A 72,089-nucleotide genomic window follows, 5' to 3' on the forward strand; every position below is an offset into this window, starting at 1 on the left:
GAAGAGTTTCGTTCGCAAATAAATGCAGTTCATGTTATCAATTGATTTGTGAGAGTTTAAGTTCAAGTTCCACTGAAATCCTACTCAAGTTGGAATGTGGCCAACCGAACCCAACCACATAACAAGCACATGCGAAAAATAAACAAATACGACTTAAATTGGGCTAATTATTATGCAAATTAGATAATTATTATCGATGTATATAAACCCAAAACATTGCAATGTTTTTATGTACCAAGATTCATTAAAATCAGAGAAAGCTTAGAAAGAACTCTTGTGTGCTAAGAGTATTGGAGACAAGTTTCATCAAAAACCAACATATGGTTCTTGATATATCTTGATAAAAAACATATATATCTTGATAAAAAAAATTACAATCTTCTGTGTAGCATTCAACCTTAAACATGCGAGAAGCCTGTTGATTAACGTAGTTCAGCTCTGATGCACCATGTAATAGCAATCCACAGTATTGAAGTTTATAATTCTAACAGAAAACTAATTATTAGTTATTGTTATACATCTGTCACTGTAACACCATAAGTTCCACTGTGCCGTAATTTTGCGGTATTGCACTGGGTATTTTCATCCCACTATATTACAATTACGTGTTACATTGTCTTCTAATAATAAAAACAAACATGGCAGCCCACAGGGTTTGACAGGACCCCACACAAAGTTAGCTCTGTTTTAAACTTTTTGTATTTTGGCATTTCCATGATGTATCCTTTGAAGGAAAAGATTGATGTATAAAAATAAACTAAAGGTTATTACGAGGATACCAAAAAGTATGCACTAGACAGTATGCTGTCGCATCGACCTCCACTGTGCATCGGCCGATACTCCCGCTGTGCATACTTTTCGGTATCCTCGTAATAATCTCATATTATTAAAACAAAATAAATAGATTGGGTTGTAAATTTGTAAGTTGGCAAATTGACTAATTAAAATGCAACACTGAGTTTTTCTATCATTTTGCATAGATTTACGGAGTTTGAATAAAACAAAATATAACATTTTTGGGATATAAATTAACATTATGCTTGCACACAGCACAAAAGTGAAACTATATCGCAAATCATTAAATGTTAACCACTGGAAATGTTAACCAGGTAGCTACAGTTTGTTCTGGGTATTCATGTCATCAAACAGGGAGACTCAAATAACATGATTGTCGAATGACAATAGATATCATTATTTCATTCACAACTGATCTGTTAAAGTTAAACTCTGAATATAGAAGATAAGCAATTATAGGTGTTTTGTAAAATCAAACTTTGTAACAGTCAGGAGGTGACAGGAACGGTCGTAAAGTAATCTAGTCGGTGCATTACTAAAGGGAGGTGCTACCTAAGTACTAAATTTACACACACACAGACAAGACAGACATGTGCTTCACACACAAGAGCTATTTTTTAAATACCTTTTTCTGTTTTCATTGTTGCTTTTCTTACGAACTTTTCTTGTACCATGTACAAAAGATTTTTCAAGATATTGTTTCTTTGGCGTTGGGAATTTTGCAGTGTTTTTCTTAATTTTCCTTCCAGAAAAATTTAACAGTGCATCTTTTGTGCTTTCCCATTCCCTACATGTAAAACAAGTCAAATTATTAAAGAATATCTAAATAATTTCAAAAATGTGGAAAAATCATACAACACTAATTTATTCATGGTAAACAGGCTTTGCTTAACATTTCATTAGTTCAATATTGTAAATATATAAATATGAGTGATGAAATGAAGCCAAACAAACTTAGTGTAATAAATTCTAAAATGATATCACTTTCCATAAGAGGGGGTATTTTAATACTTGTAATACAAAATGCTTACCACCGTTGTCTCAAGTAGCTTTTGTAATTTAGAACTGATGTGTTGTACCCGGGTAACCCCTGTAATAAAATGAAATTTTGATCATCACATTAAATTTTACAATACATTACAATACACTGAATATAAAATAAAATAATGTAGTTAAGGAGGCAGTGAGAATACTAGTTATTTGCATCAGGATATTCATATCACATCACACATTTTTTTATTTTAATAAATGTTTTGGACAAGCATATGCAAATGTTCGATGCATCACAGTTCCTCAAAAAGTGGATGCAATAAAATAAATAAATTGTCAGCCATGATTCCCTTATTATGGTGAATGTTAATCGCTGAATCTGTTGCAAACAAATTTCCAAATTCTGGACACTGCAAAACAAAGAATAGAAAAAGCCCTTCTGGAATGTATGGTTATATGTGGTCTCTCTTTAGGGAACTGACATCATTCCTACTATGGTAAACATTGTTCTCAATTAATTTTACCAACACATACAAACACTGCCACTGCAAAGAAAACCAGCATAACAGGTTTCAAACACAAACATGCCGGGATGCGTTCACGAAAATGGCGCCATTACAAAACGTGCTAAATGTCTGACAAAGTGTGCAGACAGCACTACTTACTCATTTCAGAAAGTCATGTAAACTAATTGGTAACCAACTTGAAAATAACTAAAAATACATATTACCTTATGTTGAATATAAAATAACACTTTTGTGAATATTGTTTGCACAAATCAAGCGATGGCACTGCGTTGTCAACCATCTTATGTTGCATTAGTTTGCTGTCACCAGAAAATATTGTCAGAAAACGGTCAACATTCAATCTTTGGAAATACCCTGTGACTGACAAACGTTCTTACACATTATATATCAATTCACTTACCACGTGTCGATCCGCCATTGCGTGTTGTACTTCTGAAACACACTCAACTGTCCCGCCACGACAATGAAGTTAGCTTTCTGATTTGACACGCGTGGTACAGTATTTTTTTTTGCGCGTGTTCGTAATAACACGCACAAAGGATTGTGGGACAGAATCCTTAATTTGCTGGCATTCTTGACTTTTGACTGCTGTTTTTTTTTCAAATATTTTATATTAATTGCTTCTGATATGCTCTTAAGTTACTTAATATCCGTCTGCAATTCTGAACTGTAGTCATATTTTCCGATCATGAGTCGTATGTTTTAAATAACTCACCGTGACTAGTGTTTTGCATTATGACGTATATTAATACAATGGTCAACATACTGTAAATATTTACCTTTTTTATTATTTCGCTATTTCGTTATTTCGCTATTTCGTTATTTCGCTATTTCGCTTTCCAGCATTTACAGGAAACGTATCAAAATCCTTTATTGGAACAGAGCATGTTCTATATTCACCAAAAAACAAAGTTTTTATGTTTCTAGACACACAACAGACTCGAAACAATAGAAACCGTCCGATCTGAGCGACCTGCGTTCTTGAAAATCGAGTCTTATCACCCTTGCGTTTCCGAGCAAAAAAACGTTGAGGCCAAAAATGATCGATTTTCGCCCAATCTTCAATGAATTTTTCATAATTTAGCTAATTCAATCCAGCGGTTAGATAGAGTATTTATTAGAGACGCCCGGAGAACCAAAATTTAGGACGTAAATCGCTCCGGCGACTAAAAATCGGCGAAAATGGCCAAGGGGGTGAGGAACTGCATTTCAAAAACATATTTTATAAATAGGGTATATAAATACGGTAGCTCTGAGCGGGACCCGAACCCACTGTCTTTTCAAGCTAATTTTGTTTTATTTCGATGGCACGCTTGTGTACCACGCCACGACGTTGGTCGTTGAGTGGTGTCTATTTTTCTAACTACTCCAGTGTTCCGAAGAGTTGAACAGGAAAGCCAAAACGATTGCTTCGGTTCTGGTGAGTGTGTATCTAGTGTGATTCGAACCCATGTCGTTTGTAATGGGCGGTATTTTATTTCCCATGTTGGCTACGCCGTAATATGCAACCACTTCCCCGTTTTATTGTGATTTTGAGAGTGTTTAATGATGTCTTCCTCACCCGTCACGCCATGACCCAGTTTCAACCACACGGCCATTTTGCAACACAGTGCGTGACCCTCGGCGTCACCCGACTGACTATATAATCGTTCTGTTCAACTGTTAAGCTAGAATTTATTACCGTTATTATCATTATATATGCTACGTTCACACGGCAGCATTTTATCGGAGCCCAAAGGCTCGAGCCGGCTTGAGCCAGCAAAAATGGCCGTGTGAACGCGTTCGGCTCGAGCCAAGTTCGGCTCCACTAAACCCTCGGGGTTGAACTCCGATAGGGTTGAGTCCCGGCATGGCTCCGAACGTGTAAACGCATCGGGGCCCAACTATCGGAGCCGAAATAACGCCCTCAATCGTCTTCTTCAAGTAACCTCTCATTTCAATTATGGCGGAGACAACATCTTTCATAATTTCACGCAATTTCCCGCTTGAATAAGAGGTACGCGGCCTAGTGTATAGTAACGAATCATTGCGATAGATTGATAGCTCAATGGGAAACAAAAAATGGCGTACGAAATTATGCGACAAAAACTTGAAAGAACGACTGAACGGAAACTTTTTAAAGACACTAAAGATAAAAATCGTAAAAATCGAAGCGATCGCGGTACAGTGACGTGTTCCTGGTAGGTTTAGATTCTTCCATAGTCCGTCTATGATAGATAGAGAGAATCTGTGATTCTTCCTAGGAGTTTTAATAGATATCACCACAGTTGAATAGTTACAAAATGGTAATTTTGCATGACAATAACTTGAGCGAATAGGCTGTATTAAACGTATTTTAGCTGCCGTGTTTCCTGTTTATTCGAGATACTAGTACCAAATTTAAAATACCAGTCATTGTCTTTTCTACCCCCATGGTCAGGCTCCTTTTTATCCTAGCTCAACAGCATCATGCCATGTAAAGAAAAAACACAAGCACCACACTAAAATCGTTTTCAGTCACTAATTATTCAAGGGCACTGTTCCGCTCGGCTCTGATCGAACTGAATCTAACTCTGGCAGATCTCGGCTCTCGTTCGGCTCCCGACCGTATGAACGCATTGTAGATAATCTCCTGTTAATCCGTGGGAGGAGCAGTAGTTCGGCTCCGATAAAATGCTGCCGTGTGAACATAGCTATTGTCACGTGATTTGTTTTACCTTATGTGTAATGTCTTAAGTATCTTTATTGTAATTTGTATATACCAAATCGTATATACCATGGAAACGACCCCGATTGAAGGTCATGTATTTTGTGACGTCACCAATTCGTGTGTAGGTACGGTTTCTAGAACCGTGCCTCAATCTGGCTGTTTTCCCGGTTAGGTGAGGTGGGAAAGAAATACCAAGATCTAGAAGATTCGGTACAATTTAATGGAAACACGGCGAAAGAAAACACAGAAGAAATAGAACGACTGAGAAAGAGAGTCAACGCATTAGAAACAGAAAATAACTGAGCTGAAATAAAGAAAAAAGAATAAATGAACAACGCCAGTGGCTAGTATTTATAGTTCACCAGCGGCTTGTATTTATAGTTGTGTGCGCTCCTTTAGTAGCGCTGTGCATGACGGGTGTCTTCCGCCATTGTTGTTGCTTTTCAATAAAGCTGTTTCTTATCGTTCACCGGTGTTTGTATCATTACTGGCGTGGTGGCAGCATCGGGATACGAAATCGACGCTAAATATCGTCCCTAAGAAGTCCGGCCATTCACTCAAGCAATCACCAGTGAACTTGCTTCTACTATAGCGGTAAGAAGTCCACTTTAAGTTAGTGTGTCGCTTTATATTGAACTGTCATCATGGCCTATAATGTACGGGCGCCAAAACAGTGGAGTTTGACCAAACATGAGTCAATAACGTCGTTCGAAGCCTGGCGGCAAAATCTGCAGTATATTTTGTCACTGGATCCAAATTTTGCTATATTTCTTGCCACTGATTATACATGGAATAAGAAGTCTAATGCCACGCCACTGCGTGGTTTTACCGACGATGATGAAGGTGTCGAAGAACCGAAACGCTGAACCGCTCAACAAAAGGTCATGCATCTCGAATTAATGCTGGGTCAAATTGCCAATTATTGTCCTGTAATTTCAAGCAACACCATCTTAAAGTTGTCCACATCCATGTCATCAATTTGGCAAGCAATTCGTTTACACTATGGCTTCCAGACCTCGGGTTCACATTTCCTGGATTTTAATAATATTAAATTAGAAGCTGACGAGCGCCCAGAAGACCTATACCAACGCCTGGTTTCATTTATTGAGGACAATTTGTTACATCGTGACAGTGATATAAAACATCATGGGGAAACCACCACCATTGACGAAGAACTCACACCTTCCTTAGAAAACATCATTGTGCTCACATGGTTACGCCTATTACACCCACAGCTACCAAGCTTAGTGAAACAACGGTATGGCACTGAGTTACGCTCAAAGATGCTTGCTACTCTAAAACCAGAAATTTCTCAGGCATTAGATTCGCTTATGGAGGAGGTTCACGCTTCAGCTGACGCCAAGGTTTTGCGCTCCGTTGCCAATCAGTATATACACACCAAGGACCCTCCAAAACCGACTACAACATCAACCAAGCGCCAGAGCACTAAATCATGCCCATTGTGTAAACAAGCTGGTCGTCCTAAATACCAACATTTCCTAAGCAATTGTAAATATTTACCGACAGAAGATCGCTTATACATTAGCAAATCTCGGCAAATAAGTTGCCAGGCTGATGAGTCTGACAGTGACGGTGAAGATATCACCACTGATAACTACAGTGACCAACCGTCAAAAAATAGTGTTCGCACTTGCAGAGTTAACACAAAGCAGTCACCATTCTTTAAGGCTTTCTACCACCATCACTCTCTGCAATTAACACTAGACACCGGGGCTGAAACCAACATGATTAGGTCTTCACTCGCTAAATATATAGGAGCTACTATTCAAAATAGTTCGCAAAAAGCACTCCAGGCCGATGGGCTGACACCACTTCGAGTTATTGGTGAGACTCATATCACACTTAGTAGAAACGGCATTGATCTTATACTCGACGCACTCGTCATCGAAGAATTGGATGTCGACATTTTAGCTGGCACACCGTTCATGACAGTCAATGACATTTCCGTACGCCCAGCTATGCAGCAAATAACTATCAAAGGCACACATGTTGTTGGGTATGGAATCGAAGACGACACACTCCATTCACACAAAGTACGTCGCACACAGGCATTGGTATTGCGTTCCCCATCGGCCTCATCTGTTATTTGGCCTGGAGAATTTCTAGAAATTAAACTACCACCTAATATTGATGAAGATGAAACTTTCGCTATTGAGTCGCGTCATGATTCACCCAGCATGCGTAACCTCAAACCGTCACATAGATGGCCTCAGCCAGATATCATTGAATCAGTCGCAGGCAAAATTCGCATCTGTAACAACTCAATGTCACCAAAAGTAATACGGCGCAATGACCACTTTTGCCAAATTCGTCATACCACTTCACCACCATCAGCAGCATCTAGTACACCAGTCAAGGACACTCTTGACAAATCTCGTCCACGCTCACCAACAATGCACTCGGATGGTGTCGACATTGACCCTGACGCAATATTGACGATCGATGAGCGCTCCCAATTTCGAAGTCTACTTCGTACTTACGACGATGTCTTCAATCCATCAATTTCCGGTTACAACGGTGCATGTGGTAAATTTGAAACGTCTGTCAACATGGGCCCTGTTGAGCCTCCTCAAAGAAAGGAGCGCGTCCCTCAATACGCTCGGGATAAGCTCGTAGAGCTTCAGAAAAAGTTTGATGACCTCGAGAAATTGGGGGTATTCCGTTGACCTGAAGACGTTGGAGTTACCGTAGAGTATCTAAATCCATCATTTCTGGTCAAAAAGCCAAACGGCGGTTATAGACTTGTTACTGCATTCGCCGACGTCGGTCGTTACAGCAAACCACAACCTTCGCTAATGCCGGATGTCGATTCAACGCTACGAACCATCGCATGCTGGAAATACATGCTCAAGACTGATCTAACCAGTGCTTTCTACCAAATCCCATTAGCAAAGGCCTCGATGAAATATTGCGGTGTTGCAACACCCTTTCGTGGTGTGAGAGTATATACGCGTTCGGCCATGGGCATGCCCGAGTCAGAAACTGCTCTTGAGGAGCTAATGTGTCGCATATTAGGTGACTATATACAAGAAGGATGTGTCGCAAAACTTGCTGATGACCTATACTGCGGAGGGAACACCCCACTTGAGCTACTCCAAAACTGGGAAAACGTTCAACAAGCATTAAGTAAGTGTAACATTCACTTGTCAGCCAGCAAAACAACGATTTGCCCAAAGTCCACAACCATCTTGGGTTGGAGTTGGCGAGAGGGCCAACTTTCAGCGAGTCCTCATCGCATTGCAACTCTTTCATCATGTCCACCTCCTGACACTGTCCGTGGACTACGCTCATTCATCGGCGCCTATAAAGTATTGAGCCGTGTCATAAAAGGTTGTGCAGCTATAATCGCTCCATTTGAGTCAACACTTGCAGGCCTGTCATCACCTGACAAAATTCAGTGGTCAGATGGCTTACTACATAGCTTTAAAACAGCACAAACTTCACTCGCACAGAACAAATCAATTGCTCTTCCTCGTCCCTCAGATCACCTATGGATCGTAACCGATGGCTCAGTAACCAAGCATGGCATTGGCGCAACCTTCTACGTTACGCGCAATGACAAAACTTCACTAGCAGGATTCTTCAGTGCCAAACTACGCAAACACCAAGTTACATGGCTACCATGTGAAATCGAAGCACTATGTATTGCGGCATCAGTTAAGCACTTCAGTCCGTTTATTATCCAATCAGAGCACCAAACCTGCGTTCTAACTGACAGCAAGCCATGTGTACAGGCAGTTGACAAATACTGCCGTGGGGAATTCTCATCAAGCCCACGTGTCACTTCCTTTCTTTCTACTGTAAGTAGGTACCAAGTTGCATTGCGCCACCTTGCAGGTTCAGCCAACGTGCCCTCCGATTTTGCGAGTCGCAATCCACCAGAGTGTAACGAACCAAATTGCCAAATTTGTCAATTCATCCAGCGCACTGAGGACGCGGTTGTAAGGGGATCAACTATTACAGACATCATTAACGGCAAACTACGCCTCCCGTTTACCACCAGATCAGCGTGGCTAAGTACACAATCACAGTGTCCAGATTTACGACGTGCACACGCTCACCTAAAACAAGGAACAAGACCATCAAGGAAACTCACCTCAATCCGGGATGTGAAACGGTATCTTGCTATCGCTACTATCGCAAGAGATGGTCTCCTCGTCGTTAAACACAACGAACCGTTCCAAGTGTCATCTGATCTAATCATCATTCCACGCTCTGTTCTTAACGAACTTTTAACTGCACTTCACATCAAACTCGATCACCCAACTAAACACCAGCTAAAGCAAGTCTTTAAACGCAACTTCTACGCTCTCGACCTGGACATATCCATAGAATTAGTGTCACAACAATGTCATGTCTGTACGTCACTTAGTAAGCTGCCTGATACGCTAATAGAACAAACATCTGAGGACCCACCACACTCAGTCGGAGTATCTTTCGCAGCTGATGTAATCAAACGCAATCGCCAACTCATACTCGTCCTAAGGGAAACCGCTACGTCTTACACGTCATCCACTATTATCGATAGTGAGAACCAAACCGCACTACGTGATGGTATAACCCGTTTAGTCATTGAAATGCGTGCACTTGATGGCCCATTTGCCGTGGTCCGTGTCGATCCTGCTCCTGGTTTCATAGCGCTACGTAATGATAGTATGCTTGAACAGTACCGTATCAATGTTGAGATTGGTCGCGTTAAAAACATCAATAAGAATCCCGTAGCCGAAAAAGCCATCCGTGAACTGGAAGAAGAGCTCCTCCGGCAAGACCCAAGTGGTGACCCAGTTACTGCTGTAAACTAGCTATAGCAACCGCACGATTAAACTCTCGCATTCGCAGTCGTGGACTATCAGCTCGCGAAATGTGGATACAACGTGACCAATTCACTAATGAGCAAATACCACTCGTCGACCATGAGCTCATCACACAACAACACGAGTCACACACTATTAATCATCCATACAGTCAAAAGTCTAAGACAAAATATCGCGACAGTACAGTCAACAACATCAAGGTCGGTGACTTAGTCTACTTACGGTCTGACCGCAACAAGTCACATGCTCGCAGTAGATTCCTCGTTGTCAGTATTGATGGGGAGTGGTGCTTCATTAGGAAGTTCACTGGCTCGCAGCTACGCGCTACTTCATACAAGGTCAAATGCAACGAATGTTACAAAGTACCTGACCAGTACTTTGACGCCACTACTTACAACAAAACACCTGTTCAAGACAACAGTGATACAGAAGCCGATGATCACCAAGTATCCAGCTTTCCTCCCAGTCCGATTTCGCCTGAGACACCAATCGAAATATGTCTCCCCACAATCGATGACAATTCTTATCTTGTAGACAATGTAGTCAGTAGTGAGACAAAGAAAAACACTGAGAATATTGAGTCTTTGCCTAGTTCCCCTCCAATATCTAGACCTCAACGGCATCGTAAACCTCCTAAGTATCTAGAAGATTATGTAACATAATCAATGTACTTTTTGTGACATGTATTGGATCATTTTGCTTGTTATGCCATTGCCACTTACGCAATGAATTTTCGTGTTTTCTCGTTTTCGTTTACGATGATTTTCTTCGAAAAAGAAAGAAAGAGGTCACGCCAGTGGCTAGTATTTATAGTTCACCAGCGGCTTGTATTTATAGTTGTGTGCGCTCCTTTAGTAGCGCTGTGCATGATGGGTGTCTTCCGCCATTGTTGTTGCTTTTCAATAAAGCTGTTTCTTATCGTTCACCGGTGTTTGTATCATTACTGGCACAAAGATATTCAAGAGGGTTTAACTTAAGAATTTATGGAATTGGTGAAAAAGACAACGAAAATACGATATACGAGATGGTGAGAGAATTAGTAAAGGAGAAATTCGACTTAAACCCACTGACTATTGAAAACGCCAATAGAATACCAGGTGGCCCCTCTAGAGGTAACGGCACTCGTGTTATCGTCGCAAAGTTTATAGTATAGTTTATCACATCTTACTGCTGTTACGCATGCTATGATTGGTTGAGACTCGGTCACATGACATGGAATAAAAATGGATATTACATGGTATATTGCCCGCCAAGTGGATTTTACATGGGTATATCACATGGGTGACGTCACTGAAACTACTGCGCAACGATACTGCGCATAACAAATTGTCGTTCGCTGCACTGGTGCTGCTCTGTCCGCTGTTGCTTTCGGGGTTGCTTTCAGGGTTTTGAAGGAACTTTAGCCATCCGAAATAGACAGTGAACGTGCCAGAATGAATATTAAGTAAGATACTCTGTTTTGATGTATAGGATATTTTTTATATGTAGTAAAAATGTACAGCAAAGCTGCCACTGAAACGTTGCAGCCGGGGTCGCTGCAGCGTGTTCTACGCTGTGAGCATTTCTACGCGTTCCACACCGATGCTAACCGAAAACACTCTAAAGCTGTGTTGGCTTGTGAATAGATGTGATACGTTCGTGAGAAAGTAATTTCAGTCACTTCCACGGCACTCTGACATTTTTATCTGTATAGTGATCAAATAACTTGCGTTTGAGAATTTCTCAATTCATTTCAAAAATGTTATTCTTGATAATTTGAGTGATCCACACTGCTGAAACACGGTTCAAATAAAAAGACTATCCACGGCTGAAAATAACATTTACTGAGTGTATTTCGTTGTTTTTCAGCAAACAATGTATGTGTGTTATTGAGTAATGTGAAACTTGTTATAATAGATAAAATAAAATATTGCATACTTCAATATAAGTGTTGTTATTTTGTGGGAGAGCGAGTGTGAGTGATGTATGGTAGCTGTGATTGTCATGGTGGATGTCTGTTCGATGTGATAAAATAAATAACACATGGTTATTCGGGCAATATCACGATTTGTTGTCTGCCCTCGGGCTGTTGGTCATGACCATCATCCCTTGGGCAGGCAACAAATCGTGATATTACCCTCACAAGCTTGTGTTATTATTTAAATAGTATATTTTATTTGACACAAAATAGTGCATGGAAAATACATCATCTATGGCCAATATACATTACTTTATAAACAAACAAATAAACAAACACTATAAAAATATAAATTAAATGTTAGAAAAAATGTTAAATATTAAAAGTTTAATTTTTGTTTTCTGTTAAAATATTATTGATGAATTTTCCCAGGCTGTTGGTAATGAAACCATCATTTGAACTTAAAATTTGTTTGAACATGTTTTGTTCTGATAATGTTAGTAGACTATTATTATACATTGACAAAGTATTAATAAATTGTGTACGACTAGTTATTAACTTTTGGTTCTTACAAACCAATAATGCATGTATTTCATCACCAATAGCCTTGTCTTCACACAAATTACAAATTCTTTCCTATGGAGGAATGCCTTTGTATCCTAACCTTTCAATTGGCAGTGTATGAGCAGAGATTCTAAATTTGGTTATACTTGTTCTATGACTAATATTTTTTACAAGTTCTAGATATGGCTCAAATTCATATTTTGATTTAAATGTCTTGTAAATGCGTAATTTATTATTTTCTATTTTTTGGAAGGGCTGGCAACCACTGGTTATTAATATAGGTTTTCTGTAATTTCATTTTTGTTTGTATACTATTGAACTCTGCATTATCATGTACATTTGATATTTTCTGTAATTTGTTCACAAATGCTGTTCATGTGTTGCCATTTAGTTTGCTTTCTGACTTGAATGCACATTGAACTAAAGGGCTACATTCTGAATGTAATATTCTCCTTTGGTATTTAAGCATTTTTGAACATATACAACAGAATTCGATCAAGCTGCCTCACCCACGTAGTTTTGACGTTCCGTTATTAAATTGTAACAACCTTAATTTAGTTACATTGAAGCTTAGTGGCCATCGAAGTCGATACAAATAATGTATAGATAACACGCTGTCCACAGCCTCGTTGGTCATAAAAATGTATAGCTTATATTAAATCATAGAAGTATTACACTCTCGTGTTTTAATCTGTATCGAATGCAAGGTAATATTATTTCAAACATTATACATATAGACTTTAGTTTATCAACTCGCCCATACACACATACTAATTATCATACTTCTAATAAAAAAAAGAGATTAAATAAACCTGAAAAAGGTTGTTTAGTTTGAGTTGCCAAGCTGCATTTATTTGAAAATCTATAGATTGGGATTCATATTTAAGTAGCCAGTTGCATTAAAGAATTCCCAAGTATCATGTGGTGTTATTTCGGAAAGTGCGTCATATACAGCAATAGGTAAGTTCTCGTGCAATAATTCCCTGTAGTAGTCACGTTTAAGTGTGATTTTCAATTTGTTAAAGCAGTTTTCAGCAGGATTGAAATCTGGAGAATAAGTTGGAAGATAAACTAATTCAATGCCAAAATCATCCAGTAAATTAAAAAGCAACCTTTCTGCCTCGTGGTGGTGAATCGGGGCATTGTCCACAACAACTGTATCACCAGGTGTTAACACTGGTTCGCCGTCAACTGTGAACGCTTCCGTTGCTTCAGTGAAAAAAATAACAAATTGGTTTGCATTTGATGGACCCGGAATTACTGATGCAAACATAGAGGCATTCAGACCAACTATAAAATTGAGAGTGTGATTCGGTCCCGCAATATAACAACCGATTTCAGCGCACCGGACTCTTCTCTGCGGACTGTCCTGTGTTAATTTTCACTCCACACTCATCCATGAACTTCAATGTAGCAGGATTTTTCGTATGCAAATAATCAATGAACGCCTGCGTGTATTCCATATTTTCATCATTAAATCTTGCTGCATGAGGAATTGTCATCTTTTTGTTTGTCCACGGCCCTCCGCCAAGTTTATCACGAACGGCACGTCCGATGCTACTGACATGAATGTCATCTATCTGGGAATACTGTAATAACCTATCTCTTATTTCTTGATACGTCATCGATGGACGTTCTCGTTTCAGTGTCTCTATGAAATCTACGTCTTGGTCAGATAATTTCCCTCTTCGGTCACCACCTTTCGGCATAGTTTCAATGTCTCCAGTTTTGCAATGTGATTTCCAGATTCGACGAACAGTAGATTTGTCAACCCTGAGCTTGTCGGATATTTTTTTTCACCATGCCTACCGGGTAATTTCCAGAATGCTCGTCTCCTCCCGAAAACACCATTTCCGTCACAATTAAACCACGGAGATCTTTGCTCAAAGGCTTGCCTCGACTGAAACTACGACCTTTTGCATTAGTTTCCATTCTGCAAATACAAATGGAATTTATATCGTGGCATGTTCTTCCCGCCATATAAGCTATAACATTGTTCCATTTGCATTTACCACTACGATATTGTCTTACGTTCACACATATAGCGCCATGCCCAGCTGATTTCAAAACTATGAATCCTAGAATGTGAAACGCATTCGTGCATTTTTGTTTTAGTCTTTTCCGAGAAATGTCATTGTTTAGAACGAGTATAATGCATTGCAGCAGAATATAACCATTTTTTTCTTTTGGAGACTGCTCGGACCTACGTGTACCCCATATAAGACCGGTCTCCAACGCGTGACGTCACGCACAAGTTTGCAGATCTCTCGGCGTTTCCCCGCGTGTTTCCCAGTTCAGTCAAAATGGACGTTAGTGGGACACCTCAACGAAAGTCGCTGGAATGTTTTTTGAGATCGATAGATCCATCTCTCATGAAATATTATGCGGACTTTGAAAGGCTTGATTTTACATCAGAGACGTCACTAAAATTCTTCAAACCACGCGATTTCGACAAATTTGAAACCAGAGCAAGCTCAGTGCACAGACGCATGGTCCCGCCCCCCCCCCCACTCAGGATCCATAGGGGGCCGCATGCGCGTTCCCATTTTCTCGGGAAAGAGGGTACTTTTTGACAATCTGTCTCGGGAACATTTTCCCGAGAAAATCGTAGAAAAGGGGGTATTTTTTGCTTGTTTTCCCGAGATTCTCAAAATACGGGGTGTATTTCAAAACACTTCCCGAGATATACAAAAAAGGGGGGTTTAAAAGAGTTCTAGACTGAAAAGTTCCCTAGATAGGGGGTGAAATTCATCGGAAAAGCCCGTGAAAGGGGGGGGGTTAAATTTTCTTCTTTTCCCTAGATAGGGGGGATCAAAAAAAATGAGGGAACAAGCATAGGCCCCCCTAAATATAGGGAGTGGGGGGGGCGCATGGTTATCAACGCAGTCGCCAAATTACAAACACCGCAGTCAAAACTTGGACTGCAAAACTTAGATTCTGATGACAGTCCAACCGCCAGTGATGGTCATAGTGCCATCAATCAACGAAATGGTAGCATCGCGAAAAGACTTTTCCGTTCCCAACAACCACCTTGTGACCATGGCGAAAGATGCACGAGAAATGCTGCACTAGAAACAGAAAAGAAGTTCAATCGGCTAGTGAATTAGTCGGTAAACTTACTGTTGAAATAAAAAAGAAGAACAGCAGTTTGGATGTGAAAAAACTGCTTATGAAACCACTGGTACATCATTCTACTCACGGATATACACAGCACTGGTGAATGCAAACCGGAGTAAATACTTAATACGAACTGCGTCAGGTATTGTACCCCGTACGCCAGTCATCAAAGCCGATGCAGCGATCTTGGAAAAATACTACAACGGTAAAATAATAGAGAATGTCAGTGTCATGAGCAAGACATTTGTGAATATTATAGACAATTTCAATCGTAAACACAACAGAGCTGACAAATACCGTCCTGGTACAAAAGTTCCCAACCCAGTCAGAGAGATGGTAAAACAACGTAATGTGGTATTTCCTGAAACCGCACGCCGAGACGCTCGCCCACTCGAACATGTTGATGTGACGCCAGCGAGAACAGTTGCGCGTCACCCAACTGCAACAGTGACCACCGGTGAATGTAGTACATTGCCAATACTTACCATAACTTCTGCTACAGTGGCCACTGGTGAATGTAGTACATCACCAATACCTGCGGTATCTTGGAGCCGTGACTCCCCAAACCCGTGTACGACAGACATTGCGCCTTCACATATAAACTTTCCATACAGCTATCTCACTGCTCCTTATTATCAACCTGGCACTGACTATTTTCAATATTCACCAGGATACGGAAATATTTTCGACGCATCACAATTCGCTTATCCACAAGTACCATTTTCATTGTTGCCTGGCACATCATACCCGATGGGGTCACCAGTGCCCAATGTTGCTCACGCATCACCACCACCACCACCACTTGCAACTGAAACCCAGCCGGTGACCAAACCAATTACACCCAATGTTGCACCCCAGTTGCCACCAGTGCCATCCACTGAACACCAGTTAATGCTAAGAAACGACACTAGAGACCAAGTCTTGGCTGAGAGCAGAAGGGGTGTGAGCCACGGTCAAGCGTCGTCGCCGAAACCTGTTCCGTGATGTGAGTCGCAGATTTGATTCACATCACGGAGAGATTAGCGTGGTACTTGATCGAGGCCAGTCAACGCAGGGGTCACCACCCGACCGTCGTTGCGGATACCATTTCCGTGCACAGAGTCGCATGTTTGACTCTATTCACGAAGAATGGCAGCGTGTTAATCGAGTGGTGCCTGCATGCACTGCGATGACAACCCCCCCTTAACTTTATTGAAATAATGTAGAAATGTAATACAGAATGATGCAGGATTTGAATGCTTAAATTATGAGGTAGTGGGTGGGTGGGATAGCTTGGAGACGGGTTCAGGTCGCTTGCTGAACGTAGAATGACTATGCTAAGGCGAAGCGGGATACAGGAAAGCTTGACGATGCATGGCAAGTAGGATTAGGCAAATGACCGTCACGAGAGTATGAGCTTACAATATGCGTGTGAATGGAAATAGCACGGGCGAGGCGTGCACGAGATGGAAGGTCGCGTGCCTATGAATAGGGGCACACGTTGATGTCATGTGCAGGGGGATTACGACTGGCGTGTGTTGCGTAAGTCATGTGTTAGGGATTAAAACTGTGGCGTCGTTACCGAGCATTAACGCAGACTATGCTGACGCATAATCATACTATAAACTAGTTGCGAACGTTTATCTATAGGAAATAGTGAGTTATTCGTTATATTACATTAACAATGTATTACTGATCGTTTGTTATTTTATTAAATATAGTTTTTAAACATTCAATGTTACCGAGTTTTCATTTGGTATGCGTATTTGTCAATAGGCATTAGTGTGTACGCCCAGATGTGAGCTCTGTGTAGCTAAAGAGCATTGTTGCAATTGGATAAGATACCGATCTAGGTAAGTCGGTGAGGCAGCTTGATCGAATTATGTTGTATCAGTGATGATCGGGTAGCTTCCAAGCTCTGCTCTAGAAGCAATGTTTTTTTGTTTTTGTTTTTTTTATATATATTTATTGGAATCAAGTAATAATTACCTATCTATTACAGTATCTATTGACAATTATAAGTACAAGTGGTATACATACATAGTATATCTAATGAAATGATAAGTACAAGTAGTATACAGAGATGGGTTATGGCTCAGAAAATTGCTCATTTCTTGAAACAATCTTTTTTAGGTATTTACCCCACTTCCTATTATGCGAGTTTAATTTGCCATTTTTGTTAGCAATAATATATTCAATGTATTGAATCTCCTGAATAACATTTTTAAAATGTGTGAAATTAGGATTTTGCTTTTTCCTTCTACATGTATAAATAATTTTTTTCCCACAAATTATTAGGAAGTTCAGTAGTAATGAATAATCCTCATTTCCAAGAAGAATATCTTTGTTTGACAACGATCTCAATCTGAGGCCAATATGAATACCCCATTTATAATTAAAGTTTTCCCAAAATGCCCTAGTATAATCGCACTCACAAAAGAGATGGAGGATCGACTCAATTTCTGCATTACAAAAGCTGCACATTGCTGATATTGCTCTAGGGGAGTTAATTTGTATAGTTTTTCATTGGTGTATAGGATATTATGTACCAGTTTCCATTGAAATTCTCTCAAATTGTGTCTATGGTTAGTATGAATATTCTGCTATATATATTGTCCCAACAATTGATTACTTCATCCAATAGATTAGTAAAGTACAATTCAGATCTAGGGGGTATAAAGTATTTGGAAACAATTCCTTTTGCTATATATTTGGTTTTGCAACTATTCAAATGATAAGATTTGTTTAAAAATGTAAGATACAGATGTTCCTCATTTTGAGGTTGTCTAAACTTAGAGGTGTTAACAGTCCCTCTCCATTCCTTCGGGAGCGCGGCAATTATACCATACCATTTTAAAAAGCAGTGACTGGGAATATTTAAACTTTGTTTTGCTGTTTCCCACTACAGTAACCTACCATTGTTATACAATTGGCCAAGAAAGATCAGACTAGCATCAAACATATCTCTATGAAAGAAACTCTTTCCTGCTATCAAAAGTTTGGCATTATTCCAAATACAGTCATTAATTGATAATTCTTGTTCATGTGGCTCATATCGCAGCGAGATCCATGTCTTAAGCATATTGTGAAAAAATGGGGAGAGTTTGGCCGGAAGGAATTTCAAATCATAATGACATTTCAGTAAAACATCTATTCCTCCCACCGTGTGTAATTTATGAGACAAAAATAATTTCCAGGGGTGAGAGAAAGAGTTGTCACAGAATCTTCTCAGCCAATTAATACATTGAGCTTTTTGTATTGCGAAAATATCTGGCATTGCTAGACCACCAACCTTTGTCTCACCCGTGATGGTGTGTCTTGCTATTTTGTCTGGTCCATTCCAAAGAAAGGAGTACAAAAGTTTATTGACTTGTTTTAAATTATGTTTTGGGATATCCACTATATTTAAAATATACTGGAAGCGTGATATACCAAGGGCTTTTATGATCTGTATTTTTCCAAGTAGTGTTAATTGATGCATTTTCCAGAAGTTCAGACATTTTTTCAAACTTTGCAATGGTCCAGCTATATTTAGATCTGTTGCTACTTTCTTATCATAAGATAGAAACACGCCTACGATCCTCACGGAACTAGTCCATGAAATTTTCATTGATTTATCAAATCGATCCTTCCATCTTCCCAGCCACATGCCTTCGCATTTGTCAGGGTTTATGGATAGACCAGAAATGATTTTAAATGCATCTAGTAGGGAGAAAAGATTTGCTATAGATTTGGTGTCATTTAAAAAACAAGTCAAATCATCAGCAAACACAGCGTTTTTAATTTCAGTGTTGTCAATGTTGATGCCTTTAATATTTCCAGAGGATCGTAGTCTGATCAGAAACAGCTCTAATGCAATAATAAAAAGAAATGGTGATATTGGATCTCCCTGGCGTACTCGTCTACCAATAGGGAAGTATCCAGTACCAGTCCCCCGGTTCATGACACAGCTTGTTATGTTATGTTACTTTGATCCATTTCATAAATCCATTACCAAATCCAAATGCCCCCAATGAACTCATCAAATAGTTCCATTCCACCCTATCGAATGCCTTTTCGAAGTCAATGGTTATGAGGATGCCAGGTAAGTTTTCTTCATCTGTGTAATCTAGTATGCTTTCAGCCAGACGAACGATATCGCCTATGAAGCGATTTTTTACGAATGCGGTCTGAGATTCATTAATAATTTCTGGTAGTGCCTTTTCCAATCTTTTTGCCAAACATTTGGAGCCTATTTTGTAGTCACAGTTTAGAAGTGTTATTGGCCGCCAGTTTTTTTTCTGTATCAATGTAATAATGCCTTGTTTCTGAGATGAAGAGAGTTCTCCTACCTCATATGCTTTGTTTAGAGAATTTACAACCAGAGGACCAATTAGTGACCAAAATTCCTTGTAAAATTCACATGGCAGTCCATCATTCCCAGGGGATTTATTGGTGACAAGTGATTTCATAACATCAGTGGCTTCGGCCAAGGTAATGGGACCTTCACATGATTGCATCACATTTTCATTCAGTTTAGGAATATTGTCTGCCTGTAAAAAGTTGTTTTCTACTAATTCTGTGTCAATTTTTCTGTTTGAGTTGTAGAGTTTTTCATAGAATGATCTAATTTCATGATTTATATCTGGTAGTTTTGCAGCAGTAGATCCATCTGTTCTTATCAATTTATTGATTTGAAATTTATTTGCATTGAATTTCTCTAATTGTAGAAAATATTTTGTGTTTTTCTCGCCCATTTCATGCCAATTGCAACGTGACCTGATTATACATCCTTCAATTGTTTTATTATATTCTTTTTGTATATCATTTTTGACTTGTTCATACTGCTGCACTACATTTCTATGTGGATGATCCTCTAGTTCCCTTTGTTGGCTTTCTAACTTTTTTTCCCAACATGTTGATTTTATGTTTGCATTCTTTGGCTTTCTTTTTGCTAAATTGGATAGTAAACATTTTTATTTTATATTTAATGTAGTCCCAAATGGATCGAGGATCACCCAATACTCAGTGTACTTATCATCATTCAATAAACTGCAGTTCAGTTTCCAATATGAAGGCCCTTTTGCTTCACTGTCGAACCTGATAGTGAGTACTATTGGGAAGTGACCAGAGAGTGGCCATGTAAGTATGGATGCTGAGTCAATACAGTTTTGAAGGTCATTATTTATTAAGTAGTAGTCTAATCTACACTGTATTACTGATGGGTTGAGCCTCTGCCAGGTATAGGAATTAGTATTAGAGTTCCTCCCCCGCCATATGTTAATCAAACCAAATGTTTCCATTATGTTTTGTATACTTTTTAATGAATTTTTCCATATTCTGGGATTTCCCCCTTGTCTGTCTTTTTTTGCATCTAGTACCACATTATGATCACCTCCCCATATGACATTTTCATCTAGCACATTGTCTCCTAGAACATTTTTAAGATGGTTCAGAAAAAGTACATGGTGCTGTTCATCATTTGGAGCGTAGCTATTGATAAGCAAAAAATTAACCCCATTCAATAATGTATCAATAATTAGGTATTTACCATTGGTATCTGATATAATTTTGTTGATCTCATAATCAACATTTCTGAAAATCGTAATTACCCCTCTGCTTTTTTCTGAGCCGTGAGAGAATAGCATGTGGCCTTTGAATTGTTTTGTCCAGAATGATACACTTTTGTGTGTACAGTGGACCTCCTGCAGCATGACAATATTGGCTTTTTGATCGGATAGCAACTTGAACATTTTCTTTCTCTTTTTGTAATTTCCCATCCCATTAACATTTGCAGATATCACTCTTATATCACCCCTTGTCATTTTGATTTCTAGATAATCTTAATATTTGGTAAAAAAACTGTTTGATTCCATTTTTGTTTTTGTTTTTTAAAATACAAAACTGTAACAACAACAAGAACAAAACAATAAAAAAGTAGAGACTGGAAAACCCACACATGCCAAGACACAGGAAGATTACAAATATAACCTACCTGTGCCCCCCAGCACCATGCTAAAAATGTGTTTGTTTGAAATTAAACCTCACAGCATTAAAATAGGTTACAGCTTTGATGACAGTTCAAATAGATTCAAATCATAAGTGTTCAGGTAAGCGTGGACGGAGAGATTGCAATTATGATGACTGTTCAGATAGATTCAAATCGTAAGTGTTCAGGTAAGCGTGGACAGAGAGATTGCAATTATGATGACTGTTCAGATAGATTCAAATCGTAAGTGTTCAGGTAAGCAGGGACAGAGAGATTGCAATTATGATGACTGTTCAGATAGATTCAAATCGTAAGTGTTCAGGTAAGCGTGGACAGAGAGATTGCAATTATGATGACTGTTCAGATAGATTCAAATCGTAAGTGTTCAGGTAAGCGTGGACAGAGAGATTGCAATTATGATGACTGTTCAGATAGATTCAAATCGTAAGTGTTCAGGTAAGCGTGGACAGAGAGATTGCAATTATGATGACTGTTCAGATAGATTCAAATCGTAAGTGTTCAGGTAAGCGTGGACAGAGAGATTGCAATTATGATGACTGTTCAGATAGATTCAAATCGTAAGTGTTCAGGTAAGCGTGGACAGAGAGATTGCAATTATGATGACTGTTCAGATAGATTCAAATCGTAAGTGTTCAGGTAAGCGTGGACAGAGAGATTGCAATTATGATGACTGTTCAGATAGATTCAAATCGTAAGTGTTCAGGTAAGCGTGGACAGAGAGATTGCAATTATGATGACTGTTCAGATAGATTCAAATCGTAAGTGTTCAGGTAAGCGTGGACAGAGAGATTGCAATTATGATGACTGTTCAGATATTCATGGATGAGCAGATGGCCGATAACTTGCATTATTTATGAAGAGAACCCCGCCGGTAAATCTCACTTTTTCTCCTCTGTTGTATGCGTCTTTCATGGCATCTCGTAGTTGTTTTTCTTTTTAAAATCGTAAGGACACAGATCTTCTTTGATGAACATGCCACTGCCTTGGAGAATCTCTCTTGACGCAATGATCCCGGGACCCGCAGTAGGCGGCAGTATTTTAATGCGAGGTCAATTTTGGATCACAAGGTTACTCCTAAACGCGTAATTAGGACTGAGACGAGAATCAATTTTGGGTGCCAGAAATCAACCAAAGACGCTTATTTGGGTATAATTTGCGCTGTCAAGACAAAGTTCAGGTTAATAAAATAAGATTGACGACGTTTTCCCAGGAGAAAAAAGTGAATTATTTGTTGAAAATAGCGGAGAAAAATTGATACGCACAAATCGTGACGTCGACTTTACGCGTGCAATGCAGCGTCATGGAAATTGTCTACAGTACACGCATCTTTCGATGACGTAGTTTATTTTTCTAGCCAGCCCAGGACGCCGCGCCGTACAAACATTGTACTATTAGAAGGTAAGAGCTCTTGCCCTTTTCCACAAATATTAATATATGTTCTTAACAATTGCTTTACCTATAAAACTCTGCACACCATGCTATGATCATTCAGTGTTTTGAACTAAACGACTCATCGCTTAGCAAAGCCGATTTTCAGGATTTATTGGCACATAATGTCATGAATCAGGAAATCTAATGGCCAAAAATAAATCGCCAAATATTGCATCGTACATAAATGATGACATCGATTTATTAGGCCTATGGCTTGTGAACTCGTATGATTTGTGTGATGTGCACATGTACGGTGGACTAGTAACAATTACCTAACCTAGCGGTCTTTCACGCTACAGTTGTCACGATGCATCTAGCTGTGGAATCATAGCCCTATGTTGCCGACCGCATTATTTAGGTGACTGACTCTGGCCGGCCCATAGGGCTATGGGGCCTTGTGCGACTGAATACCGGTTAAAATCCACATGCCAAATTTGGTCGTCGCGAAAATCACATTTTAAGACCTTCGAAAGTACTCACTATGTGTATTTACTTCCAAACAATGACCAGAACCTATTTGCGCTGTGAAATGATGACGGTGGTCATAAAAAATTTACTTTATTTACCGTACACCGAGTCGCAGAAAAATAACAAGACGAAAGACGCCATTTTGTATTCCAGAGTTTATAGCAAATTACGCGAGACCTATAATTTTGTACCACGTGACCGAAATCCGTAGATAAATTGCGTTTATGCAACTAGTTTCTATTATTAAACAAAAATCATACAATTATAAATACTGTATGTGATTGCTTTGTTGGAACAATTAGAATAACGGGAAGAGTGAGTTTTATTCTTCCACCACTGTATCACATGACCGCCAAACGAGATTACATTTATTCTGCGCTAGGGAGTGTGGGATGTCAATGGCTGCCGTTTTCTCGTAATTTGCTTGGTTTTCGCGGTAATTGTAAAATATCACAAATTATTGCTTATTTATAAACACAAATTGCAAACAAAAGTTTGTATGTTATTCATCCAGTGATCAATTCACAATAAAGGTACGTCACACCATCGTAATCGAAAGCAAAAGCGATTTAATTTACGTATGCCAGATTTCTGTTTTTAAATAGTGATAGATCCCGTAGCTCTATGTTCGACGTACAACAACAAAATTAAAAAAAAAACGTCCAAATGAAATTGTTAGGGCGAAATTCGATTGTAGGTTGCACCAAAGAGCTACGGAACCGCAGCTACGATGCATCTCAATAAAATAGCATCTAAAAACAAAATAAGACCGATATGTGTAAATACTTGTACATTAGTCTGGTCTATGCAGCCAGCAATAATGAAATTGCAAGAATGGCATTGGCAAAATGATGACCTCGGATGTAGCCATGTCTAGGGCATGGATATGATTTATAGTCGTCGCACACTAATGTAATGCTATAGTGTCTATGAAGTATGTGATCATGATTAATCATTTGTGACCACGCCATTGATTATATAGGCTACCACACACTGTATAATATTGAGCAGAAAGCCATGCAAAAAAACGCATTTTATTCACCACATTGGCATGGCTGGCTGTACTCATTCTTACTTTTTCATGACCATTGTTTGGCCCACTACAATTTTCTCGTGATTTAGGCGGAATTTTGTCACATGCAAAAAACAGCAAGAGCTGCAATATGTACATCAAAAATGCTCTTATCATGCTCGTGATGTTGCTATTGTAGATAAATGGCCACAGCAGGAATGTACATAACTGTCATTTATTAGACAAACACTGATAGGGGCCTATTCCTTGTGCTGATGTCTACATACAGTTTTGAAAGTTTTGCTGTCACCAGCTGCCATTCTTGAAATGGTGCCATCGATCAAGTTCATGCCACTCACTCATCTCAACCTTAAACAATGACATGTGTTGTCATTTGTTATTAAGGCCAAATTTTATTTTTATGGAAATGAGTTACCTTTTTCTAAAATGAACAAAAGTTGATATTAATATCATCATGTAAAAAACAATTGTTTAAAATGATTGTATTTGATATAGACTGAACATGTTGGGGAAAAAATAAATCTAAAATAATAAAATCCCTGCCTAACTACCCAATATTTTTTACCCTAATACTGGAAACACCAAATTTGTTTTTCATTGGCCTTGTAATGGTTTGAGATTTTTTCAACATGGTCCACATAAATAATGAGGGATAAACTGGTATTCTGTACAAACAGGTCCATGCATTTACATTCTATGTTTCTGGTTTGATGTTGACTCATTTACAGCCCTGTCATTGGTGATACCAGGATTTTACTCCTTACAGCATGTGTGGGCTGTCTTATGCAAACCAACAATGCTGTCTTTGCACATGGTCAATTCACTTGGGTTATATGTCAGATGGCACATCGCCATTGCCATGCGTTAAATTCATTACTTACTTGTGTGCTTTTGCACCAAGAGTCGTTTCATGCACATCATACCATATTTAATCATGACACTCTGTTGACAACACTAATTTACCTCATTATAATGTTAATGTGCATAACCTGTGTTTTCATTGAGAGGATGCTTGAATGCATGGCAGTGCTTTCAGCATCCTCTCGCCAGTTATTTACAATGTGCCTCAGGATTTAATTATGGAAGTCCAATCATTTCCAAAGCATTATCCATTTCAACAATGTTCTTTTTATTGAACATTCCTCTACTCAACACCTTACACAAATCCTTCATTACCTTTATATAATCCTCACCACTTACTTGTTTTTTATTTTCTTTCAGGCGAGATAATTCAACCAGCACCTGTACCTCCTACTGGTTAAACTTGACAATTATTTTTACTCAAATGTTTTTTTTAAACTAGTTGTTTATTGTTGGTTTAAATTAAAAATAAAAACTTTATTATTTCCTTGTTCATTACAGACGATTATTTTATTCACACTATTTTTACATGGTTGTCTTCCAACTAGTCATGCTAGTGATGTCTAATAGCAACTGGCCAAATTACAATCGAGTGGTGGGTGGGTCACAGTCAAGTACAAATAAGCTATTCACTGCCAAAGAACAAATATAATCATTCTTTCCAATCAAGTACTTTAACCCCCCCCCTCTTGATTCAAATGACATAACCAGAGACTTAAGACATCACCTACTTCCCATAACACACAACACCATATTCACATAATTGTTCATACATGTAGACATTATCACAGCAAAATCAATTCCATAAATTTACCAATGGCTCAAGCAAATCATTAGCTGCGGATCCGTAGCTCTATCTTGCGACTGACAACTGTTTTACCTTTTTCTTTATTACTTGGACGTCTTCTTTTCAAATTTTGTATTGTAAGTCGAATATATATACACCTCCATTTCGCAATTTATTTAATTTTATTTAAACTACAAAAACAAATTAATCGCCCCGACTGCGCCAGTCTAGAGAGTGTCGGCTGATCACTTTCAGTTAGCCAGCCAAAGCCTCATTAACATAATTTATACAGTATTCTAATTCGAAAATCCCTGGAAATTCCAGACCAGTACATTTGTATCACTTTCATACGCACCTGTGCCCGTTTTCTTTGTCTGTTTTCTTCCTTTGGTCATCTCTGCGTTGTCTCTATACCTTTATGTCTTCCTATATACACATTCATGCACCCTCTATGAGGTTTTCACAGAATATTTCACCCGGGTTTGTGGGGCCAACTTTCGATTACTTCACTCATAACCTTTGACCTCCTCTAGAAGCAATGTTACTGAACCTTTTATATATAGACCAGATAGAAGAATAGTATTAATCAAGGCCAGGGATATACTAAAGGGAACTGACATCTTCGTGAAGGAAGATTTATGTAAGGAGGATTACCAAGCAAAGAGGAAAATGGTACCATTAATGGAAAAAGCGTGGAATGAAGGGAAGAGGCACCGTTTTCAGAATGGAGTGTTGTTCATTAACGGAAAACCACATAAACTTGATACAGAAGATGTATTACCATGAACATGACTAAAAAGACAGCCAGAATGATTAATTCAGACTTTATATCTTTTGAATATTTGGGCTCACTGTGGGATATGAAAAGTCGAAAATTTTGAAAATTGGTTTGAGCGAAGGGCCGGTGTTGGGATGTGTGTAGTGATTATCGTTGGCTGGAGGTCTATTCCAGTAGTTTGTACTTAAGACTGTCAAGTCGGTTAAGATGTTCTTTGGTTCTAAATTTTTACAGTTTTTTTTGCTATTTTCCTGGGTTTAATTTTCTAAACTTAGCAGGTTTTTTGCTTGCAATCGATAAAGAAAAAGCATTTGATACAGTAGAATGGCACTTTATTCACAAGATACTGAAAACATTTAAATTTGGTCAAACGTTTAGGGAATGGGTTAAAATTACTGTTATGAACAAGGGGACCAGCACTGGATACTTCCCATTGGGAGGGGGGGTCAGGCAAGGTGAGCCTGTGTCACCAATGCTGTTTATTTTGGCTCTAGACATATTTATGTGCTCACTACGAGCCGATCCAGACATCAAAGGATTTGAAGTGCCAAATCAAGGATACATTAAAGGAGGAGCATATGCAGACGATCTAACATGCTTTGTTAGGAACCTGCCATCTGCCCAAAGGTTATTTGAAAAAAAAAACATTTTAAAATTATTTCAGGATTGGGGGTTAATAAAGAAAAAAAGTGAGGCTTTGTGGTTGGGTAGGTGGCGAAACAGAAAAGACAAACCACTTGAGGTAAAATGGCCAACTGTACTAATAAAAGTTGTTGGGATCTATATTGCTTATAACCAGAAGCTGGCAGACAAAATGAATATGGCAGCTCCCCCCCTGGAGTCTTTTAATAGGGCTTTAAATTTCTGGAAAATGAGAAATTTGACCCTACTAGGTAAAGTTAAGCTTTGGAATCTCTAGAGTTTTGTATGTGATGAACCTCTCTGAACCTCAGATGGATGTTTTGAAAAAGACAGTTTGATTTATTTGGAACGGCTTCTATTATAGTCTTGGCAATCAGTAAAAAATCACAACCCTAAAAATTATATTTTTAATCAGATAGTATGAAAAAACAAGCACATATTACTGGGAATAGTTTTTATTTTCAGGAGATCTCTGAAATTTGCATTAAATATGTCATCTTTTTAAAGTGGAGAGAGGGAGTCTTGAGCAAATTGCCTGAACACTTGTTTTTGAAATGGTATGGGATAATCTCAGCTCTTCCAAATGAGCTGAGAAAAGGTGTGGATTTGTCAAAATTTGATATAACAAATCAAGAGAAACAGATGATAGGGGTGAAATTCACAGACTGTCATATCCATATAAAACAATGTACTGCAAAGCAGGTTACTCCGGGTATTATTGCTCAGGGCTTCATCCCCCCTAATCAGAAAGTATTTTGGCTGATTTTTTAAATGAGACAATACTTGAATAGTAAAATATATATATTGTTTGCCATTTAGGCCACACTGATTTAATTTTATGGATGACATTCTCTGGAGACTAATGCGAGAGGGCGAAAAAAAAATCCTGCAAAAAAAAAAAAATGCTGCTAAAACCACAGGACTACGGAGCTGGTATTACGAATTGAACCACAGAACAGAGTGTACAAAAAAACAAACAAGAAGTCTTTATTTGTAGGAGGCACATGTTGATGTACACCTCTCGTACTGTATTACTGTCACAGGTATAACCATTTCAGACAAGCTCTAGTACATGTAGTCATGATGTAGTACCTTCAGTCAGAAACACTGCATTCAAGGTACAGCATGAACACCATTTTCAGTACAAGTCAAGGCAGAATGTACACATTTACATATCACTACTTTATGACAATAACTAACAGAACATTGCACTGTGTGTGCAAGCAAATTATCCGAATCAGAAAATGAAAAAAAAAAATAAGAAGAAAATTTTCTTCACCTCGAAAGCGGACTTCGGCCGAGGAACTTCCTCTGCTTTCTTTGCAGTTTTGTCGACTTCAATGCTAACAAAACAACCAAACTGACTTGTCGCCTGACCAACTTTTAGGCCACCATACACCTCCACTTCTCTCCCATTTCTCTCATTGTTGAAGAAACGCGGGATAGCCACTCTGGACAATATGTCCTTAAAGTTGTCTGGGCGAAACTCGCTTGCCGCTACCAATCTCTCGTATAGCTGTGTAAACGTCACATCTCCCTGGCTGACGTCAATTGCGTACCAGTCTACAACAATCCCTCCGTTTTCCTCTGAACTTTCATGCTCACGTATTTTGGTGGTTCATGCTCACGTATTTTGGTGGCGTGGTCGCCATGTTGGAATCATTTACAACAAAATAGGCATTTTTGAGGTAGTCCAAAACGAGTTTTATGACAATATTTTTGTGACAATATGAGTCGGCAAGTTCCGGACAGAAAACCGATCTGTGGAGACTCGTCGTCGGAGATTTTTTATTTTTTTTTGAGAACAGGCGAAAACTAATGCGCGCGCGGATGTCATCCATAAAATTAAGTCGGTGTGGCCTTAAATAGATGGAAGGTTAATCATAACCTTCTCACTACAAACATTAGATTACACAAAATCAGACCTGAAATTTGTGAAACCAAGCTATGTACATTTTGCCAGGGGGAGGAGGAAACATTAATACATCTCATGGTTGATTGTCCATTGGTGAATATTTTTTGAACAAAAAATTGAAGCAGGAAGGTTGGGCTAAGAAGCTCCCTTAATGCAATGTCAATACTGTTGGTAAACCCGCTGTTCCCAATATTGCTAATTTTTTAATATTGATAGCAAATAAGTATATTTACATATGTAGATGTAAAAATAGAATTCCCTATTTTAAGCCTTTTGAACCATTTGTACACAATATACAAAAAATATAATATATAATAGCTAAAACAAGCAGCCTCTCGGCTGAGATAGCTCCGCTGTTAGCAATGCACATTTCAATTAAAGAACAGAAGATATATTAGAAAATGAACAATATGCATAGTATCAATGCAATGGGACTTGCTGTTTTAAACAAGAATTCAAAAATATCATTTTTCACCATAAATGATTGTGGTTTTTAACAAGAAGAAAATATCACTTTTTACCAAAAATGACAAAAATATTCACCAAAATTAGAAAATTAAAGATATCATCATGAAATGAACAAATTTGAGAGTGGTCCACATGTAGTACCTATATATGTAATATCAAAGCAATTGGACTTGGGGTTTTTAACAAGAAGTTGAAAATATCACTTTTTATCAAAAATGACAAAAATATTCAACAAAATTAGAGAATTGAAGATATCATTACAAAATGAACAAATCTGAGAGAGATCCACATGTAGTACCTATATATGTAATATCAAAGCAATTGGACTTGCGGTTTTTAACAAGAAGTCGAAAATAACACTTTTTACCAAAAATGACAAGAATATTCATCAAAATTAGAGAATTGAAGATATGATCATGAAATGAACAAATCTGAGAGAGGTCTACCCAAGGTACATATACACCAAGTATCAAAGCATTCAGGCTTGTAGTTTTCAAGAAGAAGTCGAATAAGTAAAACATTGACACGGACGACGGACGCTGGACGACGGACGACGACAGACAATCACTCATATGATAAGCTCCGCTCGACAAAGTCGACAGCGGAGCTAAAAAAAGGGAAACTTGAACAGCACCTTAAAAATGAGGCAATTCCTTGCAGTATTGGCAAAGTAATAATTCTGATGTGACAAAATAATAAGACCACAATTGTATCAATCACATTTTAATGTCTGACATAGTGTATGAACAGTTACTTTTCTAAGATGTAATTTTTCCATGAAACAATGTATGTGCTACATGTAAGTTGTTGTACTATTGTTCTAAGACGCATGCGCAATACAAGTGTATTAAATATGGAAAAAGAACCAACACATACCAAATATTATACCTCAAAAGTGAATATTCGTGGTGTATTTGCGGTCTAACCGGACCGGAAGTGGGAATTTGTTACTACTCTAAATATCCAAACATATTTTAGTATAAGGTAGTAATAATTATACACGATCAAAGTAATGTATTCAAAGATAATTACTACTGGAACTAAGACAAATATAAAATAATAACACAATATGTGAATGTGAACCTCGCAAATCTGAGACAGCTCTTTTACATTGTGTATGATGGGAATGATAAATCTTACATTGTGTATGATGGGAATGATAAATCTTGCAATTAAAGCTAAACAGTTCTTTCAAATTGATGACCCTGTTGCGGATCACATATACTCACATGTTGAGTCATGGATCAAGCAAAAGCAATAAATAAGCCTTTTGAAACAAAAAGATTCATTGAAGCCGGTGCCATCAAAGACCATGTTGCTGGTCACATACACCCACACATTGAAGCCTGCATATCTTCCATTGTTTCTAACCCTATGGAATTACCAGGAGTGCGAAAGAGGATACTAATCGGTTTCAATACTGTGGGAACACATGATGCTCTTGGTGGGATTGACCTGGGAGATTGACGTTGCCTATACCGAGAACGAAGAATATTACGCACGTAGGAATTATTTGTGTTATTATATCGTGCTGTAGCTTTGAGAATATATGGGCATCGTCCAGCACAGTAATTGGCGGCGACTGTCTTGGGCCGAATGATCCAGTTCCAGCCCAAGTCCTGAAAAGACACTGTCCAATGATACAACTTACACTCCTCGCGCAGTTTAGACTTTGATGGTGGTGATCTTTTTACAATGACAGACGAAAAATCAGATTTCCGTTTACCAGTAACATCATCAGGTCGAATTCCAAAATATAAAACCAATAGTGGTGATCTGTCAGTATTTTCCTTGAAATGGTAGAGTTTATCGAGCGTTGCGTCCCCAGATCCGTTTGTAATATGCAGTTTATATTTGAAAGGTACATCCGTGTGTTGTGTGTCCAATTCTATGACATCACTACTTACATCAAATACGTCATAGGGACCTGACTGTTTTGCCTTGATATTGTACGTTGGCATAGTTTGTTCTGTAGCAGCCCCGATACTCGCACTATACGGATAACCTATTGATTTACGTTTACGATTAAGTATAATCTCAGCTGCAGTTAGATGAATGTCACGTGGTAATGTCTCCTGCTCCACTTTGAACTGTAGATTGTATTCGTGATCATGCGATAATCCTAGAAATTACAAGAAATATAAGTTACTGAGAGAAAATAAACACTAATAATGCAGGGAAAGTAAAACAAAAATCTTATATAGGCACTACAGTTTCTATAAGTATATGTAGTCACGGTTCTTTTTTAGTAACCGTGATGTAATGGATATAATGTATATAATACATAGTTATAAAGTTTTTGCTTATTTTTTCATATTTTAATGCGCTGCCTGTGGTGAGACACCGTTTTCATTTATCTTAATTGGATGGTTTCATTTTACGAACGTGTTTCAGTAATGTGAAGCCTAGAGTAACGCTTTTTGGGGAAACTACAATGCTTATTAACGAATCATCGAAAATTCCTCTGTGGAAGAAGAACACATCAGAGGGAATTATTTAGACTGGCAAATCGGGACTTCTTTTTTGTTTTACAAAAAGAAATAATTAATTGTTCTTTTAGTCCTTTCAACGTGATCGCGAAAACAAACCAGACCGCTAAAGCATCTGCGGGCGCTTGACTTCTATGAATTATTCATGATGTCATTGATTATTCATGAGTGGTTTGTGAAAGTAAACATGACCTTTTAAAGGTTGAGTCGATTCGATCGCAGAGATGGATACTTTAACTTTCTAAATGCAAAGGCAATACTTTCATCTGTGTTTACTGAAAATATGTCGATTTAAATGTCCAGATCTGACGTATACAGCTGCACTTTGATTCGTCAACAACTTTTAATTAACATAACCACCGGAGTGATTTCGCTCTGGTTTTCACTCCAACGCAGGGGGTCACCTGCAGATGCGTCAAGTCGGGATTTCTTTCGCAATCACACTGGTTTTTGCGATCACGTTAACAAGGTTAAATTGAAAATTAATTATCTTTTCTTTTGTAAAACAAAAAAAAAGTCCCGACTTTGTCAGTCTAGGAATTATTCTGCGTGTGAAGAAAGTTATAACGCAACGCCGGAAATTCTGTGTATGGGAAATTACTGTAAAGGGGGTAATTATTCACTGGGTTTTAATTTAGCTTATTACGCTGACTGGAGAAATGCGCTAAATTAAAACACAGTGAATATGTAAAATTTAGCATAGAACACATTATATAAATGACGAAGCCGTGAATTTAAAACCCACTAAATATGCCTGAAATGGTAAATCAGTGAAATTTAAACCCAGTGAAAATTAGTCATTTTACAGCATAACGCCGCACCAGGAATTTCCTTCATACGCGTTGTATACGTCGCTATAGTGAACTTGCAAATCATTCGTCGCTTTCGTTTAGTCAATCAAGACAACTAATGTGAACGAAAGGCACTGGCGGTACCAGAAATTCGGTGAGGGGGCACTCCTATTTGACGTGGTCGAAGGTGGACTGGGTTTGCCAATTGAGTTGGCGTGACTCCCCTAAATCCGCGCGTGAAAGGGATCGAAAGCAACAAAAAAGACAACGTCCGGCCAACCATAAAACGTGTATCATTCTTTTCGTTTCTTTCTTGCATTTGGCAAGTTCGCAAATGGGACACTATACCAATCGAACACGATGCGAAGCACATCCATCGCCGCGGCCAAATAAACACACAACAACGACTCGCCAGAAGTCACCCCCAAACAAATTGTTATTGTCCTATCCCTGTATGCCTTACTTAAAACATACGTTGTAATATAAAATTACCGACTCATACTAGTGCGCTGATGTCTCAGTTACCTCCATTTACCGACTCATACTAGTGCGCTGATGTCTCAGTTACCTCCATTTACCGACTCATACTAGTGCGCTGATGTCTCAGTTACCTCCATTTACCGACTCATACAAGTGCGCTGATGTCTCAGTTACCTCCATTTACCGACTCATACTAGTGCGCTGATGTCTCAGTTACCTCCATTTACCGACTCATACTAGTGCGCTGATGTCTCAGTTACCTCCATTTACCGACTCATACTAGTGCGCTGATGTCTCAGTTACCTCCATTTACCGACTCATACTAGTGCGCTGATGTCTCAGTTACCTCCATTTACCGACTCATACTAGTGCGCTGATGTCTCAGTTACCTCCATTTACCGACTCATACTAGTGCGCTGTTGTCTCAGTTACCTCCATTTACCGACTCATACTAGTGCGCTGATGTCTCAGTTACCTCCATGCAGACAATTTACACCTGCTGTCAAAACGATATGCAGGTTAGAGGTCGGGTAGCAGACTAGTATGTATACATAATGTACGTATTTCATTTTTCTAAATATAATAATTTTTTTTTTTATTTAATTTCCATCGAAACTATTCCGATTACTAACCTTCGTCTCGAGTAACAAGTAAATTGACACTGCTTGGTGCAAGTAAGTTCCTAGCAAACTGCAAACTACAACGTCAATATATATAGCTTGTGTAGAACTATATAAATAAAATCACAATATTAGAAAAAATCTGTTCCCCTGGAAGTACTAGTAATTTTCAAGACACCGGTATTTTCTGGGGTATAGGGAAAAAAGATCGATGGTGTCATATATTGTTGATGTAGCAGCCAAGCACTAGGCAAATGTGGCTCGTGGAAATTTAGGGATTGTACGTAGAAATCTGCATGTTAAATTCGAAGTTTTGCTTTTACATTTGAATGTTATAAAATGACATAGCCTCTATATATGGTTTGGAAGTCACGATCGTGAAAGTCGTGTGTGACAAACGGCATATTCTCAATTTAGTCCGTGTTATTTTTGCGTAGTAGTTAAATTCATGATTTCAAAACCTCCTGCAAGTGACGAGCGAAGTTTCCCCAGTCGTCGCTATATGCGTTTTGCGAGTATTGAGCAATGACCGAGAATAAAAGCTGAACGACAATAATAATTCCTTAAAACCATGTGTTTCATTGGCCGAACAAGTGAAATGTACAAGATGTCCATTAATGTGAATGCTACTCGTGAGTTTTTTTGTTTGTTTAGATGTGCGCATATGTTAGTGCATATAGCAATGACAATATTCCGTGTCAAAATATGTCTACAATAAATCGTTTTAGTATTAGTCAGAAGTATGTGAACTTTTTTGTTCCCTATCAAGCCTATTTTTGAGGGAAAAACGATAAAATAATATGTATAAAAGCCATTGAGCATCGGTTTCCAAAAAACACACAATAAAAACTCATTTACTCGTTAAACAAAACATTTCCACTACAAATATTGTAAATATATATTTCTGATACGATTTTATTGGTAGGTTTGCAAATGTGTATCAAACTGTGCAACAACTCTCTCCATGAGTTGGTTTTGAAACCCAGTCTAGTATTTTCATGGTATTTAGAAGATACATTACCAATGATATTATTACAAGATAAATGATTTGCTTCATTGAACACATACAACAATGCATATTACCACTGGGATCAGTGACCTTTGAATGTGTATCACCAGTGATCAGTCAAGTAGAAACAGTCAACATATTTTATCAGATTTTCTCAATGTTTGCATGATATATTCACACAGTGTATCTGACTATGGAAGATTTTATACTGATGAATAAGGTGACCAAATTTGAAAAAAAAAATGAAATAGAATTAGTGACGTTATTGTGCACACAATAACAATTGTCAACAATGACGACACTGACGACGACAGACATTTTCCCCTTAATATACCTTTCCCTTCCATCTTTGATGATATGGGCTAGGTAAAAAAAAAAGCAGCAAGTTGACGGCGTGTTTTTACCCTGCAATCTTGTGTTATCACAAACGTCGACCACGGTAAAAAACAGGAATAATAAAAATTTTGTTTGTCGCAAAACGAGTTAAGTTAAAATATTATACGATCAAAAATTAAAGCAAAAATTTCAAAAAACACCAAGAAAGTACTAGTACTGTTGCTTGTCTGATCCGTCAACAAACTTCTGTCTATCTGATTTATTTCCGGTATTTGAAAGGTCATCTTTCACGTGGCAGAAAGTACTCATGCGTGTCGGTCGCTGTTTCTAAATGCGCAGTGAAATTGTGAAATGGTACGACATATAATATTTTTCACTCTATGTACACATCCCTTTTAATAACGTTAAGGTTTATCCAATTACTTTTATCATGTTTTATCTGAATGTTTATTGGTAAGACAAAGGTTTGAAGAGGATTTTAACACATTATAACACCAAAAGTAAACTTTCTAGAGTACTTTTTTAATCTTAACTCAGTGGCCCATCCTGTGTTAGTACGTCTATGGAAGTCCGTTAGTACCTTTCATGGTACGTCCATGGTTTAGCGTTCTACCTTATTCTGTGGTGTTTCGTCGCCCACACTACAAATTTGAATAAATACACGTTTCATGATTTATTCGCCAGTTCCGACGGTCGACGAAATACGAACCCGTCCTCAGATAGTGTTTTACGCGGTAATTCATTTTAAGAATGAATTGACCAAATATCCGAGTCCTTATACAATTTATAACGCGGCTCCGCAATCCAAGGGATTGCACCAGTGCGTCATGGGAAATGTAATTTGCATGGTCCGCCCAGATGATTAATTGGTACACAGCTGTTATCATTTCAACCGAAGGTGTTGATTCCGTAAGCTAACATAATGCATTACGCTATTAGCCGATTTGAAAGGACTTATTGAATCGCGTTCAACGCTCATGGGGGCCTCGCAATCTTTTTAAAGCAGTTTTCGTACTTTCATCATGTAGCTCCTTATTTAGTTCCGTGATTGCAATGAAAACTGTTGTTTATTTCAATGACATACGCAATGTATAGTATCGCAATATAGTACAATGTGTTCCATAACGTGTCTTGTCGGCTAGGCAATAATAACGTTATGTAATTTGAAAAAAAGTCTCCAACAAATTAAAAACAAACAAACAAAAAACTTTGTGATACGGCTGTGTAGCAGGGGCATACCCAGTTGCCCGACGCCAAATATACACGATAAGCGGGGATATAGTTCAGGGAACATAAAACATTTTTTGCGAGATCTTTATTTATTATTTCGAGGCACATTTGTACTTTTAAAATTGTCGAGAACGTCATATAGTAAATTCAAGAAGCATTCGCATATTCAAAGCATATTGTCGTCACATCCGCCAATAAACTAATCTAGGGCAGTACCCACAGCTTGGTTCGTCTTGTTATCGACAATGGGGTGAAAACCATCCAATCTTGTAACTGACCTAGTTCACCTCTGTTTCCGCTAAAAAAAAAAAGAATCAAGCAAGATTACAAGCACTACTGTAACCGCGAACGTCTTTTGTTTGCGCACATACACTAAGGAAGTTATTGGAATGTTTACGCACGGTCCCTCCTCTTTCGTGCACACATTAGCTCGTGCCATCCACACTCGCTCGGGCCGGACCACTTCGTGGAGCACCGACGACGCCCCTGAAGTGACCGGACAAACAGCTCACATCATATCATTTCTTATTAGCTCCACGATATCACTTACATGATCAACTCCGTAATTACATAAACATACCTAGAGATTGAACAAATAACTCGGGATTAACACCTTACATTTGCATAAACCCATGACTGACAGCCAGTTTGAGCAGTCAAAACGACTGTTTGAATCATGCTTTTCTGTCGCTTTTACGCGGAAATCGCACTGACATCGCACCGAACTCGTAAATTAACATCGCAGTTGTATCGCGGACATATTCATGTTTGTGTACGACATGAAAATAAAGCACCACAGGCGTTAAGATTGCCGAAAAGAGTGATTTTGCGGAGCACCTCGAAGAGATGTTTCACGCTTGAGTGTCATTTGCATACTGAAAAGTGGCGGCCATCTTTCCTTTTATACACCCAGACCCGCGGTTTAAGTACAAACTACTGGAATAGACCTCCAGCCAACGATAATCACTACACACATCCCAACACCGGCCCTTCGCTCAAACCAATTTTCAAAATTTTCGACTTTTCATATCCCACAGTGAGCCCAAATATTCAAAAGATATAAAGTCTGAATTAATCATTCTGGCTGTCTTTTTAGTCATGTTCATGGTAATACATCTTCTGTATCAAGTTTATGTGGTTTTCCGTTAATGAACAACACTCCATTCTGAAAACGGTGCCTCTTCCCTTCATTCCACGCTTTTTCCATTAATGGTACCATTTTCCTCTTTGCTTGGTAATCCTCCTTACATAAATCTTCCTTCACGAAGATGTCAGTTCCCTTTAGTATATCCCTGGCCTTGATTAATACTATTCTTCTATCTGGTCTATATATAAAAGGTTCAGTAACATTGCTTCTAGAGGAGGTCATGCATTACGCTATTATCTGATTTGAAAGGACTTGCTGAATCCCGTTGTTCGACGTTCACTGGGCCTACGCACTCTTTTGAAAGCCGTTTTCTGTGTTTGTTTCGCTCGTGGTCGACTGTAAAGCACAATTTCTGTAAATGGCGTGACGGCATTGTAAGGTTCTCTCTGAATTGAGCTCATGCCTTTGCTTTCTTGTTATTGTACTAATATGTTACAAGTGCGACCTTTTTATACAATGTATTTATTCATTCACTCGCTGCTATTAGGCGTCGTTTATACAAAAAGTATTGGACGATGCTCGGACGACGAAATGCGTGGACTGACGAAAGATACATCCAGCGCAAGTCACAACTTATGAGGGCTGATGACGTTGTGGTCACACAAAAAGAAGTGATGCCGGAGTGTGTTGTAAGACAGATACGCGGACTGTATCCCAATCTTCCAGGCGTGCCTTATATGGGTCATCTCTGGTACTGAAAAATATGTGTCTTTCATTGATACAAACGAACCAAACGGCCCTTTTCAGGGCCAACAAATATTCCAAAAAGAGAACTACCGTATTGTCAATTACTTGCATCATGAAAAAAAACTGTAGTTTATTTGAATGACTTACACAATGTAGTTGTCGTACAACGTTTGCCATAATGTGTCTTGTCGGCTCGGCAATAATGACGTTATGCAACGTCAAAAAAACAAAAACAAAAAAAAACTTTATTATACGTATACGGCTGTGCGGCACGGGTCCGACGCCAAATATACATAAATATATGCGCGGCTCATACTAGTACGTGACAAAAAGGGCTAAATATTTCACTGCGGGGACATGTTTCAGGGAACATTATAATTTTTTGTGAGACCTTTCAATTTATTTATTTCGAGAACGAAGAGAAATTTGAGAAGCATACTCGACATATTGTAGGGGACGTATTTGGGACTCCCTCGACTCTTTTCATCGATATCAGAGTGAAACCCATTTTTTTTACAGCCCTGCATGGAACTATAAACCAGTTCCATGAGCCCTGTAACCGCGAATGTCTTTCTTTGCGCACACACACAACAGAAATTATTGGTATGTTTACGCAAAGTCCCTCCCCTCTCGCGCACACCCCAGCTCGTGCGATTCGCACTCGCTCGGGTCGGACCGCTTCGTGGAGCGCCATCGTCCCCTGAGATGAGAGGACGGACAGACAGCTCACAGCATATCATTTATTATTAGCTCCACGATATCACTTACATGATCAACTCCGTAATTACATAAACATACCTAGAGATTGAACAAATAACTCGGGATTAACACCTGGTATTTGCAGAAACCCATGACTGACAGATATATATATAATAATAATAATAATAATAATAATAATAATAATAATAATAATAATAATAATAAAGATAATTTATTGCATCCTTAGAAATACAGTGTTTCCATCAGTTTATAGCAACAAAAGTAAGATATTAAAAAACAAAATAACAAAATAACTATAGCAAATAATAAATGATAGATTTTAGTGTTTTTGTTAAGTATCTTTCTCGTTTCTCATTAAGAACGAACTGTGTATAAATTCTCCAACAAGTTTGATTACATTTGTGTTAGAATTTTTCATTAAGTATGTAAATTTCTGTTGGTCAGTTTTTGTTTCATCAGGAAACTGTATATTTGAGAATATATCCATTCGCAGTGTGTGATATTTTGGGCATTTGATGAGGAGATGCATTTCATCTTCTATGTCTGCTAAAGTACATTGTTTACAAATCCTGTTTTCCAAAGAAATTTTAGGTTGGGTATGTCTACCCTTTTCTATTGCTAGGCTGTGATTACTTGTTCGGAATCTAGAGACAGAAATTCTATGTTTTAGATTCAGTATAATTAAGTAACTTTCAAAGTTGTAGTTTGTTTTGAATTGAGTATATGTTCTCAACTTAGGTTTATCCATAATTGTCTCCTTCCAGAATTCAATATATTTTTGTTTAATATTGTTTCCTATTCTCTTTATATTTTGTTTTGTTGCATTCAATTTGTCATTGATATTCTTTATATCTAATGTGTTATCTTCCTTATTTAACTCTTTGTAAATTGACATAATCCATGGGAGTTTGCAGTTTATCTGTTCATGGTATGCCTGTATATCACGGATATATTCATGTTTGTGTACGACATGAAAATAAAGTATCACAGGCGTTAAGATTGCCGAAAAGAGTGACCTTGCGGAGCACCCCGAAGCGATGTTTCTCGCTTGAGTGTCATTTGCCATTTGCCGTGTTGAGGGACGGTGCATTTGCATACTGAAAACTGGCGGCCATCTTTCCTTTTATACGTCAGGACCGGCGGATACAACGAATATAGATAGTGAATCCTGCTAAATTGTGGCGATTAATAGAAACTGCCCAGCCATGCAAGAACTAGGGGGTATAAATCATGTTATGTAGACATCTCACTAAAAGTATTTCCCTCTTTTACTAAAAAGTAATCACACATATTCAGGTGGATTTATTAAACAATATAAATGCTGGAATAATTAATTGCCTACCTAACCGTGACTACCCAACATGCAGACACCTTCCAGACACTTCCATCGATGTTCTTATTAAAGACATTAGTGTCTTTGTTTTAACTTTCTAATCGTGAAAGTATGTAACCTGCAACCAGCTTGGACAGCATTCCTCCTAATGTGTGTAAAATGTCCAATATTTCAAATAAAAATCGCAAATCATTTTTTCACAATGGAATTATTTTGTCCATGTTTATTTCATTTATGCACGAAATGTGTGATAATGTAGTATTGTGATGACAATATAGCAGGAAAACTTGTATATATATTATCATCACATTACTACATTATCACACATTTCGTGCATAAATGAAATAAACATGGCCAAAATAATTCCATTGTGAAAAAATAACGTGTTTTGAGTGTCATTTTCCATTTGCCGTGTTGAGGGACGGTGCATTTGCATACTGAAAACTGGCGGCCATCTTTCCTTTTATATGACAGGACCGGCGGATACAACGAATAAAGATAGTGAATCCTGCTAAATTGTGGCGATTAATAGAAACTGCCCAGCCATGCAAGAACTAGGGGGTACAAATCATGTTATGTAGACATCTCACTAAAAGTATTTCCCTCTTTTACTAAAAAGTAATCACGCATATCCATGTGGATATATAAAACAATATAAATGCTGGAATAATTAATTGCCTGCCGAACCGTGACTACCCAACATGCAGACACCTTCCAGACACTACCATCGATGTTCTTATTAAAAACATTAGTGTCTTTGTTTTAACTTTCTAATCGTGAAAGTATGTAATCTGCAACCAGCTTGGACAGCATTCCTCCTAATGTGTGTAAAATGTCCAATATTTCAAATAACAATTGAAAAAAGCGCGCCATGTCCCGACGTGTCATTAATCTGTCATTAAGTGGGAATTAAAAAAAAGTAAAATTAGAAATATAGCTAACAAGTTAGGTGAGCAAACATACTGTCATTTCACAATCATTCCTCCCTGTAGTTTGTACACAAATACCGGTAAATGTTAAGGATGAGACCCAGGTTCGTGATATATTTTTGGACATTTTTTTTTTATATTTTCAAATGTTGCAAAGTTGTCTTCACACTAGTAAAACAAAATAGTTAATTTTGAAAATAACAACATAACGGCGTAATCTCAACTTCCGGTTCCCACGTTCTGTGATTGAATATTTTTAGAGTTGCCGACCTATTTTCAATGTTAGACAACACGTTCGCAACAAACATAACCTGCGCCGTAGACAAAATCATTGTATGTATGCATTCCCCAATTCAAGATTTGAAATCTTTCATCAAAAAGGGGAATATGTGACTGACTTTCGAGATTTTTGAACTATTACGTTTTATCACACTTTCTCACCTTGACATATAAACAAAATGGCGTATGGGCCTGTGCTAAAGATGTAATATGGAGAAGAATTTGTAATTTCAGTATTGTTGTCCGATACAGTGGACTATTATTTATCATGACATAAAATGCAGTTGTAGCACATTTCTGAGTATTCATTTATTAATGCATATATACACTGATTGTTTTTGTACCTACAAAAATTACACATATACGTAATTACGTACACTTTTAAATCAGTCGCGCATACATCATATATGGACAATTTTTATATTTGTCTTGCGTCACGTGACTCTTCAAGACTTTTATTTTAACACATAGAGGAAAGCTGGTGTTTCTGTGTCACATTACTTTGCAATAACGCATTCCTACCCCATATTGGGTAATTTACGCACCAGATTTACGCCGAGTTAGACCTAGCACAGTTTTTCTAGTGTTAAACATTAATATCCAAACTAACTGTATGGTCTTCCAATAGGGTTTCAAGATATTGGTTACTACGCTACATAATTATGTGCATACAAGCTGAATTTCGAAGTCAAAACGGTTGAAAATGCGATAAATTAGGTAATTGTATCCATATTGTAACCAAAAGTCAAAAAAAAAAAAAACTTATTGAATATTGCTTGTGTATTGGTTGATCAATAATAATAGTTTTAATATTTCTTGTGTCCTACTACGTTTCAAATTCATACCAGCATGGGTATTATGTTATCAGACAAAGCTGAAATATATATATCACATCCGTTTTTCGAATTTCTAAATTCATCTTCTACCATTAAATTCCAGATTTTATTGTTTAAATTGCCTTTGTTCACAAAACTCAGATAAAAATAAGGTTACCGAACTACTTTTAGTTCAAAACGCGGATGAATCATCCATTTCCCATTGGATCCTTTGTTAAGATCATTATATCATATCATATCATATCTTACATTTTTGTCATCATATGTACTTATAATATTGTTACATTATTAACATTGGGAAATTGTAAAGGGTATTATTTATTTTTCAACACAGATTTCAATGTAAATTATTCTGGAATAATTTTTAATTTTTTTTCAGACTTTCAGACAATATAATTATGTGACACACAGGCCTTAATTTGCCGTAAATTACCACGGAAGGAAAACACAATACACAACGAAAGCTAAATATAGATGTATAAAAAAACACGTGATTAGGCTTTCCCATGGATATGGTTGATTAAATATGATTTTCACAAACCATCTACTCATATAAGCTTCACCAAAGTGTTTTGTACAGTCAGTTACATGAGAAATTATATCCCTGAAATCGAAAGAGACTTCTGGAAAAATAAAGTGAGTGGTCTCGAGTGAATGAGCACCGAACAGTATAATTGATTTGGTGATTAGACACAATGATCGTCACTACAGGCGAGCTTTAGTGATCCAGTGTTTCATAGTTTGTTGCCAAACCAACTGATTTTATCATTTTTTATGGTGATCACAATATTATTCGTGGGGGGTCTTCTGCGAATATTACAAAAAAGGTAATTTTTTTCGCTATGACATTTTGTTTTCAGACAATTTAGTGTTTATTCACAATGCATTGGCATACTGGCAAACTGTTTCAAGCTTCTAGAACGTGATTAATTATCATTAATTATTATATTAATTAGTAAAGCACGGTAAGTTTTTATTTTTATGGAAATCTGTGGTTTTATCAATAATGATGACGCGGCGATGCGAGTAACGGTCTTAGTGAATTAGTCAAACTATGGCCGGTAGGAGACGGTTATCACTTACCTGCCTGTATTCTATAGCTCGAGATACGATAGCGTTGGTTAGTAAAGCCTTCCTTCTTAATAGCGTTGTACAAATACAACATATACCGCGGTGTTGGCAATAACCCTCCAGAACTCGTATCATGTATGTCCATCTTCTCAGACATCACCACATCTGACTTAGTGTTACCCGGGGTTAGTGCCTCAAGTCGGTAGTCCAAGACCTCTCGCAAGTTGACATTCCGTCGAATTTCCGCCTCAATGGCGCCTTGGCTAAAGACGAGAAAGACCGATAGTAGTACATACGTGGAGATCGCCATGGTACCTGTTACGTGTTAAATGATTCGATAATATGCAACGTTGGTTTATTTTATACAATCGCAACGAAATACATAACATTGACCATGCTTGTATTAATTTACAATAAACATATCACATAACATTCTTCAAGTATTGATACATAAGTAGGGATGTGCCAACTACGTTCTGATGGAATTTTCTCTTTATTTATTGTGGTTACCAAAAAGTTGTTTGTAACACATTTCTATAAAACGACGTCCTAGCCATTGCTGGCACTTCATTGTCAACAATTTAAAACGTAACAAGCGCATATCATCTATCGCAGAATCCCCACATATAGGTAAATTTGAAAAAGTTCGTACCTTGCCACAGATCTTGTCAAGGACTCACGCATTATGTTAATCATCTTTCATCTGTACAAAAATAAGGTTTATATTACCCAAAATTAATTCAAGAACCGAATGCAAATATTGTCATAAAAATGATCTACTTTTTGTGGGTGGTGTTCATTTTACGTGTGGACAACAGCAGACGGAATGTGCGAAATGGGCAAAGGTTATCACTGGAAACGAGTGTTGTGTTTATCAATGCGTGAAAATAATATCAAATAGCAATGTTATCTTTTAGTTCTCACATCTGGAAAATTAAAAAGAAAAAAGAAAGAAAGATATAAACTGACCTAATTAATCGCCTCTCAATACCATTGGTGTATACATCACATATAATGTCTAGTAGAGAGATATGTGTTGTATCTACTGTGAAGTATAGATGATATCTCATGAGTGACCCTTTATTAAATGAGTAGAGTAATTGTTTTAAACGTTCGCTGTAAAATCGAATTAAGGGATTGACTATTAGAAAACGACGGAAGCAGGAAGATTTTTTGAAAACACATTGTTTTGATGCAGACACCGAAATAAATATGAGCCATCTTAAAATGAAAAACAGTGTTTTTTTAAATTTAGACGAAATGTGAGTTGCTATATGCATGTTGCCATGTGCGCCATATTTGAATATATTGACTCACCAGTACGCACACATTGCTCCACAGTCAGCTGGCGCACACGTGATAATAAAATAAATACGATATTTACTATATGGCTGCCGCCATCTTGAATGACGCATACAACTAAATAAGAGACAAGTTGTGAAACGCGTTTTTCAGATTCCTACAAATCAGGACAAAAATACCAATCTTTCACAAAAATACGGTCCGTTGGGGTTATATTAAGCCAACCGATAACAAAATTCGACCTAATTCGTCGTTTTTGTGTGGAAAAATCCCTTGCATACGAGCACCTAATTACGCGAAGAACCTAGAACACTAAGCCGGGGTATTTAAAACTAAAAATTGGCATTCCAGCTCAGCAGCCAATCAGCGACGGCCTAACACTTAGATGACAAATTTCGGTTTCAAATATATACACAAATGAGCACTGAAAATGAATGTATACATATATTTAGAATGTGTTCAAAGTGTGCTAAATACTATTTAATCAAAAACATAAAAACTAAACATGAATGGAAATAATAACCTCTGGTAGGGCCTTGTCGCGTTAATAACCTATATACCATATGATGAATGACTTCTGGTGGGGCATTGTCATGTCGATGACCTCTGTAAGGGCACTGCCATATTGATGACCTCTGGTTCGCGTACCAATTCAAAACAACGTAGAAGAGGTGTTTCGTTTTTCTAAAAGACTTCGTCTCTGTAATTTGCGCGTAGTTTAATTAATATTAACCAGTCACGGACAGGGTCCCCCAATCTGCCCTGGGGAGCTTCGTGCGAGTACTGACCTATGATTGAGAATGAAATCTAGCCTGAGAACAATGTTCTAACTTTCGCGTAAATGAAAATTAGAATTACATACATTTTTTATAGTGTTGCTCGGCATATGGATTGTCTTCAGGTATGACGAACTATTTACAGTAATTTGAGATTTTTGGGATACACTCATCTAAAGTTCTTTTTAGATGTCTTCATTGGTTATCCTTACATAATCTTGCCCATAACAACTCTAGTTTTAGCACCTCCATACATGGGAGGAGTACTGTTCACATATTTCACAATTACTAGAGATATACATACAATCAGTACGAGATCGATCAGCAGTTGCTAACATACTTTATATCAAAGCAGGATCTGGAACACACAAGGTATTTTTTTCCGAAAACATCCTGTCTATTGTACGAGCAGGTGTGTTGGATATTTTAGATCAGGAACTCGGGTAGCATTAATATATTTAAAGAAATGTTTGGATGTATTTTAACTACATTCAATTTCAGATTGCGCGCGCATTTGTATGTATTTTGTCATTTTCATTATTTTGTCTAGTTGTGTATGTATTCTTTTTTTAGAGTTATAGAGAGGATATCTGAACATTCGTAAATAAAATTATAATATACAATAATACAATTTACAAGGATTGTGTACTAGTTGTCATTACACCTCCTTATTACTGCACCCCTACCATGTCACCTAGTTCCTATTGCACCCCAAAGCATAGATCTGATTAGTTTTGGTTGAAATATGTGGATATTAACTACTTAATTTGCATAATAATTATCCAATTTTCAGCTTTTCCATGGATATCTCAAGATTCATATCTGTATTATCTCAAGTACTGTCCTATTAAGCACGCCTCAAATTATTTGACAATAGTCTATAATATTGCTTTCTAGGTTTTTATTCGTTAATAAGTTTGGAAACTGCAAAATATTTTTTTTATTTTATATTTTACTAAGTTGAGATATTAATGAGCAATTTAAGCCACACCAAGCATATACAAATAATAAAACCACGGTAAGTTATTTTGATTTTGTGTGGATTGTAGCAGCGCTATTCAAACGCGTTCAGTAGTACGGCGCTGTTTACTTAATGCCGTTCAATGCCCAATCTCTCTGATTGGTCTATCAGTCCTATTAGAATTCACAATTTATGACATTTATTTATTTTCTTTTTTGTCCAATATTGTTTCATGCTCTCATGAACAATATTAAACTGTTTCATGTTTATTTGTTCATCAATGAAACGAACTACAGCCGTAAACCTACTCTAATACTACTACAGTCTACGAATATTTGGGGTTTCTTGGAAAATTCACTTATTTATAATTACGGTAAAGCCAAATGCCAACTAAAACAAGTCCATATAAAGTCATGTAAAAAAAAGCCCATAAAGGAGTAAGGTATATTGCTGTCGTGGCCGGGCCTGGAATTCATCCAACTGATATATGTGCGTGTAGTCAAGTTCTGGGACAGATACTAGCCACATGGTATGACATTTTAATCAGCTTTAAGTTAAACGTGTCTCCATAACTATCTATCTTAACAACATAGTTTCATGAAAATGTCGTATGGATAGTATATGTTGTTGTTTTAAGAATACGCTTTATGGAATCCATCTGATAATTTGTCTAATCTATCATGTTTTCAGGGTCAGGAAATTTGATAAACAAGAAGACATATGCTAAATGATGTAAATTAACTGCCATAATTGACCTATGCGGTATATATCAATGTAACAGTTTATAAATGTATTTGACTTTGATTCACATCAAGACAATAAACATTAAGGTTGCAGAGTGCGTCGATTATGATTATTTACTCCTCGTTACATCATTTATTTAACTGTAGAAAAAAGTGTGGAATTCGAAATCAACCTGACGGCCAATCAACGCCACGACCTATGATGGGATCGTTTCCATGTGGCCTTGTGTAATGCTGTTCATCTGTGGTAGCTTGTCCAATTTCTCAGGCGTGGTATGGGTATAAATATAGGTATCTCACTGTGATACGTGAAAAGCCTGGCAGGGTAGTCCAACAAACACTTTGTTTTGCCAAGCTTTCGATGATGCATGTGAGTTTCGATAGAGAAATAGAAGAAAAAAATGGAATTTCCGTAATAGTGACTGACATATTTATGACATAATTAAAATCCAATTACATTAGAAATGTCTTAATAATTTTCTCCACCTCTGAAAACATGGGTAGATCCATTTAATTTAGCATATTCGCTTCTAGTTACGGAGATAATGCGAACAATTTGAAATTTGGCGGCCGTTTTGTTAAAATATGAAAAGTAGTTAATAGGATTAAACAGTCTGATTCCCAGCTTTTACCCCAAAATGTTTCTTAGGCAGGGACTGTTTTCAAAACAGGCGCCAGACTATCACAGTGATTTTCGTTCGTCTGATTTTACGGCTTGACAAAAAGTGTTTTTAGCGAGGCGGCGATCCACGCTCTGGACAAAAAAACAAACAAAACAAATTACATAATCCAGTGACAAGGAAATTTATATCGTGAACATAACCATATTCACTGTTTATTCGACAAGCACACATAATATTGGGTCATTCTGTACATTCAAGCAGACAAACAGAATTCTTGGCGCGCTCGTCGTCGCGATGACCACGGTTACTAACCGTGCGCTAACAAATATCGCGTTTCCGAAGATTATTCTCGGTGTTTCGATACAGCGGCGACTAACTATAGGATGCTAATATATGGATTTTTTTTATTGAAAATGATTTGTAAGCATATATCCTCGTGTTATTATAATTGTCTGAAGGCGAACACAACTCTTATTTCCGTATATATCGAGAAGTAGAACAGTGTGAAAAAAATCGTATTCACAGAAGTACCCATGTTTGTCTTGTTTTTGTTCAAAACAATGCCGATTTAATAAAGAAATAACCGTTTTTTGTTGTTGAAGCGGGGTGTTTTTCTAAACGAGTTTATTATAATATGAAGTGTAGTTTTCCCTCACTAATTGAAAAGGGGAACATTTGAGAGGCGACAAACTAGATTCGAACCAACAATTTCCAGATGGTCACTGTACTGAATTAATTAAGCAGGCGATTTGTGGGGGATGGTGGTGCGGTATTGAGTTCACTATGATATATAGATTTATCAGGTGCGACACTACAGGTATTTGCCCAAGACATTCTCAATTGTCCCTCCATTCAAAAATGAGTTACATGTAACATGCAGTATGCATAATCAACATATTACCCCATTCCTGCATCAACTTCATCGGTTGCCAGTCCACATACATTTTATTTCCCAATTGATTACCATATTTGAACTATCGTTAGTATTCCTTATACAATAACTTTTTCTACTTTTTAACTTCGAATTTGTTATTCATAACAGTACAGCGCATACAGGCACATTGATGTGTTATATAATACTCATATGTACAAATAATGATTCTTGTAAAACTCTGAGAAAAATAAATTTCTGCTCATAAACTTTATTACACTGAATAGAAAACAATAAAATACTTTTCTATTGGACCGGGAAATGTAGACACATTAATTGGCTGACAACGCCGTGGGTAAGGCTATCAAGTGATGCTTTAATCGGGCATGTCACGACCTTTGATATATGCCTGAGTTTTACTCACAAAGATAAATCCCACCGTCAGAAAAAGGCGACTAACAAGAGAATTAAAGATAAAGAACAAATATAAAAACGATAACCCATTATATTACAAACCCAAGTGTTTTTGTAGTAGAATTATTGTCCAATTATAGTAGATGCACGATATTTTTACAATAATACGTGAAGCAATATAAATATATTTATTTCCTTGCCGGATTGAAACGACAGCAATAGCATTCCAGGACTCCATGAGATGCAAACTCGGGGATTGAGGTTGAAAACATAATTTATTCCAGCCTGGAAAACAAATTGTAAATTTAAATGTGCAAGTAAAAACTACTCTTTGTAGATCAAAAAACAAAAACAAATAAAATGTTATTTATTTTGTCACTAAATTAAGAATTTCTGCTCACAAACTGCCAATTAGTCTATACAATGTTTACTCAATTGCACTAATATTCACGTTGCCAACGTTACGAGATTAATGTATTCAAAGCCAGTGCATTATAAAAAAAAACATGAGTATAACATTTGACTTGTACCAAGCCATTGAACTTACATTTTTTTTAAATCAACTTACCCTTAGTTCATAATAAAGCGACATCTTACCTTGACCTAAGGAAGGCGTAACCCACTTTCACAATGACACACTGCCACACCGTAATGTACCTCGAAACCAAGAAGTGTCTACATCAGGTTTGCACTGGAATTTTAGTTTCAAAAAGGCATATCTAACTACCAATCTGGTTATACTGATAGCTAGGTGCAAGGCCCCAAGGTGCAAGGGTTCTACTGACCCGAGAATATTTTAAAACTTACAAAAAATACAAAAAAATAATCTTTTAAATTTAAAGTAAATACAGGAAATGAATCTAATCTACATAATCTTTTCTATAATCCATGACATCAATAAGAAATCTTTTCACAACTCTATCAATTTCTTTACATATCCCATAATTTTAATGCTGAGTGCTATCGTTTAAAAGGAAACAGTACTGCTTTACTCTTTGAAATATCTTCATAAAAATTAGTTTCACCATTTTTACATACTATTAGGATATGACTAAACAATTTCATCATACTTTCCTACCTAAAGTTTATTAAATTTAAATTGCCACAATTGCACTTTTTAAATGAGTTAAATTGGGGTGGGAGAGTTTTGTCACGAGAGAATAGAAACCATATATACAATAATAATAATATTTAAATAAGAATTAGCAAAAATTGCGTACCGAATTTGCGACATCGAAAATATCAATTTTGACCATAAATAAGAAAAGAATAATTGATAAACACATAACATAACATGTCACAGCACATGCAATAAGTTGAGAAAAACATGAAAGTTACTGACATAAACATTCCAGCTTACTTTTAGAAAATATTCGTAATATCAGTAACAATACTGTTACATTTGCCCGACATACGTTCGCAACAAATATCGACCATATTGTATAACAACAGGGTCAAATTATATGCCAAAATAACAACAGATATCTACAATACCACCTCCGTATTTGTATAGCTTTTCTCCCCGCGGCACGCAATGTTTTGCATTACAATATTGCCAAGTCTAAAAATTATCATTTATCACTTTCACATCTTTCAAATTCAACACTGCAATAAAAACGAGATACTTCAGAATGTCGCCGATGGTGCTGTCTAAATATTTGCCGGCGACTTTATTTTTTAAATTAAAAATTGTAATTATAACAAATAGGAAAATATGAAAATCTTTCGGCACGAAATTAAAGAACTAATCATGAAATAATAGACCAGTACCAGTCACGATACCAATTATCCTAATTCATAGTATAGTTTCACATGTTCTTTATTTTAACAAAACGTCAATTGATTCTGAAGTAAATATGATCTGTTAAACTTTCCAGGGACAGATCGTTATCCAATCTCTGGCAATTATCACTGACAGTTTCCCTATTACAACTATAATTAAGATTAAAATAAAGTGGTGTGAAGTAATTTAAAGAGTGTCATTTTCAATTGTTTAGTATCATTATAGATACACGTGTCACGTTGTGTTGTCGTTGTTCTGCTGGTTTCAAGGATATTTATTACCCCTAATAAAACACACTTTTAGGGCATCTTAAAACAAACAAGAAGACCCGACTTTGCCAGTCTACGCTCTACGTGTCAATGATTGTCACTACACGACATTCACCTAATAACAATAGAAGGTGGTAAATAACACGTACGTGCAATCACCTCCTATAAACACAATGTCTCGAAACGACTATCTTTGAAGAGCAGACATGTACATTTCAGATTCTACCACACTTTGTCCATTACTGAATAATTTATTCAGGAGTGAGTCTGGCCATTTTCCACTTTGTTATAAACTTAGAATTTCTGGTGTACTTAATTCAGACGAAAATTCGATTGGAAATAATTCCATTGTGAAATTTCGTTGGAACAACGAACTATTGCAAATTTATAGAACACGTGTTCTGGAGAAAACTGCTGAAATTAATTTATTGACTAATCAACTGGGGGCTCATAATTTAAACGAAACAGTTACCCAATTTACAGATATTTTAAAAGAATCGGGAGAAATTATGCAAGTACAGATCCCTAACAAAAGATTATCTTCACACAGACAAAATAAACAACCATGGTATGATGAGGAATGTCGCATGGCAAAATTATATAAACTTTCCCGTTTACGTCGATATCGTGATACTAGTCGTGAGATTGATTTAAATAACTACAGAAGTGCCCGTAATTCATTTCGCTCACTGGTGAGAAAAAAGAAACATACATATAACGAAAAATTGCAGGATAAAAACTTTCTGTATAATTTTGATCCGCATTCTACAGAATTTGGTGAAACTGACACAACATTGAATGTGCCAATAACGAATGAAGAAATTATTCAGTCAATACATACACTTAGAAATCGCTGAATCGCTGAATTTTTAAAATTTTCATGTGATGTGTCGATAACATTTTTGAATGCCCTTTTTAACTTAATTTTTAATACTGGTATTTTTCCAGAAGGTTGGTCAAAAGGTATTATTATTCCTATCCACAAGAAAAACAGTCGAAATGATCCCGGTAACTATAGAGCTATATCACTCATGAGTATATTTGGAAAAATCTTCACCAGTATCATTAAAGCACGACTATCAAAATGGGCAAAGGTTTTTGATATAATCCCAGAGACACGGGCTGGATTTAGGGAGGGCTATTCAACTGTTGATCAAATATTTACATTATATGCCATAGTTCAGAAACAGTTAGCCAGGAAAGGGGGGAAATTGTATTGTCTCTATATAGATTTCCAGAAGGCATTCGACTCGGTTAACAGGGATTTTTTATTGTTTAGACTGGCCAATAATGGTATCAACGGAAAAATGTATGTAATTTTACAAAGTATTTATAAAGACGTCAAATCATGTGTTCGTGAAGGAGGAGTCACTTCGAGATTCTTTGAATTGAAGAATGGGGTTCGACAAGGGTGCATGATCAGCCCTATTTTATTCTCATTTTACAGTAAAGAGTTTACAAACAAGTGGGATTTAAATATCAACTTAAATACAACTAAAATTGTAGTATACAGAAATGGGAGATATCTCAGTAAATATGAAAAGTGGTACTTCGAGAACAAGCAACTTAGTACTGTTAGTTCATATGAATACTTGGGATTGGTAATGTCATGTAAATGCTCTTTTAATATTACCACAGAAAATTTAGCTATAAAAGGCAAAAAGAAATCGATTGCAATCAAAAGATACTTAGGAAATATGCAATGTTTTAAAGCAGACTTGTATTTTAAGATTTTTGACACCTTAATTCAACCTGTACTTACATATGGGTCTGAAATTTGGGGATATGATCAATATCAACATTTAGAAAGTGTACATACATCTTATTGTAGGCAATACCTCGGTATAAATTCTTGTATAAATTGTGTGAACGGGTCAAAGATACTGGAATTACAGATTGGTATATAGACGTTTGTTCTGGCGAAAACAAAACAAATTCAAAGTTTTGGGATTGAAAACTATGTGTCATTGCCACAATTAAAATTGCGCAGAGCAATAGCAAGATTAAGATGTGCGTGCCATCCCTTAGAAATAGAAAGAGGCAGACATAATAATATCCCTAGGGAGAGCCGTATTTGTCATTTGTGCCTGCAAGAAATTGATGATGAATATCATTTTTTACTAAAATGCACTGCATGGGACACAATAAGGAAAAAGCATCTCCCAAATGAGACATAACCCCAAATTTGAATACTCTAGTACAACTATTAAGTTCTTCTAAAAGCCAAATCATTAACTCGTTAGCTCTATTTATTTATAAGTGTTTTTTAATCAAAGATCAAATGAGAATAACCTAATAAGCTTGTATATATATATATATATATATATATATATATATATATATATATATATATATATATATATATATATATATATATATCCCCATCACATTATTATATAGTGCTTATATTATCTATTGACACACTCTTCATCTATATTTTCATATATATTTTGTAATGTAAATTTATTTCTTGTCAATAATTAATTTATATGATTGTTATGATGATTTATATGTATTGCTACTAATTTAACGAACTCTTACTCATTAATGGTGGTTTGTAACCTTGAAATGTCATATACAGTACAGCACATGTCTGGACGTTATCGTGTCAGTGCGATTCCTGAGCTGGCAATGTTGTTGTCATGATAAAGTTGCTAGCGAGTTAAGGGGTCACATAATTAGGATAACAACAGGTGAATATGAATTGTACACAATATGAAGACACACCATCCATTTTCTATGTTTATAGGTGCTTGATCAGTCTATCTACCAGAAAAAGTGAGTAATGTGCATGATGCAACAAAGCTCTTTCGGAAGGGTTAAAACTTAATTTCAGAAGATAACAATAGACCATTTTCCGTACACTGCGAGAATCACGCGTTATGCGTGAAATCGAATGTAAAAACAGGACAAACAAAGGTCATAGCGTCGTAGTGGCGTCAAACATCGCGTGGGATTCAACAAACGCGAAAGTATTTTGGGGGCATTTCCATACTTAACAATGTGCTGTCCAGATTTGATGATAGACAATTTCAATTAAGTAAGGGTATTCGGAAGCAATATTCCTCTGTCGAAGATCGGCCGGTCGGTGTGAGCTACGAAATAAATAAATTCGAGTTCAAAATCAAATCGTTCGATTTTTGAGGCAGACGTTCAACGCGCGTCTTTCATGCATCTCGCGAGATCTCGCAGTTGTACGGAAAATCACCTATTGCAACACAGTTGATTTAGGTCTGCTGCATATAATGCAGTATGTGAAAACAATCTCATCCATAATGCAGAGAAAGTTGAATTTGAAAGTCCTGACAAATGAACACACTTGATAGAAGTCCTCTATACAATGTAGGTAATGACTTATAAAATATCAAAGCAATCGGCTAACCGTTTTCAATAAGTTCAAAATAGAATTTTTATCAAATATATTCACTAAAATTAGAAAACTGAAAATATCATCAAATGAACAAATCTGATAAGGATCTACCCAAGGTATATACAAATAGCATATCTAAGCAATCAGAAGCAGGAAAAAAAACAGACAACACCTTGACATATAGACATTTTATTTGTAATTTAAAACCTTCATCAATGTACATATAAAATTACTGAACCAAAGTGATGCCGTTGAGTATGATTATAACAATAAATTAAAAAGTAGAAAACAAATATTAAGGTAAAACTTTGGGACTGATAAACAGTGTTGTTTATATGAGAAAATTTCATAAGGATCAATTTACAAGTTGAAAAGTGAATGAAAAAAGGTTTAGTAGTGTGGCTAGTCTGATCAGTAAAACTCCAAATGAGAGATACTTTAATAGTGAGATGTGACATAGATGAGCTAAATGACATACTCACAGGGCAAGATGCGAGTTGGATGCGCTAAAGGCCACCCGGGAGCTGCTCTCAAGGAAATATATGAAATGAATGAGCTAAATAACTTGCTCATTAGGTGAGACATGAAATAGTAAACGAGTAAATCATGACAATCAGCCTATCCATATGAATGATACCATTCTAAACAAAGTTGATGAAACAACGTATCTTGGCGTTGTTCTGGATAGATACCTCACTTGGAAACCCCCATCATCGGATTAAACAGCAAGCTTCGTCACTATCTCCCAAAATCTGTGCTCATTATGTTGTATAATGCCCTTATTCTTCCGCATCTCTCATATGGCCTTGAAGTCTGGGGTAATACATTTCCCTCAACAATTACTCCAATTTATAAACAACAGAAGAGATTAACACACATTATTCTATTCAAAGACCAATATACTCACAGCAAACCTCTGTTCTATTCTTTAGGAATTCTTATTATTTATGATTTATTCAAATATCAGCTATGCACTTTTATTCATGACCTTCGGCATCAAACATTCCCTCGTAAACTTTTAGACTATTTTTCTTTTCATTCCCACAACTATACCACTCGATCTGTAACAAATTCTGACTTTTCCCTTCCCAAAATGAGAACAAATAAAGGTCTATATTCAATTGATTATAATGGTTCAAAATTATGGAATGCTCTACCCAGTTATTTGAAACTCATTAACAGTCGTGCAAAGTTCAAAAAAGAACTCAAATTGTATATGTTTTCACTATAAGTTTGCAATTTTTGGTTGGTTAAATGATTGATTAATTGGTTAGTGATTGGTTGATCAATTTGTTATTTAGTTGGTTGGTTGATTGGCATATTGAGTAATTGATTGGTTGATTGATTAAATGGTTGGTTTATTAGCTGCTTAATTAGTTGATTAATTGGTTGGGTGGTTTGTTACTTGGTTGGTTAGCTGATTGATTGGTTGGATGGTTAATTGGTTGATTGATTGGATAATTGGTTGACTGGTTAGTTAGTTGGTTGGTTGATTGGTTAGTTAATTGGTTGGGTGGTTAATTGCTTGATTGGTTAAATGATTAGTTTGATTAATTTATTTACTCTGTATTTCTATGTTTAGTTCTATGTATTATTTATTTACTGTTATAACTAGTCTTTGTAACATTTTTTGTAATAATCAATTGTGTTAGGTGAATACTACGCCCTTGTATTTTTTTTTTCTCATTGAAATAATTGTATACAGGGGAACAGACTTGTCTAGCATTACGATTGTTATCTTCTGTTACCCCGGCCATGGATCAGTTGCTCATTTTATTTTAATTAATTTTTTAATATTTATTGTATCGCAATGTACTCTCTCTCTCTTGTCGTATGTTTATAATTCTTTGTACAACCTGTAATCTATGGCAAATAAATAAATACAAGATGAGCTCAACGCAACCAGAGAGCTACTCTCATGAACAGATATGGGATGGATGAGCTAAATGACCTGGTCACAAAGTAACACATGGGATGGGTGAGCTCAATGACCTGCTCACTAGGCGAGACATGTGATAGATAAGCTAAAGGCCACTGGAGAGTTATTATTATTGACAGATATATAATGAGCTCAACGTAACCAGGGAGCTATTCTCATGGACAGATATGGGATGTATGAGCTAAATGACCTGGTCACAAAGTGAGACATGGGATGGATGAGCTAAAGGTCAGCGGAGAGCTACTCTCATGGGCAGATATGGGATGGATGAGCTAAATAACCTGCTCATTAGATGACATGTGATAGATGGGCTAAAGGCCACCGGAGAGCTATTCTTATTGAAAGATATATACTAGTAATGAGCTAAATGCAACCAGAAAGCTACACTCATAGACAGATATGGGATGGATGAGCTGAAAGACTTGCTCATTAGGTGGGACTTGCTCATTAGGTGTGATAGATAGGCTAAAGGCCACTGGAGAGCTATTCTTATTGACAGATATATAATGAGCTCAACGCAACCAGGGAGCTACTCTCATGGACAGATATGGGATGTATGAGCTAAATGACCTGGCCACAAAGTAACACATGTGATGGATGAGCAAAATGACCTGCTCATTATGAGCTCAACACAACCAGGGAGCTACTCTCATGGACGGATATGTGATGGGTGAGCTAAATGACCTGCTCATTAGACGAGACAAAAAATAGATGAGCCAAAGAGTCCTAGAACTACTCCCATGGGCAGATATGTGATGAGCTAAATGCAAACGAGGAGCTACTCTCATGAACAGGTATAGGATGGAAGAGCTAAATAACCTGGTCACAAGGTAAGACGTGGAATGGATGAGCTAAAGGCCACTGGGAAACTACTGTAATGGGCAGATATGTGATAGATGAACTGAAGGTAACCAGAGAGCTACTCTCATTTCCTGATATGAGTTTGAAGAGTCAAATGACCTGGTCACAGGGCGAGAGGTGGAATGGGTCACTTAAAGGTCACTGTAGAGTTACGCTCATGAACAGATATGGGATTGAAGAGCCAAATGACCTGGTCACAGGCTGAGAGGTGGAATGGGTCACTTAAAAGCCACTGTAGAGTTACGCTCATGAACAGATATGGGATTGAAGAGCCAAATGACCTGGTCACAGGCTGAGGGGTGGAATGGGTCACTTAAAAGCCACTGTAGAGTTACGCTCATGAACAGATATGGGATTGAAGAGCCAAATGACCTGGTCACAGGCTGAGAGGTGGGATGGGTCACTTAAAAGCCATTGTAGAGTTACTCTTATGAACAGATATGGGATTGAAGAGCCAAATGACCTGGTCACAGGCTGAGAGGTGGGATGGGTCACTTAAAGGTCACTGTAGAGTTACTCTCATGAACAGATATGGGATTGAAGAGCCAAATGACCTTGTCACAGGGCGAGAGGTGGAATGGGTCACCTAAAGGTCACTGTAGAGTTACTCTCATGAACAGATATGGGATTGAAGAGCCAAATGACCTGGTCACAGGCTGAGAGGTAGAATGGGTCACTTAAAAGCCACTGTAGAGTTACGCTCATGAACAGATATGGGATTGAAGAGCCAAATGACCTGGTCACAGGCTGAGAGGTGGGATGGGTCACTTAAAAGCCACTGTAGAGTTACGCTCATGAACAGATATGGGATTGAAGAGCCAAATGACCTGGTCACAGGCTGAGAGGTGGAATGGGTCACTTAAAAGCCACTGTAGAGTTACGCTCATGAACAGATATGGGATTGAAGAGCCAAATGACCTGGTCACAGGCTGAGAGGTGGAATGGGTCACTTAAAAGCCACTGTAGAGTTACGCTCATGAACAGATATGGGATTGAAGAGCCAAATGACCTGGTCACAGGCTGAGAGGTGGAATGGGTCACTTAAAAGCCACTGTAGAGTTACGCTCATGAACAGATATGGGATTGAAGAGCCAAATGACCTGGTCACAGGCTGAGAGGTGGGATGGGTCACTTAAAAGCCACTGTAGAGTTACTCTCATGAACAGATATGGGATTGAAGAGCCAAATGACCTGGTCACAGGCTGAGAGGTGGGATGGGTCATTTAAAAGCCACTGTAGAGTTACGCTCATGAACAGATATGAGATTGAAGAGCCAAATGACCTGGACACAGGGCGAGAGGTGGGATGGGTCACTTAAAAGCCACTGTAGAGTTACTCTCATGAACAGATATGGGATTGAAGAGCCAAATGACCTGGTCACAGGGCGAGGGGTGGAATGGGCCACCTAAAGGTCATTGTGGAGTTACTCTCATGAACAGATATGGGATTGAAGAGCCAAATGACCTGGTCACAGGCTGAGAGGTGGGATGGGTCACTTAAAAGCCACTGTAGAGTTACGCTCATGAACAGATATGGGATTGAAGAGCCAAATGACCTGGTCACAGGCTGAGAGGTGGGATGGGTCACTTAAAAGTCACTGTAGAGTTACTCTTATGAACAGATATGGGATTGAAGAGCCAAATGACCTGGTCACAGGCTGAGAGGTGGGATGGGTCACTTAAAAGCCACTGTAGAGTTACTCTCATGAACAGATATGGGATTGAAGAGCCAAATGACCTGGTCACAGGCTGAGAGGTGGGATGGGTCACTTAAAAGCCACTGTAGAGTTACGCTCATTAACAGATATGGGATTGAAGAGCCAAATGACCTGGTCACAGGCTGAGAGGTGGGATGGGTCACTTAAAAGCCACTGTAGAGTTACGCTCATGAACAGATATGGGATTGAAGAGCCAAATGACCTGGTCACAGGCTGAGAGGTAGGATGGGTCACTTAAAAGCCACTGTAGAGTTACGCTCATGAACAGATATGGGATTAAAGAGCCAAATGACCTGGTCACAGGCAGAGCGGTAGAATGGGTCACTTAAAAGCCACTGTAGAGTTACGCTCATGAACAGATATGGGATTGAAGAGCCAAATGACCTGGTCACAGGCTGAGAGGTGGGATGGGTCACTTAAAAGCCACTGTAGAGTTACTCTCATGAACAGATATGGGATTGAAGAGCCAAATGATCTGGTCACAGGCTGAGAGGTGGAATGGGTCATTTAAAAGCCACTGTAGAGTTACGCTCATGAACAGATATGAGATTGAAGAGCCAAATGACCTGGACACAGGGCGAGAGGTGGGATGGGTCACTTAAAAGCCACTGTAGAGTTACTCTCATGAACAGATATGGGACTGAAGAGCCAAATGACCTGGTCACAGGCTGAGAGGTGGGATGGGTCACTTAAAAGCCACTGTAGAGTTACGCTCATGAACAAATATGGGATTGAAGAGCCAAATGACCTGGTCACAGGCTGAGAGGTGGAATGGGTAACTTAAAAGCCACTGTAGAGTTACGCTCATGAACAGATATGGGATTGAAGAGCCAAATGACCTGGTCACAGGCTGAGAGGTGGAATGGGTCACTTAAAAGCCACTGTAGAGTTACGCTCATGAACAGATATGGGATTGAAGAGCCAAATGACCTGGTCACAGGGCGAGGGGTGGAATGGGCCACCTAAAGGTCATTGTGGAGTTACTCTCATGAACAGATATGGATTGAAGAGCCAAATGACCTGGTCACAGGCTGAGAGGTGGGATGGGTCACTTAAAAGCCACTGTAGAGTTACGCTCATTAACAGATATGGGATTGAAGAGCCAAATGACCTGGTCACAGGCTGAGAGGTGGGATGGGTCACTTAAAAGCCACTGTAGAGTTACTCTTATGAACAGATATGGGATTGAAGAGCCAAATGACCTGGTCACAGGCTGAGAGGTGGGATGGGTCACTTAAAGGTCACTGTAGAGTTACTCTCATGAACAGATATGGGATTGAAGAGCCAAATGACCTTGTCACAGGGTGAGAGGTGGAATGGGTCACTTAAAAGCCACTGCAGAGTTACGCTCATGAACAGATATGGGATTGAAGAGCCAAATGACCTGGTCACAGGCTGAGAGGTGGAATGGGTAACTTAAAAGCCACTGTAGAGTTATGCTCATGGACAGATATGGGATTAAAGAGCCAAATGACCTGGTCACAGGCAGAGAGGTAGAATGGGTCACTTAAAAGCCACTGTAGAGTTACGCTCATGAACAGATATGAGATTGAAGAGCCAAATGACCTGGACACAGGGCGAGAGGTGGGATGGGTCACTTAAAAGCCACTGTAGAGTTACTCTCATGAACAGATATGGGACTGAAGAGCCAAATGACCTGGTCACAGGCTGAGAGGTGGGATGGGTCACTTAAAAGCCACTGTAGAGTTACGCTCATGAACAAATATGGGATTGAAGAGCCAAATGACCTGGTCACAGGCTGAGAGGTGGAATGGGTAACTTAAAAGCCACTGTAGAGTTACGCTCATGAACAGATATGGGATTGAAGAGCCAAATGACCTGGTCACAGGCTGAGAGGTGGAATGGGTCACTTAAAAGCCACTGTAGAGTTACGCTCATGAACAGATATGGGATTGAAGAGCCAAATGACCTGGTCACAGGGCGAGGGGTGGAATGGGCCACCTAAAGGTCATTGTGGAGTTACTCTCATGAACAGATATGGATTGAAGAGCCAAATGACCTGGTCACAGGCTGAGAGGTGGGATGGGTCACTTAAAAGCCACTGTAGAGTTACGCTCATGAACAGATATGGGATTGAAGAGCCAAATGACCTGGTCATAGGCTGAGAGGTGGGATGGGTCACTTAAAAGCCACTGTAGAGTTACTCTTATGAACAGATATGGGATTGAAGAGCCAAATGACCTGGTCACAGGCTGAGAGGTGGGATGGGTCACTTAAAGGTCACTGCAGAGTTACGCTCATGAACAGATATGGGATTGAAGAGCCAAATGACCTGGTCACAGGCTGAGAGGTGGAATGGGTAACTTAAAAGCCACTGTAGAGTTATGCTCATGGACAGATATGGGATTAAAGAGCCAAATGACCTGGTCACAGGCAGAGAGGTAGAATGGGTCACTTAAAAGCCACTGTAGAGTTACGCTCATGAACAGATATGGGATTGAAGAGCCAAATGACCTGGTCACAGGCTGAGAGGTGGGATGGGTCACTTAAAAGCCACTGTAGAGTTACTCTCATGAACAGATATGGGATTGAAGAGCCAAATGACCTGGTCACAGGCTGAGAGGTGGGATGTGTCATTTAAAAGCCACTGTAGAGTTACGCTCATGAACAGATATGAGATTGAAGAGCCAAATGACCTGGACACAGGGCGAGAGGTCAAATGGGCCACCTAAAGGCCATTGTGGAGTTACTCTCATTAACAGATATGGGATTGAAGAGCCAAATGACCTGGTCACAGGCTGAGAGGTGGGATGGGTCACTTAAAAGCCACTGTAGAGTTACGCTCATGAACAGATATGGGATTGAAGAGCCAAATGACCTGGTCACAGGCTGAGAGGTGGAATGGGTCACTTAAAAGCCACTGTAGAGTTACGCTCATGAACAGATATGGGATTGAAGAGCCAAATGACCTGGTCACAGGCTGAGAGGTGGGATGGGTCACTTAAAAGCCACTGTAGAGTTACGCTCATGAACAGATATGGGATTGAAGAGCCAAATGACCTGGTCACAGGCTGAGAGGTGGGATGGGTCACTTAAAAGCCACTGTAGAGTTACGCTCATGAACAGATATGGGATTGAAGAGCCAAATGACCTGGTCACAGGCTGAGAGGTGGGATGGGTCACTTAAAAGCCACTGTAGAGTTACGCTCATGAACAGATATGGGATTGAAGAGCCAAATGACCTGGTCACAGGCTGAGAGGTGGAATGGGTCACTTAAAAGCCACTGTAGAGTTACGCTCATGAACAGATATGGGATTGAAGAGCCAAATGACCTGGTCACAGGCTGAGAGGTGGGATGGGTCACTTAAAAGCCACTGTAGAGTTACGCTCATGAACAGATATGGGATTGAAGAGCCAAATGACCTGGTCACAGGCTGAGAGGTGGAATGGGTCACTTAAAAGCCACTGTAGAGTTACGCTCATGAACAGATATGGGATTGAAGAGCCAAATGACCTGGTCACAGGGCGAGGGGTGGAATGGGCCACCTAAAGGTCATTGTGGAGTTACTCTCATTAACAGATATGGGATTGAAGAGCCAAATGACCTGGTCACAGGCTGAGAGGTGGGATGGGTCACTTAAAAGCCACTGTAGAGTTACTCTCATTAACAGATATGGGATTGAAGAGCCAAATGACCTGGTCACAGGCTGAGAGGTGGGATGGGTCACTTAAAAGCCACTGTAGAGTTACACTCATGTAGAGTTACGCTCATGAACAGATATGGGATTGAAGAGCCAAATGACCTGGTCACAGGGCGAGGGGTGGAATGGGCCACCTAAAGGTCATTGTGGAGTTACTCTCATTAACAGATATGGGATTGAAGAGCCAAATGACCTGGTCACAGGCTGAGAGGTGGGATGGGTCACTTAAAAGCCACTGTAGAGTTACTCTCATTAACAGATATGGGATTGAAAAGCCAAATGACCTGGTCACAGGCTGAGAGGTGGGATGGGTCACTTAAAAGCCACTGTAGAGTTACGCTCATGAACAGATATGGGATTGAAGAGCCAAATGACCTGGTCACAGGCTGAGAGGTGGGATGGGTCACTTAAAAGCCATTGTAGAGTTATGCTCATGAACAGATATGGGACTGAAGAGCCAAATGACCTGGTCACAGGCTGAGAGGTGGAATGGGTCACTTAAAAGCCACTGTAGAGTTACGCTCATGAACAGATATGGGATTGAAAAGCCAAATGACCTGGTCACAGGCTGAGAGGTGGAATGGGTCACTTAAAAGCCATTGTAGAGTTACGCTCATGAACAGATATGGGACTGAAGAGCCAAATGACCTGGTCACAGGCTGAGAGGTGGAATGGGTCACTTAAAAGCCACTGTAGAGTTACTCTCATGAACAGATATGGGATTGAAGAGCCAAATGACCTGGTCACAGGCTGAGAGGTGGAATGGGTCACTTAAAGGTCACTGTAGAGTTACGCTCATGAACAGATATGGGACTGAAGAGCCAAATGACCTGGTCACAGGCTGAGAGGTGGGATGGGTCACTTAAAAGCCACTGTAGAGTTACTCTCATTAACAGATATGGGATTGAAGAGCCAAATGACCTGGTCACAGGCTGAGAGGTGGGATTGGTCACTTAAAAGCCACTGTAGAGTTACGCTCATGTAGAGTTACGCTCATGAACAGATATGGGATTGAAGAGCCAAATGACCTGGTCACAGGGCGAGGGGTGGAATGGGCCACCTAAAGGTCATTGTGGAGTTACTCTCATTAACAGATATGGGATTGAAGAGCCAAATGACCTGGTCACAGGCTGAGAGGTGGGATGGGTCACTTAAAGGTCACTGCAGAGTTACGCTCATGAACAGATATGGGATTGAAGAGCCAAATGACCTGGTCACAGGCTGAGAGGTGGAATGGGTCACTTAAAAGCCACTGTAGAGTTATGCTCATGGACAGATATGGGATTAAAGAGCCAAATGACCTGGTCACAGGCAGAGAGGTAGAATGGGTCACTTAAAAGCCACTGTAGAGTTACGCTCATGAACAGATATGGGATTGAAGAGCCAAATGACCTGGTCACAGGCTGAGAGGTGGGATGGGTCACTTAAAAGCCACTGTAGAGTTACTCTCATGAACAGATATGGGATTGAAGAGCCAAATGACCTGGTCACAGGCTGAGAGGTGGGATGTGTCATTTAAAAGCCACTGTAGAGTTACGCTCATGAACAGATATGAGATTGAAGAGCCAAATGACCTGGACACAGGGCGAGAGGTCAAATGGGCCACCTAAAGGCCATTGTGGAGTTACTCTCATTAACAGATATGGGATTGAAGAGCCAAATGACCTGGTCACAGGCTGAGAGGTGGGATGGGTCACTTAAAAGCCACTGTAGAGTTACGCTCATGAACAGATATGGGATTGAAGAGCCAAATGACCTGGTCACAGGCTGAGAGGTGGAATGGGTCACTTAAAAGCCACTGTAGAGTTACGCTCATGAACAGATATGGGATTGAAGAGCCAAATGACCTGGTCACAGGCTGAGAGGTGGGATGGGTCACTTAAAAGCCACTGTAGAGTTACGCTCATGAACAGATATGGGATTGAAGAGCCAAATGACCTGGTCACAGGCTGAGAGGTGGGATGGGTCACTTAAAAGCCACTGTAGAGTTACGCTCATGAACAGATATGGGATTGAAGAGCCAAATGACCTGGTCACAGGCTGAGAGGTGGGATGGGTCACTTAAAAGCCACTGTAGAGTTACGCTCATGAACAGATATGGGATTGAAGAGCCAAATGACCTGGTCACAGGCTGAGAGGTGGAATGGGTCACTTAAAAGCCACTGTAGAGTTACGCTCATGAACAGATATGGGATTGAAGAGCCAAATGACCTGGTCACAGGCTGAGAGGTGGGATGGGTCACTTAAAAGCCACTGTAGAGTTACGCTCATGAACAGATATGGGATTGAAGAGCCAAATGACCTGGTCACAGGCTGAGAGGTGGAATGGGTCACTTAAAAGCCACTGTAGAGTTACGCTCATGAACAGATATGGGATTGAAGAGCCAAATGACCTGGTCACAGGGCGAGGGGTGGAATGGGCCACCTAAAGGTCATTGTGGAGTTACTCTCATTAACAGATATGGGATTGAAGAGCCAAATGACCTGGTCACAGGCTGAGAGGTGGGATGGGTCACTTAAAAGCCACTGTAGAGTTACTCTCATTAACAGATATGGGATTGAAGAGCCAAATGACCTGGTCACAGGCTGAGAGGTGGGATGGGTCACTTAAAAGCCACTGTAGAGTTACACTCATGTAGAGTTACGCTCATGAACAGATATGGGATTGAAGAGCCAAATGACCTGGTCACAGGGCGAGGGGTGGAATGGGCCACCTAAAGGTCATTGTGGAGTTACTCTCATTAACAGATATGGGATTGAAGAGCCAAATGACCTGGTCACAGGCTGAGAGGTGGGATGGGTCACTTAAAAGCCACTGTAGAGTTACTCTCATTAACAGATATGGGATTGAAAAGCCAAATGACCTGGTCACAGGCTGAGAGGTGGGATGGGTCACTTAAAAGCCACTGTAGAGTTACGCTCATGAACAGATATGGGATTGAAGAGCCAAATGACCTGGTCACAGGCTGAGAGGTGGGATGGGTCACTTAAAAGCCATTGTAGAGTTATGCTCATGAACAGATATGGGACTGAAGAGCCAAATGACCTGGTCACAGGCTGAGAGGTGGAATGGGTCACTTAAAAGCCACTGTAGAGTTACGCTCATGAACAGATATGGGATTGAAAAGCCAAATGACCTGGTCACAGGCTGAGAGGTGGAATGGGTCACTTAAAAGCCATTGTAGAGTTACGCTCATGAACAGATATGGGACTGAAGAGCCAAATGACCTGGTCACAGGCTGAGAGGTGGAATGGGTCACTTAAAAGCCACTGTAGAGTTACTCTCATGAACAGATATGGGATTGAAGAGCCAAATGACCTGGTCACAGGCTGAGAGGTGGAATGGGTCACTTAAAGGTCACTGTAGAGTTACGCTCATGAACAGATATGGGACTGAAGAGCCAAATGACCTGGTCACAGGCTGAGAGGTGGGATGGGTCACTTAAAAGCCACTGTAGAGTTACTCTCATTAACAGATATGGGATTGAAGAGCCAAATGACCTGGTCACAGGCTGAGAGGTGGGATTGGTCACTTAAAAGCCACTGTAGAGTTACACTCATGTAGAGTTACGCTCATGAACAGATATGGGATTGAAGAGCCAAATGACCTGGTCACAGGGCGAGGGGTGGAATGGGCCACCTAAAGGTCATTGTGGAGTTACTCTCATTAACAGATATGGGATTGAAGAGCCAAATGACCTGGTCACAGGCTGAGAGGTGGGATGGGTCACTTAAAAGCCACTGTAGAGTTACTCTCATTAACAGATATGGGATTGAAGAGCCAAATGACCTGGTCACAGGCTGAGAGGTGGGATGGGTCACTTAAAAGCCACTGTAGAGTTACGCTCATGAACAGATATGGGATTGAAGAGCCAAATGACCTGGTCACAGGCTGAGAGGTGGGATGGGTCACTTAAAAGCCATTGTAGAGTTATGCTCATGAACAGATATGGGACTGAAGAGCCAAATGACCTGGTCACAGGCTGAGAGGTGGAATGGGTCACTTAAAAGCCACTGTAGAGTTACGCTCATGAACAGATATGGGATTGAAGAGCCAAATTACCTGGTCACAGGCTGAGAGGTGGAATGGGTCACTTAAAAGCCATTGTAGAGTTACGCTCATGAACAGATATGGGACTGAAGAGCCAAATGACCTGGTCACAGGCTGAGAGGTGGAATGGGTCACTTAAAAGCCACTGTAGAGTTACTCTCATGAACAGATATGGGATTGAAGAGCCAAATGACCTGGTCACAGGCTGAGAGGTGGAATGGGTCACTTAAAAGCCATTGTAGAGTTATGCTCATGAACAGATATGGGACTGAAGAGCCAAATGATCTGGTCACAGGCTGAGAGGTGGAATGGGTCATTTAAAAGCCACTGTAGAGTTACGCTCATGAACAGATATGAGATTGAAGAGCCAAATGACCTGGACACAGGGCGAGAGGTGGGATGGGTCACTTAAAAGCCACTGTAGAGTTACGCTCATGAACAAATATGGGATTGAAGAGCCAAATGACCTGGTCACAGGCTGAGAGGTGGAATGGGTAACTTAAAAGCCACTGTAGAGTTACGCTCATGAACAGATATGGGATTGAAGAGCCAAATGACCTGGTCACAGGCTGAGAGGTGGAATGGGTCACTTAAAAGCCACTGTAGAGTTACGCTCATGAACAGATATGGGATTGAAGAGCCAAATGACCTGGTCACAGGGCGAGGGGTGGAATGGGCCACCTAAAGGTCATTGTGGAGTTACTCTCATGAACAGATATGGATTGAAGAGCCAAATGACCTGGTCACAGGCTGAGAGGTGGGATGGGTCACTTAAAAGCCACTGTAGAGTTACGCTCATTAACAGATATGGGATTGAAGAGCCAAATGACCTGGTCACAGGCTGAGAGGTGGGATGGGTCACTTAAAAGCCACTGTAGAGTTACTCTTATGAACAGATATGGGATTGAAGAGCCAAATGACCTGGTCACAGGCTGAGAGGTGGGATGGGTCACTTAAAGGTCACTGTAGAGTTACTCTCATGAACAGATATGGGATTGAAGAGCCAAATGACCTTGTCACAGGGTGAGAGGTGGAATGGGTCACTTAAAAGCCACTGCAGAGTTACGCTCATGAACAGATATGGGATTGAAGAGCCAAATGACCTGGTCACAGGCTGAGAGGTGGAATGGGTAACTTAAAAGCCACTGTAGAGTTATGCTCATGGACAGATATGGGATTAAAGAGCCAAATGACCTGGTCACAGGCAGAGAGGTAGAATGGGTCACTTAAAAGCCACTGTAGAGTTACGCTCATGAACAGATATGAGATTGAAGAGCCAAATGACCTGGACACAGGGCGAGAGGTGGGATGGGTCACTTAAAAGCCACTGTAGAGTTACTCTCATGAACAGATATGGGACTGAAGAGCCAAATGACCTGGTCACAGGCTGAGAGGTGGGATGGGTCACTTAAAAGCCACTGTAGAGTTACGCTCATGAACAAATATGGGATTGAAGAGCCAAATGACCTGGTCACAGGCTGAGAGGTGGAATGGGTAACTTAAAAGCCACTGTAGAGTTACGCTCATGAACAGATATGGGATTGAAGAGCCAAATGACCTGGTCACAGGCTGAGAGGTGGAATGGGTCACTTAAAAGCCACTGTAGAGTTACGCTCATGAACAGATATGGGATTGAAGAGCCAAATGACCTGGTCACAGGGCGAGGGGTGGAATGGGCCACCTAAAGGTCATTGTGGAGTTACTCTCATGAACAGATATGGATTGAAGAGCCAAATGACCTGGTCACAGGCTGAGAGGTGGGATGGGTCACTTAAAAGCCACTGTAGAGTTACGCTCATGAACAGATATGGGATTGAAGAGCCAAATGACCTGGTCATAGGCTGAGAGGTGGGATGGGTCACTTAAAAGCCACTGTAGAGTTACTCTTATGAACAGATATGGGATTGAAGAGCCAAATGACCTGGTCACAGGCTGAGAGGTGGGATGGGTCACTTAAAGGTCACTGCAGAGTTACGCTCATGAACAGATATGGGATTGAAGAGCCAAATGACCTGGTCACAGGCTGAGAGGTGGAATGGGTAACTTAAAAGCCACTGTAGAGTTATGCTCATGGACAGATATGGGATTAAAGAGCCAAATGACCTGGTCACAGGCAGAGAGGTAGAATGGGTCACTTAAAAGCCACTGTAGAGTTACGCTCATGAACAGATATGGGATTGAAGAGCCAAATGACCTGGTCACAGGCTGAGAGGTGGGATGGGTCACTTAAAAGCCACTGTAGAGTTACTCTCATGAACAGATATGGGATTGAAGAGCCAAATGACCTGGTCACAGGCTGAGAGGTGGGATGTGTCATTTAAAAGCCACTGTAGAGTTACGCTCATGAACAGATATGAGATTGAAGAGCCAAATGACCTGGACACAGGGCGAGAGGTCAAATGGGCCACCTAAAGGCCATTGTGGAGTTACTCTCATTAACAGATATGGGATTGAAGAGCCAAATGACCTGGTCACAGGCTGAGAGGTGGGATGGGTCACTTAAAAGCCACTGTAGAGTTACGCTCATGAACAGATATGGGATTGAAGAGCCAAATGACCTGGTCACAGGCTGAGAGGTGGAATGGGTCACTTAAAAGCCACTGTAGAGTTACGCTCATGAACAGATATGGGATTGAAGAGCCAAATGACCTGGTCACAGGCTGAGAGGTGGGATGGGTCACTTAAAAGCCACTGTAGAGTTACGCTCATGAACAGATATGGGATTGAAGAGCCAAATGACCTGGTCACAGGCTGAGAGGTGGGATGGGTCACTTAAAAGCCACTGTAGAGTTACGCTCATGAACAGATATGGGATTGAAGAGCCAAATGACCTGGTCACAGGCTGAGAGGTGGGATGGGTCACTTAAAAGCCACTGTAGAGTTACGCTCATGAACAGATATGGGATTGAAGAGCCAAATGACCTGGTCACAGGCTGAGAGGTGGAATGGGTCACTTAAAAGCCACTGTAGAGTTACGCTCATGAACAGATATGGGATTGAAGAGCCAAATGACCTGGTCACAGGCTGAGAGGTGGGATGGGTCACTTAAAAGCCACTGTAGAGTTACGCTCATGAACAGATATGGGATTGAAGAGCCAAATGACCTGGTCACAGGCTGAGAGGTGGAATGGGTCACTTAAAAGCCACTGTAGAGTTACGCTCATGAACAGATATGGGATTGAAGAGCCAAATGACCTGGTCACAGGGCGAGGGGTGGAATGGGCCACCTAAAGGTCATTGTGGAGTTACTCTCATTAACAGATATGGGATTGAAGAGCCAAATGACCTGGTCACAGGCTGAGAGGTGGGATGGGTCACTTAAAAGCCACTGTAGAGTTACTCTCATTAACAGATATGGGATTGAAGAGCCAAATGACCTGGTCACAGGCTGAGAGGTGGGATGGGTCACTTAAAAGCCACTGTAGAGTTACACTCATGTAGAGTTACGCTCATGAACAGATATGGGATTGAAGAGCCAAATGACCTGGTCACAGGGCGAGGGGTGGAATGGGCCACCTAAAGGTCATTGTGGAGTTACTCTCATTAACAGATATGGGATTGAAGAGCCAAATGACCTGGTCACAGGCTGAGAGGTGGGATGGGTCACTTAAAAGCCACTGTAGAGTTACTCTCATTAACAGATATGGGATTGAAAAGCCAAATGACCTGGTCACAGGCTGAGAGGTGGGATGGGTCACTTAAAAGCCACTGTAGAGTTACGCTCATGAACAGATATGGGATTGAAGAGCCAAATGACCTGGTCACAGGCTGAGAGGTGGGATGGGTCACTTAAAAGCCATTGTAGAGTTATGCTCATGAACAGATATGGGACTGAAGAGCCAAATGACCTGGTCACAGGCTGAGAGGTGGAATGGGTCACTTAAAAGCCACTGTAGAGTTACGCTCATGAACAGATATGGGATTGAAAAGCCAAATGACCTGGTCACAGGCTGAGAGGTGGAATGGGTCACTTAAAAGCCATTGTAGAGTTACGCTCATGAACAGATATGGGACTGAAGAGCCAAATGACCTGGTCACAGGCTGAGAGGTGGAATGGGTCACTTAAAAGCCACTGTAGAGTTACTCTCATGAACAGATATGGGATTGAAGAGCCAAATGACCTGGTCACAGGCTGAGAGGTGGAATGGGTCACTTAAAGGTCACTGTAGAGTTACGCTCATGAACAGATATGGGACTGAAGAGCCAAATGACCTGGTCACAGGCTGAGAGGTGGGATGGGTCACTTAAAAGCCACTGTAGAGTTACTCTCATTAACAGATATGGGATTGAAGAGCCAAATGACCTGGTCACAGGCTGAGAGGTGGGATTGGTCACTTAAAAGCCACTGTAGAGTTACGCTCATGTAGAGTTACGCTCATGAACAGATATGGGATTGAAGAGCCAAATGACCTGGTCACAGGGCGAGGGGTGGAATGGGCCACCTAAAGGTCATTGTGGAGTTACTCTCATTAACAGATATGGGATTGAAGAGCCAAATGACCTGGTCACAGGCTGAGAGGTGGGATGGGTCACTTAAAAGCCACTGTAGAGTTACTCTCATTAACAGATATGGGATTGAAGAGCCAAATGACCTGGTCACAGGCTGAGAGGTGGGATGGGTCACTTAAAAGCCACTGTAGAGTTACGCTCATGAACAGATATGGGATTGAAGAGCCAAATGACCTGGTCACAGGCTGAGAGGTGGGATGGGTCACTTAAAAGCCATTGTAGAGTTATGCTCATGAACAGATATGGGACTGAAGAGCCAAATGACCTGGTCACAGGCTGAGAGGTGGAATGGGTCACTTAAAAGCCACTGTAGAGTTACTCTCATGAACAGATATGGGATTGAAGAGCCAAATGACCTGGTCACAGGCTGAGAGGTGGAATGGGTCACTTAAAAGCCATTGTAGAGTTATGCTCATGAACAGATATGGGACTGAAGAGCCAAATGACCTGGTCACAGGCTGAGAGGTGGAATGGGTCACTTAAAAGCCACTGTAGAGTTACGCTCATGAACAGAT

At 39.2% G+C, this 72,089-nt stretch overlaps 3 protein-coding genes across 3 annotated transcripts in view; all 3 read right to left on the reverse strand.

Moving 5' to 3' along the window:
* LOC144356205 (uncharacterized) overlaps positions 1–2,730 on the reverse strand; it is a 17,375-nt gene extending 14,645 nt beyond the window's left edge. The window contains exons 1-3 of the mRNA XM_085503966.1: positions 2,713–2,730; positions 1,827–1,885; positions 1,421–1,582 (exon numbers count right to left, since the gene is read on the reverse strand). Of these exons, the coding sequence (XP_085360092.1) occupies positions 1,421–1,582; positions 1,827–1,885; positions 2,713–2,730 (239 nt within the window). The remainder of the gene's footprint in view (positions 1–1,420; positions 1,583–1,826; positions 1,886–2,712) is intronic.
* A 28,357-nt stretch (positions 2,731–31,087) lies between these two features.
* Positions 31,088–33,705, reverse strand: LOC102808324 (bone morphogenetic protein 2-like). Its single transcript, XM_078014009.1, has 2 exons — positions 33,657–33,705; positions 31,088–31,887 (listed from the first exon to the last, which is right to left on the reverse strand). Exons 1-2 carry the CDS (start codon positions 33,703–33,705, stop codon positions 31,088–31,090), a joined length of 849 nt encoding a protein of 282 aa, XP_077870135.1.
* Positions 33,706–36,790: 3,085 nt separating this feature from the next.
* LOC144363066 (uncharacterized) lies at positions 36,791–44,039 on the reverse strand. The gene is made up of 2 exons (XM_078014008.2): positions 43,735–44,039; positions 36,791–37,018 (listed from the first exon to the last, which is right to left on the reverse strand). The coding sequence occupies exons 1-2, from the start codon at positions 44,030–44,032 to the stop codon at positions 36,999–37,001; spliced, it is 318 nt and encodes a 105-aa protein (XP_077870134.2). The 5' UTR covers positions 44,033–44,039; the 3' UTR covers positions 36,791–36,998.
* Positions 44,040–72,089: the final 28,050 nt, after the last annotated feature.

This window comes from Saccoglossus kowalevskii, chromosome 9 (genome assembly GCF_978046115.1).
Source record: "Saccoglossus kowalevskii chromosome 9, keSacKowa6.1, whole genome shotgun sequence".
NCBI classification, from domain to species: domain Eukaryota; kingdom Metazoa; phylum Hemichordata; class Enteropneusta; family Harrimaniidae; genus Saccoglossus; species Saccoglossus kowalevskii.

Excerpts from the sequence above, each read along its gene's own strand:
- LOC102808324 (XM_078014009.1), bottom strand. The coding sequence starts at position 33,705 with ATGGAGGTAACTGAGACATCAGCGCACTTGTATGAGTCGGTAAATGGA. Across the intron at positions 31,888-33,656 it reads GTATGAGTCGGTAAATGGAG|GATTATCGCATGATCACGAA; the intron begins GTAACTGAGACA and ends TGTAATTTCTAG.
- LOC144363066 (XM_078014008.2), bottom strand. The coding sequence starts at position 44,032 with ATGGCGATCTCCACGTATGTACTACTATCGGTCTTTCTCGTCTTTAGC. Across the intron at positions 37,019-43,734 it reads GAGCTATAGAATACAGGCAG|CGGAAACAGAGGTGAACTAG; the intron begins GTAAGTGATAAC and ends TTTTTTTTTTAG.